Source organism: Microcaecilia unicolor, chromosome 1 (genome assembly GCF_901765095.1).
Source record: "Microcaecilia unicolor chromosome 1, aMicUni1.1, whole genome shotgun sequence".
Classification (NCBI taxonomy): Eukaryota; Metazoa; Chordata; class Amphibia; order Gymnophiona; family Siphonopidae; genus Microcaecilia; species Microcaecilia unicolor.
The window spans coordinates 161,850,760-161,922,848 of record NC_044031.1 but is presented as its reverse complement, the minus strand read 5'-3'; the positions used below and the strand labels follow the sequence as shown (position 1 = coordinate 161,922,848).

Sequence of the window (72,089 nt, the reverse complement as noted above, 5' to 3'; positions counted from 1 at the left end):
ATTAGAAGTTAGCACTCAAGTGACAGTCGGTTTTTCTGGAGGTATTCCGGGGTGGAGTCAGCACTTGGCTGGTTAACTGCCAATATTCAGCACTTAACTGGCCAGGGTCATAGGAGCCAACTTTTCAAAATGATTGGGGGAGCTGAAGGCAGTGGCAGCACCAATCAAAGGCTGCCTGCAACCTGCACCAGGACTTCTTCCCTGAACAGTCCCAACCCTCAGTCCCCCTGTACTGTGCAAATATAAGGAGAGGCAAATTTCAAAAACTGACATGTTTCAATCACCATGCTATAGGTTAACAAATACAAATACAACAAAAAATGGAAAATATGATAATATCATTTTATTGGACTAAATACATTTTTCAATTAGTTTTCAGAGGCCAAAACCTCTTTCTTCAGGTCAGGACAGTATACTGCTGTTACGGTATTCTGTTTTGACATGGGAAAGGAGGGTTTGGTCTCCAAACATTAGTCAAAAATGTATTAAAATTAGTCCAATAAAGATATTACCTTATTTCCATTTTCTGTATTTATTAACACAGCTACCACACTACTTTATCCTAAACTAAAAATAAAATTCATTTTTTCCTACCTTTATGGTCTGGCTGTTTACTGTTTCTAATTGTGTTGGTCTCAGTCTCTTGTTTCTTCTTTACTCGATCTTAACTCTCCCCCCTTTCCATCCAGCATCTACCCCCTCTCTCTCCCCTTTCCATCCAGTGTCTGCCCCCCCTCTTCCCCCTTTCCATCCAGCGTCTATTTTCTCCATCCATGTGTAGTTTTTCTCCTCTTTTCCCTTTCCCTCATCTCAGTCAGTATGCATCTCCTTCCTCTTTCTTCCCTCCCCTCCATCCATATGCATCTCCTTCCTCTCTTCCCTCTCTTCCATCCATGTCCAGCATTTTTCCTCTACCTCCTCCATCCATGTCCAGCATTTCTTCTCTCTCTCCGCCCCTCCATCCATGTGCATCTCCTCCTCTGTCTTCCCTTCCCTCCATCCATGTCCAGCATTTCTCCTCTCCCCTCCATGTGCATCTACTTCCTCTGTCTTTCCTCCACCCCATGTCCAGTCCAGCATTTCTCCTTTCTCCCCTGCCCTCCATCCATGTGCATCTCCTTCCTGTCCAGCATTTCTCCTGCCCTCCCCTCCATCCATGTACAGCAACTCTCCTGTTTCCCCTGCCATCCCGTCTATCCATCCATGTCCAACAATTCTCCTCTCTCCCCGCCCTCTCCATCCATATCCAGCAATTCTTCTCTCTCCCCTGCCCTCCCCTCCATGTCCAGCAATTGCTTCTCTCTCCCCTCCTATCCAATCCATGTCTAGCAATTTCTCCTTTCTCCCTTGCCCTCCCCTCCATGTCCAGTAACTCGCCCCCCCCAAACACCACCTGCCCCCCCTTTCAGCCCCCCGAGTTCCACTTCCAACCCCAGCCCGACCTCCCCGCCCTCTTCTCCCACAACAGTCCTCCGTCCTCACCTTCCTGCCACCCAGAATTTAAAATGCATTTTACCTCAGGTTGTGGGTGGTGGCAGTGAAAGGTGAGCACTGAGCAGGCTCGTCTTCAGCCTTCCCGTTCTCTCTGAGCTCTGGTCCCGTCCTTGTGGAAACAGGAAATGAGGGCGGGACCAGAGCTGAGAGAGAAGGGAAGGCTGAAGGCGAGCCTGCTCGCCTTTCACTGCTGCCGCCTGTGGTTAGGGACCTCTCTGATCAGTTCTGGAATTATGGGAACAGCAGCGTACCTACCTTATATGGCACCTGGGGTAGAGCACAACTCTCCTTCAGGCAGATTGTGTGTGCACCCCCCAGGCAGCGCAGACACCCCTCCTCCAAGCAAGGGGGTTCGTGGAGCAGGTGCACACTGTTGGCTCTGCCTGTCCCCTGCCCCTCAGACATCAACTTCCTGTTCCGAGACAGAAGACCGGCAGAGCCGACGGCACACACCTGCTCTGCGCATCCCCTCACTGCCAGCACCTGGGGTGGACAGCCACCACTGCCCCGCCCTAGATGCGTTAGAGATAGGAACTAATCTGTCCTTCGGGGACCTCCAGGACACAACTGAAAGCATAGCTGGCAGCCTCAGTACTTTGTTCTCCTCCCCTTCTTTTCTTTTCCGTTACTCCCTAGATCAAGGAACTATGGCTCTTATGAGCCCCTGTGTGGGATTCCCCACCTACTGCTCCTCTATATTCTCCTTATTGGATACCTTTTAATGGAGTAAGACCTTCTAGCTGGACCCTTTGGAGGGAGGGGGAAGTGGCCAGACTCCACCCTTAAATTAGTGCTTTATACTTCCTTCCAAATGTTGAAGATCAAATGTGATTGGATCATTTTTCAGACTAGACCTCCTGTTATTTTAGGTTTGATGGGCACCTTCTCTGAGACAGAGACCCTGAATATTTCTCCTGTAACTGAATAGGAAAGCACATTTGGTGTCCTGCTACACCTGTGTGGTCATATATATGCAAAAATGACTTTATATTATTTCCTCCTTGTTATGTATTTTGCTATGTGTGTGAAAATCCTCTAATGAATATTCTACTATGTATTACTGCCTGTGACATATGTTTTTGCTAACTTTTTAATGTTCCAAGACAAAATTCATTAATGCATATCCCAGAGCCTGCTGTTATATATTTCACTTATCACTGGCACTCTCAGTTTCTTCTGGGGAGTTTGGCAACGGGTGCTTCAGAACTTATGAGGGTTTTCCTAGTCTTCAGGATTCAATAGAATTGTTCCTCCACCTAGTGGCCACATGTGTAACTGACTATACAACTTCTATGCAGGTTGTAAGAATTATTCATGAATTTGCATACATTTGTGCTAAGAACCAGGGGCTATATTTCAGTGATGGCTGGATAAAGTAAAGCACTGATGGTAGCACTTTATTAATATATTCAGCAGCACTATGCATTTATGTAGGAGCACTGAATATACAGTTATAGAGAGGCTGGTGCCATGACTTATCTATTTGAGTTAGGCCTGCTATTTTGCTGGTAAAAATTAAATGGGCAACTGTGCTGCTACACAGAACTATGGCACTTCCCATGGGCCATCCCAACCCCTCTTCCCCATATACACATTCAGTGGCGTACCAAGGACGGGGTAATGGATGCCGTCCACCCTGGGTACAGGGGTGCACTGAACAGGTGCATGGCTCTTGGCTCTGCCGGTCCCCTGCCCCCTCTGATGTCAACTTCCTGTTCCGGGGCAGGGGACTGACAGAGCTAAGAGCTGCATGACTACTCAGTATACCTCCTTTACTGCTGGGAGGGAGGGAGGGGATGATGCATCTGGAGGAGGTGGTGATCTGCCCCGGATGGCAACCAAGCTAGGAATGTCACTACACATAGTAGACAATTCTACAACTGTGCACTTCCATCTAGGTGCCCTGAGGACACCTGTGAGAAGTCTATTCTGTAATGGCATATAGGTGCCCAGGTTCCATTATAGGTTTTGCCTAGGTTACAGCATAACCCTCGTTTAAGGGTCTGCAATTACACCAGCCATAGAGCTGGGATAAGTGGGGCACTTAAATGCAGCAGGGATGTTTGTAACTTACAGTAAGTTACTTATCACTGGGAGTCCCTCCCATGCTCCGCCCATGTGTATGTCCTCTCACATTTATGTGCTATGCAAGCTTGATGCATAGTTACACAATAAGTGCTTAGACACCCTGCTGGCACTTTCACAGGTAAATGTAAACTTATGCACATAAGTGCTAGTATCCTAGACAGTTACACACATAAGACTAGGTTCTATATATGGTGCCTGAAAAATCAGCGCCAAAAAAATTTCTGCCTAGGCATATTCTATAAACTGTACCTAAATCTAGGTGAGGTTTGTAGAATAAGCCTAGCTGCCATGCCTGCGCCTAACTCTAGGTGTTTCCATTTAAACCTAGTAAAACTTGGCATAAATACCAGCACATAAGTTAGGTGAGGAGGAGCTGGTGTATTTTATAACCCTGTGTGTCATTTATCGAAACATCCATGGCCCACCCATTCCATACCCATGGCCACACCCCCTTTTTGGCAGCGCACATTAGAATTTAAATGCAACACTTTACAGAATATGCTTAGCAAGTTGTGTGCACGTAACTTCTAATTAATGCCAATTAGTGTCAATAATTGCTGGTTAATTGACACTTATCAATGCTGATTGGCTTGTTAAGGTAACTAAATTGCATGTACAAATCCAGAATACGACCGGATTGTGTGCACAATTTTGGTTGCGCTATATAGAATCCAGGGGATATGGACATGCAAATGTGGATACCTGCATTATATAACCACTGGAAATGTTCAAAACAAAAACTGGTAAAGATGGCATTGGCACCAGCAACATAAATTTTTTTTAATATTGGCCTCAGGTTTATATACATGTGTTGGTTACCTTTAATAGCAGGCCTGCATTATCATTATGGAATGTCAATATATCATGATCACATTCATACATTTTAATGATATCAATAAATTGGCCTAATGGTGCCGCACGAAAGACTCCTGAAGAAATTGCAGAGTCATGGAATCGGAGGTAGGGTATTATTATGGATTAAGAACTGGTTGAAAGATAGGAAGCAGAGAGTAGGATTGCGTGGCCAGTATTCTCAGTGGAGGAGGGTAGTTAGTGGGGTCCCGCAGGGGTCTGTGCTGGGTCCGTTGCTTTTTAATGTATTTATAAATGACCTAGAGATGGGAATAACTAGTGAGGTAATTAAATTCGCCGATGACACAAAATTATTCAGGGTCGTCAAGTCGCAGGAGGAATGTGAACGATTACAGGAGGACCTTGCGAGACTGGGAGATTGGGCGTGCAAGTGGCAGATGAAGTTCAATGTTGACAAGTGCAAAGTGATGCATGTGGGTAAGAGGAACCCGAATTATAGCTACGTCTTGCAAGGTTCCGCGTTAGGAGTTACGGATCAAGAAAGGGATCTGGGTGTCGTCATCGATGATACGCTGAAACCTTCTGCTCAGAGTGCTGCTGCGGCTAGGAAAGCGAATAGAATGTTGGGTGTTATTAGGAAGGGTATGGAGTCCAGGTGTGCGGATGTTATAATGCCGTTGTATCGCTCCATGGTGCGACCGCACCTGGAGTATTGTGTTCAGTACTGGTCTCCGTATCTCAAAAAAGATATAGTAGAATTGGAAAAGGTACAGCGAAGGGCGACGAAAATGATAGTGGGGATGGGACGACTTTCCTATGAAGAGAGGCTGAGAAGGCTAGGGCTTTTTAGCTTGGAGAAGAGACGGCTGAGGGGAGATATGATAGAAGTGTATAAAATAATGAGTGGAATGGATCGGGTGGATGTGAAGCGACTGTTCACGCTATCCAAAAATACTAGGACTAGAGGGCATGAGTTGAAGCTACAGTGTGGTAAATTTAAAATGAATCGGAGAAACTTTTTCTTCACCCAACGTGTAATTAGACTCTGGAATTCGTTGCCGGAGAACGTGGTACGGGCGGTTAGCTTGACGGAGTTTAAAAAGGGGTTAGATAGATTCCTAAAGGACAAGTCCATAGACCGCTATTAAATGGACTTGGAAAAATTCCGCATTTTTAGGTATAACTTGTCTGGAATGTTTTTACGTTTGGGGAGCGTGCCAGGTGCTCTTGACCTGGATTGGCCACTGTCGGTGACAGGATGCTGGGCTAGATGGACCTTTGGTCTTTCCCAGTATGGCACTACTTATGTACTTATGTACTTATGTACTTATGGTTAGAGCAGCAAACTGGGAAGCCAGGGCTCAGACCCACTTCTCCCACAGACATTTCTTCTGATCCTGCAAGTCACTTCAGCCTCCATTACCTCAGGCATAGGAGCCGGCTCTGTGGGTGCTGTGGGTGCTTGAGCACCCCCAATATGTATACACCTAGAGGGCAGTTCTATAAAAAATGTGCGTATATTTATGTGCCTGAAGGGTATGTGTTCTATCAAGAAAAGCACCTACATTCCTTTACAGAATACTGGCATATAATCAGGTCTATAGTGGATAAGCACAAACATTTATTTCTGGGATAAGCAGCATAAAATGTATTGAACTTTTTCGGGATCTTGCCAGGTATTTCTGACCTGGATTGGCCACTGTTGGAAACAGGATGCTAGGCTTGATGGACCTTTGGTCTGTCCCAGTGTGGCAATACTTATGTACTTATGAGGTGGTGTAAATGTATATGCTTCTGCTCTGCTGATACATACATAACTTAAAATATTCTGTAAGTTATGAGCGGAAGTGAAAGTCCCACTCACACTCCGACCAGATGCTGAAAATGGGAACACCCACTTGCCAAATATGCACTAGGTAAGATATGCGCATGCTTACAGAGTAGCATTAAGATGGTCTAGGCGGATATTTAGCATATACACAAGTCTGTGCACAAGTGCTGCTAAATATTTCTGATACTGTATCACCTTAGTCCTATTACTAGGATATTGTATATATGTAGTTTGGTCATTTTACTATTGTTATGCTGTTAACAAAATTGTTAACAGTTAAATAGTATCTGCTGTGAATCTCTTCATAAAAGCAGTTAATAAATCCCAATAAATAAATAAATGTGCTGGTATTCTAATGATCTATGTGTCTGTGGGGTGCCTAAATTACACCCTTAGGGGCTTAATTCTATAAAGCATTTCCCCTTCATTTTACAATCTCGCGTGCAAATTTAGGTGCCTTGGGAGCGCATTTGTATGTGTAGGTTTTAGAACAGTAGCAATTATGCAGCAAGTTAATTGAATGATAAGGTGCAAATTGGCACTGACAGCTAATTATCAGTCATAATTGGCACTAATTTGCAAGGTTCCACATTAGGCATCACCACCCAGGAAAAGGATCTAGGTGTCTTCGATGTTGATACATTGAAATCCCTTTGCTCGGTGTGCAGTGGCGGCTAAGAAAGCAAATAGAATGTTAGGAATTATTAGGAAAAGAATGGAGAGCAAAACTTGCAAGGCTTTGTTCTGTTTCTGTGAGTCTGATGTCCTGCACGTACAACATGCAGGACGTCAGACTAGAACGAAGCCTTGTGTGGGATTGGGAAGAAGAGGACCTCGGCTCGGCTGGCGGGGGTTGGGGTCCCCAGCCAGCAAAGGTAGGCAGCGGCGGGAGGGGGGTTGTCGGGTCATCAGCAGGGGGGTCCAGGGGCAAATCTACGGGAGCCCAGGCCCCCATGGCCCCATACTGGCTACGTCCCTGCTCCAGAGACAGGAAAACACCTATTGTACCTGAACGTAATTCTCACTGAGCTACAATTGAAACAAGCATGAACTGTGGATTTTAGTAAACTGGCTGTGATATTACTTTAAATTTTACTTTTAATATTATAACTAGTAAAAAAGGCCCGTTTCTCAAACAAATGAAACGGGCGCTAGCAAGGTTTTCCTCGGAGTGTGTATGTTTGAGAGAGTGTGTGTGAGAGTGACTCTGTGAGAGAGAGAGAGAGAGAGAGAGTGAATGTGCGAGTGTTTGTGTGTGTGACAGAGAGAGAGTGAGACTGGGTGCGAGTGTGTCTGTGAGAGAGAGAGTGTGTGTGTGAGAATGAGAGTGTGTGCCAGGAGCCCCCCTCCCTCCGAGTTCCAGGGTAATCCCCTCCCACCCTCCCTCCCTCCGAGTTTCAGGGTCGTCTCCTCCCTCCCTCCGAGTTTCAGGGCCCCTCCCTCTGAGTTTCAGTGTCCCCTCCCTCCCTCCGAGTTTCAGGGTCCCCTCCCTTGGCTAATAGAGAGAGTGTGTGTGTGTCACAGAGATAGAGAGAGAGAGAGTGTGTGTGTGTGAAAGAGAGAGGTTTGCGGGTGTCCTCTGTATGGGGCTGAGTGATGCTCCAACGTCTCTGCTTTGCTGCTAATATGCTGTGTGTGTGTGTGTGGGGGGGGGGGGGGGGTTGACTGAGAGAGAGAGTGTGTGTCACAGATAGAGACAGAGAGTGTGTGTGAGAGAGAGACAGAGAGAGTGTGTGTCACCGAGAGAGAGAGAGAGAGAGAGAGTGTGTGTGTGTGAGAGAGAGAGAGAGTGTGTGTGTGTGTGAAAGAAAGAGGTTTGCGGGTGTCCTTTGTATGGGGCTGAGCGATGTTCCGACGCCTCTGCTTTGCTGCTAATATGCTGTTGGCGGGGGGGGGGGGGGGGGTGTTGGCTAATATAGTGTGTGTGTGTGTGTGTGTCACAGAGAGAGAGTGTGTGTGTGTGAAAGAGAGAGGTTTGCGGGTGTCCTCTGTATGGGGCTGAGTGATGCTTCGATGTCTCAGCTTTGCTGCTAATATACTGTGTGTGTGGGGGGGGGGGGGGGGAGGGGGTTGGCTGAGAGAGAGTGTGTGTGTGTGTATGTGTCAGAGAGAGAGTGAGTTTGTGTGAGAGACAGAGAGAGAGAGTGTGTGTGTGTGTGTGTGTAAGAGAGAGGTTTGTGCTTCAACTTTGCAGCACCCCCCCGCTGCTCTCCCTGCATCTCCCAGCTCAACTCAGCGTACGTCATGCTAAAGGGAGCCCACGCTCTTTCCATATTCACCAATGCGACGTATGCAAGCTCTGCCTGCCAGCCAGCTCATGCACTCCCCAGCGCAGTCGACCCCATGTGCTGATGGGTGGCAGGCGCTGCTCAGGACTGACTGACTGACGAATCATCTTTGTTTGCTCTGCTCTTTATGTGGAGCGCCTGCGACCGAAAAGGGGGGTTTGCGGGGGCTGCAACTTTGAGGGAGGTTGCGGGGGCTGCGACCTCGTGGGAAGGTGGTTTTGTTTGGCTTAGATAGAGAGAGAGAGAGAGGGTTCGTTACAGGCCCCACCCTCTGACATCATGACGTATTTACGCAAGGGCGGGGCCTGTTACGAACCCAGGCAGCCACAGAACTTTGGAGGAGCCACCCCAGCCCACCCTTGGCTACGCCACTGCTTGGGGCAATAGAAGGTTAAATGACTTGTTCAGAGTCACAAGGAACTGCAGTGGGAATCAAACCCAGTTCCCCAGGATCAAAATCAGCTGCGCTAACCACTAAGCTACTCCTCCTATACAGGCCTGTACAGACATTCAATGCTAACATAATACCTGGCCCCTCCCTGGGGCTGGGACGTCAGACTCAGAACTGGATTGAACAGTCAACTACAGCACGGCCACGGAGGCCGAAAGAAGAACTTTAAAGACGTCGGGTTGGCTGGCGGGGGTTGGGGTCCCCCGCCAGCTGAAGAAATATCTTTAAAAGGCGGCAAGCGGACCTCGGCTGGCGGGGGGTTGGGGTCCCCTGCCAGCAAAGGTAAACAACTGCAGCGGGGGAGGGTTGATGGCAGGGGGGAGGGTGGAGAGTCGTTGGTGGGGAGGTTCTGGCAATGGCGGCAATGGCTGCAGTGGCGGGGGGGGGGGGTCATTGGGGGGGAGGCTAAAATGTGCCCCCTCTCTCTGGCTCTGGCCCCCCCCTACTGCCAGAGTCCAGATACGCCCCTGACACGAACACAAGTAGATCCTCATCAAGTATAGAATAAGTAACCACAAATTAAAAATAGAAATACGTAGACAAAAATTGAACCGAACCCCAAGAAGCCAGACTCTGCATACAGTGCAAAACCAAAGAAATAGAAACAGTGACATGTCTCTTTGTACCATGTAAAATATAAAATATGTGGAGGGGTACAATCGAAAGGGGTGCCCAAGTTTTCCTGGGGCTGTCCTTGCAGGACGTCCCCACGAAGGGGCGGGGAAACCCGTATTATCGAAACAAGATGGGCGGCCATCTTTTGTTTTGATAATACAGTCAGGGACGCCCAAATCTCCACATTTAGGTGACCCTAGAGATGATCGTTCCTAGAGATGGTCGTCCCCGATTTTTGGCGATAATGGAAACCGAGGACGCCCATCTCAGAAACGACCAAATGCAAGCCCTTTGGTTGTAGGAGGAGCCAGCATTCGTAGTGCACTGGTCCCCCTCATATGCCAGGACACCAACCAGGCACCCTAGAGGGCACTGCAGTGGACTTCACAAATTGCTCCCAGGTGCATAGCTCCCTTACCTTGGGTGCTGAGCCTCCCAAAAACCCACTCCCCACAACTGTACACCACTACCATAGCCCTAAGGGGTGAAGGGGGGCACCTACATGTGGGTACAGTGGGTTTGTGGTGGGTTTTGAAGGGCTCACAGTTACCACCACAAGTGTAACAGGTAGGGGGGGTGGGCCTGGGTCCGCCTGCCTGAAGTGCACTGCACCCACTAAAACTGCTCCAAGGACCTGCATACTGCTGTCATGGAGCTGGGTATAACATTTGAGGCTGGCCAAAAAAAAAAAAATGTAAAGTTTTTTTTAGGGTGGAGGGGGTCAGTGACCACTGGGGAAGGGGAGGTCATCCCCGATTCTCTCCTGTGGTCATCTGGCCAGTTCGGGCACCTTTTTGAGCTTGGTCGCAAGAAAAAATGGACCAAGTAAAGTCAACCAAGTGCTCGTCAGGGATGCCCTTCTTTTTTCCATTATCGGCCGAGGACACCCATGTGTTAGGCACGCCCCAGTCCCACCTTCGCTACGCTGCCAACATGCCCCCATGAACTTTGGTCATCCCCGGTTTCCCCGCAACGGAAAGCAGTTGAGGGTGCCCAAAATTGGCTTTCGATTATGCCGATTTGGGGCGCCCCTGAGAGAAGGACGCCCATCTCCCAATTTGTGTCGGAAGATGGGCGCCCTTCTCTTTTGAAAATAAGCCTGAAAGAGTTCCTTTTACAAAGCAGTGCTACCCATTGGTGGTGCGCTGAATGCGAAGAAGCACATTCAATTCCCATGGGCTTCTTCACGTTCAACGTACGGTAATCAGAGCACTGCTTTGTAAAAGGAGCCCAAAGAGAGTAGATGTAAATTTCAAAAACTGACATATTCCAATTGCTACATTACAAATTAACTACCCTATTGGCACTTGCTGTTATATCAATTCAAATTTAAAATGTCCACTGCACGCAAGCTTAATTCTCTAATTTTCTGATAACTTAACCCATATAGAGGGACAGACTTCAGAAACTCGGACAGCTGATAGAGCTTTTACTAATCAGCTGCCCTCTCTGCTCTGCGTAACTTATTTTTAGTACACGCTGGCGAGAATCCTCATCAGTCTGAAAAACCTCCTCTAGCATCAAAATAATCCATTATACTTTTATTTATATATTTTGTGCTATATACATCACTCTACGGGTACTTAGCTGTGGTTTGTGCTGGAGCGAATAAACATGTCCGCGCCCTACAGTGAGCTCCTGTTTTGCTCAAAGCTTCATAAGGAGCCGGACTTCACAACACTTCACAGCACCTAAAACGATACAAAATGTATCTTTTCTCTTTTTAAGTACTATGGCCCGGCAGAGAAGGTAACAGGAAGGAGGGAAGGAAAATTTTACAGCTCGGTGAGCAGCTTTGAGGGGGGAGGTCCTGGTTGGGGCTGGGGAGGCTTAGCCTCTCCAAGCATCTTACACCAGTTGCCTATGATGGACACCATTGCTGTTTAGCAGCCCTTGGAAAATCATCTCATGGTCCAGGAAGCCAAAACGCTCTTAATGACAGCATCTGCACAGCTACAAATTCATTTCCAGGATGCGAGCTTCTCTGCCTTGGCCTTTTGTCCTTGACAGGGAGGATTGACAAGAACACCCCCTGCGCACCTGTCTGCTTCATCTTCTCTATCAGAGCAATGAAGTCACTTTTGATAGGTTCGGAGCAGGGGCGGACTAAGAGTGGTCTGGGTCCCCAGACACTGAGGGTGGTCTGGGCCCCCCGCCCAGCTGCCGCCTGACACCCCCTACTGCCGTGCTGCTGCCCCCTACCACTGCAGCTGGTGCCCCCGCTGTTCCTATCGTACCTGAAGGGCCCTGGTGGTCTAGTGATTTGTGTGTGTGGGGGAGAGCATGTACTTTCCTATCTGCTGTGCTGCTGCTATTCCCCCACCTGCTGGTGCTGCCGTATTTTCAAAATGGCGGCTGAGACTTCCCGCGGTAGTCTCGTGGATCTCGACAGTCTCGCGAGACTTCCACAGGGAGTCTCGGCCGCCATTTTGAAAATACGGCAGTGCCAGGCAGGGGGAATAGTGGCAGCACAACGGACAGGAAAGAACATGGTCCCCCCCTGCAGAAGCCACTAGATCACCAGCGGTGCGCCTTTAAAGGTAGAACTGGGGAGGGCTGTAGTGTTCGACGGGTATCTGGGAAGAGCTCTGGGCCCTCGGGCACTGCCCAGTTGCCCAAATGGTCAGTCCACCCCTGGTTCGGAGAGGTATCAGTGCAGTTGAGTTTTGCTCTACTGAGAAGTTCTCTATTTGAAATGGTTTCATTGAACATTTAGTGGATGACTTCACTATAACTGTTTTTTTCCTCTTTGAAGTTTTGCAATTTAAAAATCAACTTAAAAATATGTTTGAATGATTTGCAATGGTTTTTTCAGCTACCGTTGGTGCTGTTTTTCCTCTCACTAATTTAATTATGAGCACTTAAAAACCTTTTTCATATTATATTTGATTGCTTTAATACTAGTTTGGGGGATTTTTTGAAGGCAATCTTGTGATTTTTCTCTCTAATTACAGTATATTAATTACCCCCTGTGTTTTGTGGTTTCACTATTCTCTGTTTTAGCAGTGTTTCCATTAATTTACTCATCACAGAGGTCAGACTAACTGGCTTGCAGTTCCCAGCTCCCTCCTTACTTCTGCTTTTGTAAAAAGGAAACACATCCACCAGCCTCAAATCCCCTGAGACCACTCCTGACTCTAAAGAAGCACTGAAAGGTCAGACAGCGGGGGAAATGACCAACTGGATATACCCTTTGATGTACCTCATCCAGCCCCATCACTTTTTCTGCTTTTAGTTTAACTAATTCCTCACAAACACAGTTTTCTGAAAATTGGTTGAGGTCTATTTCATTTCCATTCTTACTTGTTCCTGTGGACCCACTCCCAGGCCTTCCTCATCATGCCCCAATGCTCAGAAGCAAATGCGGGTGCTAGAGGCCACTTGCACCAGACAAGTGCCCGCATTTGCTAGTGCAGAATGCTGAGAACTGATGAGCATATGAACCAACAAGCTCGCCAGCTCACAGTGCAATGAGCATGCAAATACATGCTGATGAGCTCATTCCTCCCCAATGCTCAGCGGGCAGCACGCCAAACAAGGGCGCTCTTCCCGCTGCAAACCCTACACCAGCTTGGAGCTGGTGTAAGGCTGCAGAAGAGGCAGAAGAAGCCCCCTCCCCCCTTCCCCTCCTCCCAGCGTACAATTGGCTTGGACACAAAGTGTACAATTGGCTCGGACACAAGATTTATGAAACGATTGCCAAGTGATTTGTTTTCCTGCAAACACATCAATGATTGCTTTCTGAGGAGGTACTGAGCTACTTTTATATAGAGAGGTTAAACTGTTTAAAGAGCTGCTTGAAATGTCGGGGCATGCACATATATATATACACACACACACACACACTTGTTGTTCTTACATTTTGCAGGCTTTAACCAGCTCCTCGTAGCCAGAGGGAGGTTTTAAAAATCAGCAATTCATTCCTCTGCCAAATTAAACTTTGTCTCTACCAAAATGCCTATGTTTAAGTAAAGAAAAGCTGTTTCTTTTAAGGCAACTGGCAGCTCTTCCTCATTTGTCCTTTCATTGCACAACTCTTGAGCACATGCACCAGACAGTATCCTCCTGCCCAGGGCTGGCTAAAGAGGTTGTGGCGCCCTGTTACCAACTTTTGTTTTGCGCCCCACCCCCCACCATGCCCCATCTCCTACCACAGCAGTTGTCACAATTCCTCCCTCGCCCCACCCCCAAACAGCAACTTCCACGATTCCATCCCACCTCGCCCACTTGCCCCCCATGGCCACTCCAGGTTCTCTCTACTTCCCTCCCTCCCTCCCCCATGGCCACCCGAGGTTATCCCTCTCTGTTCCCCCCCCCCACACAGCCACCTGAGGTTCTCTTACTTCCCCCCCACCGCAGCCCACATGTGGTCCAGCATCTCCCCCCACCCTCAGACTGCTGGCAGCACTCTCTTACTTCCTCCCGTCACTAACATATTCACAAAAGAAAGTTCCTTCCCCACCCCCGGTTATTTTACTGTATTAGCTATTTTCTCTTCCATGTGCATCTTTGCATTCCTGACTACTTTCCCAGTTTCTCTTATTTTTGCAGATACTGCTGCTCATCTTCCTATTTCTGCTATATAGTTTGTGCTAGCCATGTTTGTGCAATGAAAACATTAATACATAAAACCAAAAATGGAAAATAAGGTGATATCTTTTTATTGGACACACTTAATACTAGCTTTCAGAGGACAATATAAACAACACAGACATAAGATCAGATGCCACAAAGCAAATCAAGGTGACACCTTTGTGGGAAAGCACTGTTTGGACCAGAGTACTCTGTCTATAACTTTATGGTCAGAATCTATGAATGTAAGATGTTTTCAAGTTAAAATGAGAGGACACTTTCCCATATTTGGCAGACTGATCTCGCTAGGGCTCTTCAGCTTGCAGAAAAGGCAGCTGAGGGGAGATATGATAGAGGTCTATAAAATAATGAGTGGAGTTGAACAGGTAGATGTGAAGCATCTGTTTACGCTTTCCAAAAATACTAGGACTAGGGGGCATGTGATGAAGATACAAAGTACATAAGTACATAAGCACCGCCATATTGGGAAAAGACCAAGGGTCCATCAATGTTTCTTCACTCAACGTGTAATTAAACTCTGGAATTTGTTGCCAGAGAATGTGGTAAAAGCAGTTAGCTTAGCAGAGTTTAAAAAAGGTTTGGACAGCTTCCTAAAGGAAAAGTCCATAGACCATTATTAAATTGGACTTGGGGAAAATCCACTTTTTCTGGGATAAGCAGTATAAAATGTTTGTACTTTTTTGGGATCTTGCCAGGTATTTGTGACCTGGATTGACCACTGTTGGAAACAGGATGCTGGACTTGATGGACCTTTGGTCTGTCCCAGTATAGCAATACTTATGTACTTATGAGAAAGGTCTTGGCTTCCATATTGGATGAGGCTGTAGCCATGAGCAGGAGCAGATCAGCATTGCTCCTGCCTCAATGGATTCCACTAGATTATCAGGGAAGTAGGCCACTCAAACAAAATAAACATTCCCCTAAATGACACAGTAAACACACAAAATGAAAATTTTCTGGCTACCCATCCCTATTTATTTTCATTGTTTGTATGTATGTATGTATGTATGTATGTATGTATGTATGTATGTATGTATGTTTTTATTAACTTGTAGTTTGCAAACACTAACCTTTTTATTCCTTACTTACTTCTTTGGCTGTTTCTTTTGAAAACAATGGAAGCCTCTTTTCCTACCTGCTTTTATTGTGCTCTTGATATACCAACTTTCAAAAACAAGCAAAGTGGTTTACAATATAAAAATAAAATATCAAACAGAAAGGAACTACAATTCAGTCAGGAAAGCAAAGAATGAAGAAGAGAAAGAAATTAGATTACTTAGTAGAATAGAGAGGGCCACTGAAAGATTAAGAGTAGAGTCATCTGCCACCAGTGATGCCAGCTATTGTCACTGGGGGCCAGATGCACTAAACTTTATGAGCCAATAACAAGCCATTAACGAGCAAGTAGTAAACCCTGGCATGCACTAAATACTTTTTTCCAACGAGGGTAGCAGCTAACGCAAACAGAATGCAGATGAGCAAATTGTGTAGAAACCCTATTGAAATGAGATGCACTAAGCTTTTCCGCTTGCCCTAACGCTGGAAAACGCTGGGAAATCTAAAGAGAGGTCTGTACCTCTCGTTGGGGCTGCACGGGCTTGGAAAATGTATAAAATGTTAAAAAAAAATCGGGAGGGGGCAAAAATGACCAAGTGCTCGTCAGGAGCGTTCTTTATGGACGACCTTGCCCCCCCCCACCCGAGGTTGCCGCCGCCGCTCCCCCCTGCATTGAAATCAGAACTTTACGCAGCCCTGGCCCCCCTCCCTTCCTTTCTTCCTTCCTTCCTTGAAATGATAGCTTCCCCGCCATCCTCCGCCCCCCATGGCCCCGCCCCCCCCCCTGAGGTCGTCGCCACTGCCGCTCCCCCCTCCACCCACCCCCCTCCGTCTGCCACCGGGCCCTCACAGCGCCTCTCACCTCCATGTGAAGGCGCTGCACCAGCAACAACAGCTGATCGCATCTACGGACTTCCCTCCTTTCCTCCCTGGCCCACCCTCGTCTGACATCTAGGCCTGCTCTTGATTCTTACTATAGTTAAACCCTGTTCCTGCTTTCTGCTGAAGCCAAGCTCTGTTCCTGCTCTCTGTTAAAGCTAAAGCTCTGTTCCTGCTTTCTGCCAAAGCTAAAGCTCTGTTCCTGCTTTCTGCTAAAGCCAAGCACTGTTCCTGTTCTCTGTTAAAGCTAAAGCTCTGTTCTGCTTTCTGCCAAAGCTAAAGCTCTGTTCCTGCTTTCTGCTAAAGCCAAGTCCGGTCCTGAATCCTGTTCCAGTTGCCAAGCCAAGTCCGATCCTGAATCTTGTTCTAGCTGCCAAGCCAAGCCGGTCCCAAAACCTGTTCCAGTTGCCAAGCCAGGTCCGTTCCTGAATCCTGTTCCAGCTGCCAAGTCAGGTCTGTTCTTGAATTTTGTTCCAGCTGCCAAGTCCGTTCCTGAATCCTTTTCCAGTTGCCAAACCAAGTCTGTTCCTGAATCCCGTTCCTGCCTTGTTTATAGTCTTACTTCTGTTGTTCTTGTTGCCTCGCTCCTGCCCTGTTTTGCCTGTCTAGTCGTGCTTAGCTTTGTCTTGTCTGTTCCAGTCCAGTCCTGTCCAGATCCAGTCATTGCCTAGTCCTTGGCTGCCCTTTTCTGGACCCAGTTTTAACTTGCTTCTGTGTCTTGCCTGGTTCTGCTTTGCCTTGTATTGCCTGGGTCCTAGTCCCAGTTTTAATCCTGTTCCAAGTCTGCCTGTCCTGTCTGGGTTCCAATTCTACCCCTTTGCCTTGCTTTCCTTGCCTCGTCTGGATCCGGAACATTGTCTTGTCCATTGTGCCTTGTTGAGTCTCCTGGTTTATTTAGTCTGTTCTGATTCCTGCCTGTGCCAGCCCAGGAGACTTGTCTGCCAAAGCTCCGGCTTTGGTCCAAGGGCTCACCTTACCTGAATCTGTGACACCAAAATGGAACAAAACAAAAACATCCAGGACTAAAACTTAGATGTTTTGAGCTAGACCTGTTTTTATTACGAATAAGGCACAAAAAGGTGCCCTAAATGACCAGATGACCACTGGAGGGAATCAGGAATGACTTCCCCTTATTCCCCCAGTGGTCACTAACCCTCTCCCCCCCCCCCCCCCCAAATGTGATGAAAAACATTACTTGCCAGCCTCTGTGCCACCCTCAAGTGTTATACTCAGGTCCATCAGAACAGCATGCAGGTCCCTGGAGTAGTCTAGTAGTGGGTGCAATGCACTGCAGACAGGTGGACCCAGCCTCCTACCTCTCCCTACCTGTTACAATTGAGGAGGAAACTGCAAGCCCTCCAAAACTCACCAGAAACCCACTGTACCCACACATAGGTGCCCCCTTTACCGGTAAGGGCTATAGTAGTGATGTACAATTGGAGGTAGTGGGGTTTGGGTGGGTTTTAGGGGGCTCATCAGACAAAGTAAGGGAGCAATAGTCAGATGTGTACCTGGGAGCATTTTATGAAGTCCACTGTAGTGCCCCCTAGGATGCCCTATTGCTGTCCTGGGATGTCAGGGGGACCAGCCTACTGAAAATGGTGGCTCCTCCTTCATCCCAATGGCTTGATTTTGTACAATTTGCACTTGGACGGTTTTTTTTCCCAAAATGGACCAAAAAAACCCCGTCCAAATCACAAAACGTCCAAAATACAAAATGTTCATAGTATGTTCGAAAAGGAAAGATAGACTTTTTTCTTTTTCGAAAATTTCCTTCTTTCCTGTTCGGAATTTGGAAGTTTTGTGTAAAACGTCCAATTTCAGATTTAAACGTCATATTGAAAATGCCCCTCTAAGTGAATTTAAAGTATGTAAGTGCTGGTGAACCGATGACGAGGTAGGTGCAGACAAGTCTTGCAATAGTGTGAAGTCACTAGCAAGTTGCACCACTGAGGTTTCCAATTAAATTCAAGAGTTATTATTCAAGGGATATTTGCCTAAACAAGATTGGCTTTCCTATATTTTCTTCAAATGCGATTGACTATAATATTTGAGTACAGTGGAAGTGGAAGGAGCGAGCTGATTGAGTCTCCCACATAAACTGATCCTGCAGTTGGAAGAGAGGGCATCTGTGTGACCATTTTCATAAGAATGCTGCCAGCAGACATTCCTGTGCAAATGTTTCAGTTTGTTAATGGTTGTCTAGGATGGATGTTTCCAGTGTAAGGATGTCATTCTCATGTATTTTTGAACAGGAAATCTGGATGTTTTTTTTGGTTTGAAAATTGCTGTGAGATGGATGGGATGTTATGAGCAGGACATCCCAATTCTGACTTGGACGTTCTTTCGAAAATGCCCCTCCATGGGTCTATAATTAGTGCAAACCACGCCAGGTTTTCTAGGTTTGGGTAACACTACTACATGTGCATTGTATGTTGTGCTTGAGAGAGGTGCCCCTTCTCAGAGGCATAGCTAGGTGGGGCGCCAGGGGAGCAACCACTCCCCCAAATGGATTTATGACAGCACCAGCACCTATTTTTCAGGTGGTCCGGCATACCTATGCAGTGCGCACGTGCGACTACATAGTCCACGATCCACTCCCCCTGGCATCACAACCTGGCTATGCTTCTGCCCCCTCTAGCATATTATTGAATAATTTTGCAGAAATGGAGAAACTTGTCTGTAATCCCCTTATAGAACTCTACAGGAAAACATCTTTTCCTGCAGATTTTCCAGCTGCCAACGAATGAATTGCTTTCATTACCTCTGCAGACTGTATAGATTTACCAATCCATTGCTATTCCATTTCTTGTAGAGTAGGAAGCTGAACCGTCACAAGATAGTTATCTATCTCTACAGGGGAGTCAGAGCTCTCAGTCTGATGTAAGTTTTTATAGAACTTCCAAATTCATCTGCTTATGGCAGCATTGGAGACAACTGATTTGCCTTGCTCATCTATTAATGATTTAACCCATGTAGCACTCTTCTGCTTATTTAGTTGCCATACTCCATATAATTACGTTTTGTACAAGTAAGTTGGAATTCTATCTGCTGCGTATCTAGGAGTCTGAAGGCTTGTTTTTGGTCATTAAGACTTGCTAGCATTTTGGGATCCCTATTTTGAGTGATTCTATAGATCAGTGCAGCCTTTCATTTGTTTCGTTCTTGTTTTTCCTTCACCCCTTTTTGTATCAACAGGCCTCTAATGTATGCCTTTCCTGCCTCCCAAACTGTGCAGTGATGTCTCCCTGTTATTATTTTAATAAACTGATCCCATCCATTCTGTAACCACAATTGTATAATCTGTCCTTTTTAGAAGGGACAAATTCGCTCTCCAGTGCTTACCCTGGAGATTGAGGGTTAGGGGCCATAATAGCCCTGACACCATCACATGATCGGAAATAACAATAGGGCGAATGATCAGCTTATCCCACCTCTCCAACTGACCTGTGTATTGCAACAGATAATCTAATCTAAAGTATGTGGTGTGTCTGCCCAAGAAAAACATATAATCTTTGCATTCTGGATTCTGTGGCCTCCAAATATCTGATTCCCCATCTGCCTACCATCTACCTCAATTCCCTCCCTTCTTCCTCTTGTGGCTAGGTTCCACCTCTCTCTCAATCTAGTGGCCTCAGTCCACAGATCATGTCCCCTCCTACTACCAGGACTTCAGAACCTCTCGGAATTGAAATCTTAAAGTTCTTTTCAAAGAAATTTCATTTAAGACTCTCAGATGCATATACATTTATAAACATAAGTTCTGTCTCATCAATGCAACCCTTAACCCACACAATCCATCCTTCAAAATCATTTCCTGAACCTAGAACAAGAAAAGGAACATGCGCATGAATTAGAATCCATACCCCTCTCTGCTTAGATTCCCCCAACAAGAACACTTCCTTTCCCCATTGCATGGCTTTAAGTTTTTCAAATTCTTTAGGTTGTATCTTTGTTTCCTGGAGGAGTACTATACCTGCATGATAATCCCTAAGATATTTTAGCACCCGTTTCCTCTTCATGGGATGGTTCAAACCCCTTACATTCCAGGTAGCGATCATATATTGCTGCATACTCAACATTACTTAATGATATCTTATCATGTTTTGCATCAGTTGGACAGAAACCACTAAGCCATCAACCACCTCTCCCCCATCAGCTCCACAATTTTACAACCAATGTCTTGTTACCCACTATTTGAGAACCTTTTGTAAAAACATTGGCGGACAACCTATGTGTCATTCGTTCAGCTTGATCTCTCTCCCTACTTGAGTCCTTTTCCGTCTGTGCTCAACCCCAGAAATCCCCTTCAACCTCTCCCCCTATCCCAAATGCTTTTCACCCCTGAAAAACACCCTCAAACTACCCATTGCTCATTCGAGAACCATACCTTACAAACTTTCTCTCTTGGTTTAACTAATATCCTCATTACTTCCCCCCCTCCCTTCACAGTCAAACAAGAATGTTCTTACTTCCTTATATGTCCCACAGCCCTGCCTCCGCCCCTTCCAAAGGTTGTTATATCAATATCATAAACAGTATCAATCAGCAAAAAGTGAAAAGTTATACAAACATGGGAACTGAAAAACAGATAGGGAAGGCTTACACCCCCTCATAGCAATGTTTCTGATGCAAACGTTAGCAGCATATCAAACCATAATCTACAGATCACAAGCACTGCTGCAATACTTAGTAGATAATGAAGGCCATATATCTAGAAAGCAGCATGTAACCCTCTTGGCTAACATCTCCACCATTCACTGCAGAACCTCTGCCATCCTCTTCTGAGGGTTCCTCGTCACTGGATCCAAACTTGCACTAGACCCCTGGTTTGGAGAGGAAATGGATTTAGATTCTGCGCTACAGGAAACTGAGACAGCCTTCTGCTGAGATAGATTGGGGTACTGATCCTTCCTGCTCACTACTGATTTTCTACAGCCCAACAGCTTATAAGGTAGTGCCTAGCACTATGTTCTCTTTGGATTAGCTTTAACTGTGGCATGCTTTGAGTTCAGGCTCTTGAGAAAAGTGTTAGCATCCTTAGGATTTGATTAAAAATTACATTTCTCCTCCCCCATGAAGACCAACTTGGCCGGGAAACACATTCCCATTTTGAAACCTTTATCCTGCAGTTTTTTTTAATTTTTATTTATTTATTTTGTATTCATATTTCTATTATTAAACAAGCTATTATACCACTTGTACAGCAAAGTTTGGTTACTTTAAACTTATTACATTTAAGGAATAATATAGAAGTAAAAGAAAAATTTCTGTTAACCATACTCAAGTCCACAATCTGAGTCCAAGATTCCTAAACAGTAGAGAACAAGGACATTTTTAAATATACTTATAATGAAACGTGACTCTAGTTCTAAGATCTATAACAAGAGCAAATAATGGGTAAAATCATCCTGATGTTATAAAAGCTGCAAGCTGAGCAGGTTCATAACACACATATTTGACTGATTGGTATTTTATCACGTATTTACATGGCTAGCTTGGGAAGAAAGTGGCTTCCAATTGAAGCACCTCCATTTTCATTTGAAGAAATTGCTGACGTTTTTTTCTGGGTATCTCTTGATACATCTGGACAAATTTGAATATTTAGACCTTTAAAAGTCTTTCCCCTGTTTTTAAAGAACATTCTCAATATCCGATTTTTATCCGGTGCCAGTACCACTGTAGCCACCAAGGTGGCTTCAGTATCTTGTTCTATATCTGAAGCAGTTCTTTCTTATTGGGGAGAAGTTCCTTTTATTTTCTTATGGTATCTAAACATAAATCTGGAAAAATTCTTATTTCCAAACCCTCAAATTCTTATTCTTGCTCATAAAGTCTAAAGCATAGGTATTCCTTCCTATTTCTCTTCATCATGCACCCCCTAGAATTCTGCGATCCCTAAATGATCCCCAGTTGGCATGTCCTCTTTGTGTGCTGCGTAAGACTTGACTCAACCAGGTACTGCACATGTTGTTGTACTGCACCTTCCCTCTGGAATACACTTCTTACTACCATTTGTCTAGAACCTTCCTATCCAACATTTAAGACAGCTTTGAAGACCTGTTTATTTCATGAGGCATTTGGTGACCAACTTCGAAACAGAATGATCCCTTCTTAAGCAGTAGAAATGTTTGCTGTCCTGACCTGAATGTTTAACTGGTGAAGTACCATAATACTTTTATTGATGTGAGTACATTATTTTCTCTGATCGTCTTTCTTTCCTATCCTCAACTGACATTCTTTTCTATTTAGCATATAAACCACTTTGTTATACTCTCAGGAAAAGCAGTATATTAAGCTTAATAAACTATAATCATAACCACTAGCCGCATTGAGCCTGCCATGAGTGGGAAAGCGCGGGGTACAAATGTAACAAAAAATAAAAACATAAAATAAAATAAACAAAATGGTGCTTAGAAAACTTGTTGCTTTTGATGTCCCCTTTTCCTCTGGGGCTTGCTTGCTGGGAAACTTACCCCCCTGTTTACTAAGCCGCGCTAGTGGTTGTCTTGCACTAATGCCAACACAGACCATTCATTTTGAATGGGCTGAGTCAGCATTGCCGAGCAACTTAATAAACAGGGAGGTTGCAGACTGACTTAAAAAGACAGCATGCTCCGACTGGCACCGACTACCCCACAACCCTGATCCTGAAAGGTGAATGACAGGGAAGGAAACAACAGGCAGCAGCAGGGATATTTTCCTTAACGAGAATAATCAGAACAAAACATTTTGATCATTAGTTCTTGTGAACTAGAACTAAATATATATATATATATATATATATATATATTTTTTTTTTCATAACAAAAATTGGAAAAGAATGAAAAATATACTGACCTGAATAGAATAAGAACTATCATTAATAATTTTCATTACTGAAAAATTTTAAAAAGAAACAAAAATTGTGACGTAGACTATGCTTTTCATCCCTCCTACCTGTGGTGGCGCACTCATAGCAGTAGCTTGCACCTTGCCAGCTGAAGATTATGCTGGGGATCACTGCTCTTCAGCTCTGCAGTCTACTGTGTCTCCCTGAGACTGCCAACTCTGGCAACCATACATGTTCAGTTTCCAGCGCTTGTACAAAAACCCTGACCCTGATCTCTGCCGACACCTGTACCTGATTGGATTTTTAACATGCTGTGAAAACTGAACATGTGTGGTTGCTGGTGTTGGCAGTTTCAGGGAGATGCTGCAGACTGCAGTCAGTGAAGAGCAGCATTTTCAGTATCATCCTACAGCCTGGGATCAGGACTGCCAAGAGACTGAGCCAGGCCCGGGGCAGGGCAGCCGGTGTCAGCCTCCCTGGACCGCCGCATAGCAGAGACAAGTGAAATGCTGCATAGAGATGAAAGAGAGATGGGGAATGCTGCATATGGATGGAAGGGAAGGGGAAAAAAAAGAGTTATTTACCTGTAAAGGTAGTTCTCTGTGGACAGAAACTTGGGAGATATCCTGTCACCTATGATGGGCTCCACTGTAAATCCTATTATGTGACCATCATTGTGGCATGGTCATCAGAGCTGTGGACAATGTAGCTGCTGTTCTTAAGCCTGGATAACACATTCTGTTCGCCATCCTGTTTCTGGACATGAGTTTCAGCTTAGGCACAAGATTGTACTACTGTTGCAGTTATCTACTGCATTAAATGTCCATGTGGTTTATAACACACAAAATGTAAATTTAAGACTAGGATTGCAGAACACCTGAGTAATATATGTAGACACAAGACTGAAGTGCCACTTATTCAGCATTGGGTGGTGCTACAACATAATCTTTGTAGCCTTGGAACTTGTGTGGCTTAAGTGAGGAGGAGATATTTCTGCTGCTCTTTTAAGAAAGGAGCAATGTTATATTTTCCAATGGAATACCATTACCCCTAATGGATTAAACAGAGACATCGATTGGTTTGCTATTTGAACTGATGTCATGGGTTTTTTCTTTTTCAGGACGAGGCTGGCATCTTTTGTCAGTTATTTTGGAGACCGTTGGGAGGTGGAGGTTTCCTTAAACCTGGTAGCCCTTCTGATAAGATATATGATGTTTTTGTTCGAGTTATTTTTTGATTATAATTAAAAATGTGTGTTGCTCTACAGTTGCTGTTTGATATTTCCCCCTGAGGATGCTGCAGTGAGTAGTGAAACCTGGATCCATGTCAGGGTTATTACTGCACAGTCACCTTTGAATCTCAGCGTTAAAACATGAATAGTGCACAAGATAAGTCTGAACTTTCTCTGATACAGCTCTTTGGATTATAGATTATACATATCTCAGCTATAGTGGAGGAGTGGCCTAGTGGTTAGAGCACTGGTCTTGCAATCCAGAGGTGGCTGGTTCAAATCCCACTGCTGCTCCTTGTGATCTTGGGCAAGTCACTTAACCCTCCCTTGCCTCAGGTAGAAGCTCAGATTGTGAGCCTTCCTGGGACAAAGTAATATTCAGTGTAACTGAATGTACCTCACCCTGAGCTACTACTGAAAAAGGTGTGAGCAAAATCTAAATAAATAAAATATTTGGATTTCTATACAATATGAACTTTGGACAGCTATACTAATATACCATTAAGTTGCATAACCCTTGTGCAATGATTGAAATAAGGTGCCTAAATGTGATTTTTTAAGATCGCTATGGGACACTTATTTCTCCAGATAATTGTTTTGTTTTTAATGACTGAAATATATCTGGATATTATTTATAAGTAATTTTTGAAAGAATATTTTCTCCATTTTGTGATTGGGTACAAGGGATGTCAAATTGTGACATCTTTGAAGAGGAAGTTTCACTAACATTAGAGGAGTTGATAAGGTTGCCCCTATGAAGTTCAATTTTTGAGTTGGTATCAAATGAGAATTTTTTTTCATTTTACAAGGAACCTGAGATTGTTGAGAAGATGAATCATGGATTTTAACGCTTGAAGATTGGCCTGAGGAGATTTTGTAACTGAGCCAATCGTTGAGATTCGGATAGATTTGATAACCCTTCTGATGTAGATATGCTACAACTACTACAAGACACTTGATGAAGACTTTGGGTGCTGAAGATAGGCCAAATGGTAAGACCTTGTATTCATAAAGGTTGTTGCCCAACTCAAATCTGAGGTACTGACTTGAAGAGGGATAGATTGGGATGTGAAGATATGCATCCTGTAAATCTACTGACATCAGTCAGGCGTTCTTCTGCAGAAACGGAAAAATTGTTGCCAAAGTGGTCATACAGAATCGCTTCTTTACTGTATACTTGATTAGGTTTCTGAGATTGAGGATGGCTTGAAATCCATCTCCTTTCTTTTGTATAAGGAAGTAACTGGAATAAAAACCTCTGCTGTGCTGTTCAAAAGGGACTTTTTCGATTGCCTGTGCTTCTAGGAGCCTGGTGACTTCCATTCTGAGAAGATGAAGTTGGTGGGGTGGAATGGGATGCATCCTTGGTAAATTTTGAGATGGTAGACTGAGGAAGGGCAAGGCCTAACCTGAATGGACTATCTTCAGCACCCAAGAATCTGTAGTAATTGTTTTCCAGGCGGTAAGGGCTCCCTGCCGCATGGCCATGCAGTAAGAGTTCTCTTACCGCATAGCCATGTGTGTCTGGGGGCTTTTTTTACTCATTGCAGTAAAAAGGGCCCTGGCATGCGGGGAAAATGACCCCTGCCGCTACTACAGGGCCCTTTTTCCCGCAGCTTGGTAAAAGGACCCCCTGTATTTCTAGTTTTGGCACAGTATAAGTCACCACAAGAACAAAATATAACAAAACTAATGGACTGCATTAGGGGCATATAGCCCATGTAGTTATGTTTCAGCAAATAAAAGATCTGTATGAAACAAAATATTTATTTTTATCATGTTGACATAAAACCACTTGTCCCTGAAACATGCTCAAACAACAGTATAATCCATGTGTATCTAAAATGAAAATTTCTACAAAAGAGATGAGGTAAAGATGTAATTCTATGTGCCCAGTGAAAGTAGAGTTTAATTTTACTTCCGTTTACTTTCAGTCTATTCCATTTTTGTAACACCAGGTTTCCCAAAGCAGATTACAACAGCTGAGTCCATCAGGAAACAGGATATCCTCACTGAAATTTGATCATCTGTGTAGTATAGAACAGTGTAAAAAAAATGAGCACAAAATACAGAGTTTATAAGTGCTGTTTGTACCAGCTACAATAAATGTTAAGCTGTTTTAGTGATATTCAATTTTTTATTTCATGATATGTATAACTAGCTATGGTGGGAAGCTTTCAAATAAATTTTATCAATAGAAATCAAACAAAATAAAAGAAAATAAGATGATACCTTTTTTATTGGACATAACTTAATACATTTCTTGATTAGCTTTCGAAGGTTGCCCTTCTTCGACGAAGAAGGGCAACCTTCGAAAGCTAATCAAGAAATGTATTAAGTTATGTCCAATAAAAAGGTATCATCTTATTTTCTTTTATTTTGTTTGATTTCTATTGATAACCTTAAGAGTGGACTAACACGGCTACCACACTCCTCTAAATAAATTTTAAAAAGCTGTAAAATATAAGTAACAAAAAAATCTTTTGTCCTCCACCTTTTAAGTCACTGCCTATCCAACTGGAACAGCTTTAGACTTTTTACAGATGGACCACGCACAAGCAGTCCGTTATTTCTAATAATCTTTTGCTAAATTGTTTTCAATAGCCTTTGCTATTATTTTGGGTGAACTAAAATGGCGGCATGGCGACAAGCTCCGCCTACTGGCTTCAGCTCATATAATGGACTAGATAGGCTCATCCCGTCTTCTGTTTTCATCCAACCTCCTTGGCTAACACGTCTTAGTAAACGGAAGGGTATCAAGCGAGGGTCACACACCTGCTGTGTCTCCGGAGGTATAGCTGTAGGGGGAGCTCCACCTGAGACCGGAGCCTCCGTCTCCTCCCCCCCCCCTTCGCTCTTTACCCTCTTGCGCGCCTTTCCTCGATGCCTCGAGGGTGGTCTACTGTCCTTTTCCCGGCTCGGTAGCTGCCCAGGCTGTAACTGTTCCCTGCCGTCGCCATGAGCAAGTTGAGTAAAGAGAGCAAACAGCGGCTCCAGCATCTCTTCCGCTGCGGGCAGTTCGCTCTCCGTTGGGGCTTCATCCCCTCCATTCTCTATCTGGGTGAGTGCGAAGGCGTTTCTCCCTCCCGCAGCAGCCGGTGCAACGTGTAATGAGGGCGGGGTGAGGAGACGACATGCGCCCGGGCTTCCTTTTCCTATCACATTCAATGAAGTTACACGTTACCAGTGAAATAAGTAAAGTGGTCAAAGTAAGAAGATGGGTTTTATTATAGAACATCAAAGGAAATGATGGAAGAACAGACAAGTTTATGGGGTGGTGGTGTCACTGTTCAGGTTATATGTTTCTGGCCCGCTCAGATATATTTTAGGGGTCCTTTTTACTAAGCTGCGGTAAAAGGCTTATTTCTCAAAAAGAAATGTCAGTGTGGTAAGTGTACCACTTGCTGTGTGACCGGCTAGAGAGGTTGTGGCGCCCTGTACCAACTTTTGCTTTGCGCCCCACCTCCTACCACAGCAGTTGTCACAATTCCTCCCTCGCCCCACCGCCACCCATTGAGATGATGGTAAGGGATCCTACGCTAACCCGGTGAACCGGTCAGCACTACTTCTGTGTAAGCACCAGCACTACAAAAATCCTATATAATAAAACACACCTCCAACATTCTGAAGCTGACTGCATGGCTGAGGCATTCCTGCCCTCTGTATCCATCTCCTGAATTGACATCACGTACTTCCGGGTTCGTCACAAGCAGAAGTGACCAACCACACGAGGTTTCTCGGCTTCAGAATGTTGGAGGTGCATTCTATTAAATAGGATTGGTCAGTTCCTTGAAGCACAGCCAGAGCTCAGCGTCCTGCACAGTAATGCTCAGACACCAGAGAGAGAGGGGGGGGGGGGGCTGATACCAGAAGAGAGAGGGGGGGGGCTGACACCAGAGAGGGGGGAGGAGGTATCTCTGGTACACACACACACACACACTCTCCCACACAGTCAATGAAGAGAGGGGGGGGGGGGGGGAGGTACTGTTACACACACACACACACACTCTCTCCCACACAGTCAATGTCTTTCTCTCACTCTTACACACTGTCTCTCACACACTCTTATGTCTCACACTGTATCACATTCACTTTCTATGTGTCACACAGTCACTGTATCTGTGTGAAACACTCTCTCACACTGTGTCTCACATATGCAGTTGCACACACTTTCATTCTCACACACTCTCTCTCTCTCAGACACACTCGCACCCAGACTCACTCTCTCTGTCTCTCACACACACAATCGCACATTCACTCTCTCTCTCACACACAGTCACTCTCACATACACTCAAACATACTCCGAAGAAAACCTTGCTAGCGCCCGTTTCATTTGTGTCAGAAACGGGCCTTTTTTACTATTAGAAAATATTTTAGTAGCGCCTGAAATGGCATGCGCTGGGGGTGGGAACTACTTCCGGGCTCCTTTGGTAACCCAGTGGTAGTTCCAAATTGGCACGTGGCAAGCCAGTTTTCATGCGCCAACCCTTTAGTAAAAGGACCCCTTACTGCAGTACCTGTGGCCTGACTCTCCTGCCTCTGAGTTATGTTGAGTTTTTTTTTCCTGTGCATTATTTTACATAGAACCAGGGAACTTGATAGCAGAAAAAGATTATGGTTTTAACTAGTCTAGCCATGGACACCCAACTGCTCAGATCTTTAATCCCTTCCTATTGAGAGGTGTTCTGTGCTTTTCTCCATGTTTTCTTTGAATTCACATACTGTTCTCTCTGTCATCTCCATCAGAAGGCTGTTGCACACATCCACCACCCTTTCAAAGAAGAAATATTGCCTTAGATTACTCCTGAGTTTATTCCCTTTCATTCTCTTGCAGCGACCTCTCATACTAGCTTCTCTTCTATTGAAAGAGACCTGACTCTTGCACATTTATACTTTGGAGGTATTTAAATAGCTCTATCATATCTCATCTGGCCTGCCTTGTTGTAAAGATATGTTTGGATCTTTAAGTCTGTTCTCCTGTTCTTTGTGATCAAACTGTTGACCATTTTCTTAGTTGCCCTCTGAATTGATTCAATCTAGTTGGGTATTATCAGGAAAGGTATGGAAAACAGGTGTGAGGATGTTATAATGCCGTTGTATCGCTCCATGGTGCGACCGCACCTTGAGTATTGTGTTCAATTCTGGTCGCCGCATCTCAAGAAAGATATAGTAGAATTGGAAAAGGTGCAGCGAAGGGCGACTAAAATGATAGCGGGGATGGGACGACTTCCCTATGAAGAAAGACTAAGGAGGCTAGGGCTATTCAGCTTGGAGAAGAGACGGCTGAGGGGAGACATGATAGAGGTATATAAAATAATGAGTGGAGTGGAACAGGTGGATGTGAAGCGTCTGTTCACGCTTTCCAAAAATACTAGGACTAGGGGACATGCGATGAAACTACAGTGTAGTAAATTTAAAACAAATCACAGAAAATTTTTCTTCACCCAACGTGTAATTAAACTCTGGAATTCGTTGCCGGAGAAAGTGGTGAAGGCAGTTAGCTTAGCAGAGTTTAAAAAGGGGTTGGACGGTTTCCTAAAGGACAAGTCCATAAACCGCTACTAAACGGACTTGGAAAACTCCAAAATTCCAGGAATAACATGTATAGAATGTTTGTACGTTTGGGAAGCTTGCCAGGTGCCCTTGGCCTGGATTGGCCGCTGTCGTGGACAGGATGCTGGGCTCGATGGACCCTTGGTCTTTTCCCAGTATGGCATTACTTATGTACTTATAGTTTTCATCCTTTTGGAGGTGTACTTTTCAGAATTGCACTTGTACCAATGCTGTGGAGTCTGAGTTGATAAAAATGTACCAACTTGACTCCAGCTTCAAAATAAATATTTACAACATTGTAATATAAGGTACATTTCTCATTTATACTTATGTATCTTTGTCCTGGATCTAAAGTAGAGAGTTGCATGGGGACAGAAATTTCACCCACCCCCCCCCACTGGAATTTAATCCATTCCCGCTGTCCCCACTGGAATCTCCTCCATCCCAGCCCGTCTCTTGTGCTAAAATAACCTGATTGTGGTAAAATAACTCAACCATAGCCCATAAAGGGGAGGGAAGGAACAACAGGAGAAACGCTAGAGGGATGACAAGAAGTTAAGCAGCAGAGGAGTAAGATCTGTCACATAGATAAAGTCTTTAGGGATTGCTTAAACAGATTGTGATCGGCAGTCTCTTTTAATGTTGAAGGCAGAGCATTCCAGTAACGGGGACATAGAAAGCAGAAAGAGGAGGCGAAGAGTAGCTTGTATCTTAGGTTCCTGCAGTTAGGATAGTGGAGAATGAGATAATGATAGCTGCTAGTAATGTCTTCTCACTGCAATTCCGTAGCGTCCCACAGATCAATCCAGAGGTAAGTGGGTTACGTCCTTCTCCCAGCAGGTGGAGATAGAGAGAACATCAGAGGTTTACTACATGTGGTCATGTGCAGCCACCTTAACCTCAATATTCTTTCTAGCAGGTGGATGGTCATGACCATGCAGCTCTGGATTGATTGGCTCATGGCCTGGTCCCCCGGGTGCAGTAGAGCTTTTGGGGTTGAGACTGCCTGGGCTTCAGGTCTCAGTGTACACCTAGTGTTTCAAGGTCCCTTCCTCTCCCCATCGGTCCTCTCCTGCTATGCCCTAAGGGGCATTGGCTGAGATTTCTTCAGGCTGTCTCTCTCCCCTGCCTCCAAAACAAAAAAAGAGCCTGACCTTTGGACACAGATGTAGTTGGGCATGCATACACATGTCTGTCCCCGATGTGAGCAGATAATAGCTAGAGGCATGGCTTCTGGGATCATACATTTTCCTATTATCAGACGCTTATATACAGTACGTATCAGTCTCACTCTGCTAATAATGACTCCATTGAAGCTAATGTGTATGATGCCTCTGGTAATGTAATGGTTCTTTTTTTTCCTTCAGTTCAGTACGAGCTCTTTATAGTGAGCAGGATGTAGATATTTTGACAGGAAGAGAAATAGAGAGCAATGATTGAGCAATTACAAGGGCTGGTAACATCCACTTTCATCATCATCAGTACTTTAAGAAGGGAACTCCTGGAGGGGATCACCTCTTTCTATTTTAGCGCATGAGCTCATTTGTAGGAAAGTTAAACTAAGGGAACTAAAGGCAGCTGTGGTACTTCTATAGGAAATTAATTTGCACATTAGCATCACTGACGTAAGACAGCATGTCTAGTGTTTGATGACATTATTTTAATTTAATTTTATATGCTGGTGTTCTCAACTCAGCCTAGATGAAGGAGCTTGGAAGTATTAGAAAAGTGAAGCGTTCACCCCTAGGAGTCCAGAAAACAGTAATGTTGACTTGGTTTCAGATCTTTCTTTAAATAAACTAAGGCCTTTGTTCAAAGGGAAGAGACATTTTAAAGAGACTTCATTAGGTTAAGGGCTCATTCATATCTAATTTGAACAAACAGGAAATAACCAATTAGTTTAAGAATTTGGTATGTTTTGTCAAGATGTGATCATTAATAGGCTGGTTGTCATTGTTTCCTCCTTAATTTTATCTGTTGAAGATTGCCCTCTGCTCAAACTGTAGTAATTAGAATATAGTGAAGGGCAATAATATATTGTAACTCTATAGTGAGAATAGAGGGACTTGTTCTTTCCCAAGACCTCGTTTGTCATACAATCAAGCTGACATGGGGAGAAGCATTTTTTTTCACTAGCAGTGTTGGTGAAAATGTGTTTTTGTTAATTTTATATCCTTGAAATGAAAGCATTATCAATCATCAGAATAAGGTATCAACTGTGTCTGAACATTTTAAAGGATGCAGTGCTGGAAAATGGAACATAATTGGGTTGTCTAGTAATGTTCATACTTGGGAGTTCAGGCTGCAGTAAAGGTAAAAACTCCTTTTAAATGTTCTTCAATGGAATTCAGGTCACACCCTATAGGCAGAAGTATCTCTACTATAATAAAACGCACCTCCAACGTTCTGAAGTTGACTCCGTGGCTTCAGTGAAGGGTTTGTAAGATTGTCAGTCTGTCACATCTCTCTCTGCCCCGCCCTCGCGTCAAAATGTTATGACGCGGGGGCGGGGCACAGAAAGATGTGACAGACTGACGATCTTACAAACCCTTCACTGAAGCCACGGAGTCGGCTAACAAAATAGCATACCGGTAAACAACAGTCCTCTGCTAAAACACCAAACAACTGTGAAGTGGTAGCAAAGCTCAGGCGGGAGGACACTGAAAATAAAGAATATAAAATAAGAAAAAATAAAAAGAAGCAAAGGGAGCGGGAATCTGATGGCAGGTACATATGGCAGAGCTAAGCAGTGGCACAGAGAGCAGAAGCTGGCACTGAAAAGAAAAATAGCGCTAGGGCAAAGCTAATGCAAATAAAGAGTCACAGACTGCATATCGGCACCTAAAAACAACAAAACATAAGAAAACTGGAGCAGAAATTCATAGAGGGGGGAGGGGGAGGGGCTCCTCAGACCACAGGGGAGGGGATCCTGAGACCACAGGGGAGAGGAGGGGGTCCTCATACTAGAGGAGGAGGAGGGGGTCCTGAGACCACAGAGGGACGGGTGGGGAGGGGGGAAGGTATCTGTCACACACACACTCTCTCACAGTCAGTGTCTCTCACACTATGTCTCACACTGTATCACATACTCACACACACTCTCAGTCTCACAGAGAGTCTGTGTATCGCACACATTCTCTCTCACACACACACTCTCACAGTGTATCTGTGTGAAACACACTCTCACACTCGCTCTAACATACGCACTCGCACACACTCTCATTCAAACATACACTCTCTCACACAGTCTCAATCTCTGTCACACTCGCACATTCGCTCTCTCTCACACAGTCACTCACGCACACACTCTCTCAAACATACACGCTCCAAGGAAAACCTTGCTAGCGCCCGTTTCATTTGTGTCAGAAATGGGCCTTTTTTTACTAGTCTGTGTATAAAATGGCTCTCTGAATGACAAGTTTAGTTGGTTTAAAGGGACATTCAGGGGAAACTGTGAAATAATTGACGGACTGCTGACTTGTGTTGAAGATAGACTGAAAGTTGAGGGTGGGACTCTTGGATATGGATGAATAGAGCTCAAAATTTACTGATTCAGACTCGCCAGAATGTGAACTGGATTTGTCATTGTGCATTATGTTTCTGTATGTGGACTAGATGCCTTGAAAATTAGGCTGAGATTACAGCACCTTAGATGTAGGGATTCCCCCCTCCACCTGCAAACCCACTTCTTGTGGCAGGGTTTTTTTTTTTGTTTTGTTACATTTGTACCCCGCACTTTCCCACTCATGGCAGGCTCAATGCGGCTTACATGGGGCAATGGAGGGTTAAGTGACTTGCCCAGAGTCACAAGGAGCTGCCTGTGCCTGAAGTGGGAATCGAACTCAGTTCCCCAGGACCAAAGTCCACCACCCTAACCACTAGGCCACTCCTCCTAAAACAGTGCAACAATGAAAAAGACCTAGTATGGTCTGTGCTATATTTTTTTCTACAAATGTTAAAGGTTCTTGTAATATATACTCTTGGTTGAATAGACCTTACTGGCAGGAAGGTCTGTGTACTGAAGGCATGGTTTTGGACTCATTTCTTTAACAAGAGATGTGAGACTTGTCCCCCTCCCAACCAATAAGACATCAAAATAACCTCTTCGAACTTCAGAACATTTATTTGGGTTTAAAATGACTGCAGCTTTGTTTATTGGTGGTCTAAGCCAGTTACTGAGGCTAAACATTCAACCAATGAAAGGAAACTGGACTACCTGCCATCTGAAGCAAGGTGTCCACAGTAAACCTTAGCAAATACATCTTCCCCTTTCCCTGCCATACAACAAGGGCAAGTTATCCAAACCCCAAGCCTAGACCTCTGGGGTTAACTTGATGCCAAAGGCCTACCATTCACCGCCGGGTGAAAGGTAGAGACCTCCTTCAAGGATCTCCTTGAAGGGCATAAGCTCGGGTACCCCCGGGTACCCCCATTATGTAGCTGCTAACTGGCAGCCTTCCCCCCCCCCCAACCACCAGAAAGGAAGCTGCTGCCTTAACTATTTGTTCAGTCGTCTCCTGGAAGTCATTCGTCAAGAGGTCCAGTGTCTGATTAATGAACCCCATGCCTCTCATACAATCCAGCACAGTTTATATCTATCCAGGCATGTCTGCTGTTCTCCACCCCTGCCCATCAGCCACTTTGCCGCCTGTTGATTGACTTTCACCATTCTGGTCCATCTCCTATCCTCAACACACACGGGACGGGGATGATATCCGACCAGATGAATTTCGCTTCAGGAAACCAGTCCATTAATAGCTCCAGATTCTTTTGAATGACATTCAGAAGAAGCCTACTGGGGTAGCTGTTGTTATAGTTTCCTCTCAGGTGGAATAACAAGGCATCTGGTTGCTTGCGATGATGTCAAAATTGAGCCAGTAAGGGAATCAGGTCCTGCCATCGCAAGGCCTAATCTCCCTAAAATGTCAGATACAACTCAAGGTCAGGTATACACATAAAGTAGCACATACGAGTTTATCTTGTTGGCCAGACTGGATGGACCATACAGGTCTCTCTCTGCCGTCATCTACTATGTTACTATGAAATTCGTACTCCTTGTGACTCCAATCCCAGGTGGAGACCTCCAGGACGTCTCAATGGTCGCCGACCAGCCCAACGCACATAAGAATGCCCAACAATCCAAATGGCAAATTCTCATTGATAATCTGAAAGAAAACAAGAAGCCAGCAAAACCCTCAACCACAATGCACAACCTAAACATGTCTGATGTACTTGTTGAATACCCCAGATTTCCATCGTCCTAGGCGCTGAATAGCCCCAGCCCCTATCCCTACAAAGTCTGCACTCATGGCGGCCCCAATTCTAAATGAATGAGACGTATATTCCGACACACTGAGCCCCAATCTTTGGACCACTATTCTCAGTACAGCCAAAAACTGATACCTCATCAGAGGAGAGCCATCCGCATGCAGCAAAAAGGAAAGGGAACCCACAGGTCTGAGGGGCAAAAAACGCCTGACCTACTCGTAAGGGCATGTAGTTAGACCAACTGTCGGTTTGAGTGTTACTGTGTGCCCCTTGGCCAGCTGATCTGTTTTGGACCTGACTGTGTACACAAAGCATCTGGCAAAACCTGAACATACTCCATATGGAGTCCTTCGAACAGGTGTGCTGCCTACCTTGGGACTAACTCCCCGATTCTCAGAACCACGAAAAACGCTAGGCTAAAGGCCATAAGAAACAGCATTACCTCATTAAGGGGTGATGGTGACCCGTTGCAAGGCATCCAAAAAGGAAATGAAGAACGCATGTGTGGTAGGCCACCACCCATCTGGAACTGCTGGTACCACCCTACTCCAACCCCTGAACATCCTCTTTACTAAAAACTCCCCAGCCACATTCCAGATACCATAAGCCTTGGCAAAGAATGCAAAACCTGCTATGTGTTGACCCACCACCCCTTTGGAAAGTCCCCGTTCTTTGGCCGAAACCACATACTTTGCTAAGCCTAAGTCTAACTCTGTTAGTGAAAACCCACCCAACTGCTTAAGGTAAGCATCCACCTTTTGATAACCAGTGAGATAAGATCTCCACGTTGCTGGCGCCACACATTGCTTCAGCAATGTCCAGAAGAAACAGGAAACAGGGTGACAGGAAAGGGCAGCAGACAATGTCCAAAATAACTGCTTTGCTCCTAGATTCCATAGATGTAATGGAAAAGGGGTATTCTCTTCGTCTGCCCGCGGGACCAGCTTGCAAAATCACTGAAATCACTGAGATAACAAATTGGCTATCTGGTTTAGCACCCTGGCACATGCCACACTCAAAACCACAGTTCAACTGTAAACCACAATATAAAATGACACATCAACATATTAACTTTGGGGCAGTGAGCTGCCTGCTTATTCGCCATCTCTATGACTCCCATGTTGTCGCACTAAATCAGGACTCTGCGATTCTGCAATCTGCTTGGCCAGAGGTCACATGCGACCAGTAGCGGAAAGAGCTCTAGATTTCTGGGATAAGCAGTATAGAATGTTTTGTACTTTTTTGGGATCTTGCCAGGTATTTGTGACCTGGATTGGCCACTGTTGGAAACAGGATGCCGAGCTTGATGGACCATTGGTCTTTCCCAGTATAGCAATACTTATGTACTTATGAGTTGCAAGGCCTGGCGCTCGCTGTTCCACATGGACGCCTTTGGGGGATGCTCACCCCTTTGTTAACTGCGGGCTTCGGAAGAACCCGGTCGCCCTAGTTAACATATATATCAACCAGTGGCTTATTTAACATTGTCATATTCTGGGCCACACTAACCGAAGCAAATTAAAGCAGCGAGACAGTATGTATTAGTCTTTAATCATGACAACAGTGAAATAGAGGCTCAGACACCACTCAATGTGTTTTTTGTCTTCAGCATATCAGTTTTTCATCTGTATTTCTGCTTCTGTATTTTTGAATGAACAACTGCAGCTTTATGATTTTAACAGCTACCTCAAATGTTCAAAAATATTTTTTCTTTAGTTCTGCTCTGGGAAAGGGTGACTAAAGCAGCAGATCCAAAAAGGTTGAGAATCACCGATTTTTCATGTCATGGGTCCATAACGGTGTGCAAAAGTTATATTTTTGAACTTCTGAATTTAGAGTGTTGTATTTCAAATTGTTTGCTCTAACAGAATTCATTAAAACCTCTTTTTTGTTTTTTTTTTTGTTTCTGGTGACTTTAATCACCTTTTCCCAGAGATGTCCACGTATTTGAAAGCATATTAACATTTCTCCTTCGAAAGAGTTATTCAGTTCTGTGCAGCTGCAAATAGCCGTTTAAAAACACAGGGGTCCTTTTACTAATCTGTGGGAAAAAGGGCCCCCTCCCCCATGTTTCTACAAGTTGAAGAGCAGGTGGTGTGGGGTGATGTGAGATCTCGGAGCTCTACTGTAGGTCCTTTAGGGAAGGATTTACTAAGGCTGTTTTCCCATTACATTTCTAAGGAAAAGAAACATTAGTAAATCAAGTCCATAATACACCAGTGCAGACCACTGGCAGAAATCTGTACATAGCTAGATCGCTGTTCCCTGTCCAGTGTCTCTTCCTCTCTCTCTTGCCCAACCTCTCCTTGTCACCCAGTTTCATTTGTTCCCCCACCCCCCCTTCCACCCTATCGTACCTAGTCTTGCTATCTCATGCCTATTTGCCCAGTTACTATCCCTCTCTCAAATAAGCCTCGCTGCCCAGGGAGCAAGCCAGCCAGCCTTCTCCCAACATAGCCCATCTTCATATATTCAGCTACAGTCACCCCCACAGTTTCTGTTAGACCAGCTCCTTGCCTTGATCTTCAGCTTCTAGTGCTGCCATAGGAGCCTTCTTTCTGTTTGCAGTGTAATTTGTGAGTTTGAACCACATGCTGCATGAACTCCCAACAGACTTGAGACTCTTCAGACCAGTGTGGAAGTTCTGCACCATGTGGCTCAACATTGTAGATTGTCATGTTCTGTTGTGGGTGGGGATGGGACCTCAGGATATAAAAATTCTGAACACTAGGAACATTTCTAGGTGACTTGGCGTCGGAGATTTGTTGAGCTGTGCAGAGGGTTTGTAATCTAGATTGGTACCTGACACAGTGGATGGTGAAGTGACTTGCTCAAGTCTCAGTAAGCGTCAGTGGGATTATCAGGATTTAGAACCTTGGTCTCCTAGTTTTCATCTCACTAACTGCTCTAACTGCTGGGCCACTCGTGTGCTCTATGTGGTCAGATTTATTTTGCACTGTGTTTAAACTTGTGTGTGTTAATTAGGAGAAAAGAAACCAGATCACATCACATCACTTGGCATACCAAACTCGTTTCTGATACTTTAAACTCTTGATAGGATAGGACAGGGATGGGCAACCATGGCACTCATGGACAACGATCCAGTTGAGTTTTCAAGATTTCCTCAATGGATATGCATGAAATGTATTTGCATGTACTGCTTCCATTGTATGCAAATAGATCTCATGCATATTCACCAATGAAATCTTGAAACCCCAGCTGATTTTTGGCCCTCAAGGACCATGGTGGTCCACCCCTGGCATAGGGGAAGAGATGGATGTGGTCTTTTGGGGTTTCATGTTCTTTGCTATCTTAGCCTACAGGTTTTATAGTGGGATTTTCATAACTATTTCGCATTGCCAGATGTGTATCTCATCCATTTAAGGGGGATTGTGGGGGGAATTTCCCAGAATTTTTTTCTGTGTTAATTACTTCTTCCTTTTCTAGTTTCTCTCTTCCTCCTCTTTTCTCTAGTTTCTCAACAACTGATGACTTTAGTCTTCATTTCAGTAGCAACAGCCTGTTAGAAGAAGCTCTAGTTTTTGTGACTTGTACATGCACGCTTTCAAGTGCAAATCAGAAGAGAGAATAAAGATCTGGCCTGCCAGTGTGTCACTCAGTAACATAATTTGCTCTTCTCTTGTATCTGGCTGTTTAGCTTGGGAAGAAAGTAGACATTTAAGATAAAGCACTCTCCAATGTAATAGCTGAATAGTTTGTGAAAGGAAAGTGGTACTCTGAAGGTGTTGGCCCATCCTTGTGATGGTGCAGTGCTTCTCTACCATATACCTGATGTTAGGATAATTATCTTTGTATGGTAATGCTTTTTGTCTTGTGTCATTTGAATTTGTTATACATTTCAGTATTTGTCTTTTCCCCCCCACAGGGTTCAAGAGAGGTGCAGATCCTGGGATGCCAGAGCCCAACATCCTTAGGTACTGTATTGCAAGGCAGGCTACCAATATAACCTCTGTAGACTGGTAAATGGATTGTAAGTTCAGGGATCATAGGTGGTCAGTGCTCAGATGTTTGGGGAGGCTAAAGTGGGGCGGGGCCAGGTGAGGTAGGATGGAACGTGGTGGCCAGGTTAAAATCCTTGTGGTGCATTACCTGTGTCAGCAGTGGGACAGTGGGGTCACTTTTGAACACAGCTTCCTCCCTCACCTAGTACCTCTGTTACTGATGGTATTATACACACTGAACACACTCCAGGGAATTATGGGGGTCTTTTACTAAGGTATGCTAGCGTTTTTAACTCGCGCTAAAAATCAGCTGGCACTAAGACACCCATAAGAATATAATTGGTGTCTCAGCGTTTAGTGCAAGCTAAAAATGCTAGCGCACCTTAATAAAAGACCTATGTGCCAAAAAAATCAAAATAATGCATTAAAATAATACAACATATTAAACAGAACAATATTTGCAGTATTCTGGAAATATATGCAGATACTTTTAACACTTGACTGCCAAATCAGCCCTAGCTCCCCAGTCCATCATCTTCATGTTGCCTATGTGAACAGTGATGTTCAGCAGCACTGTAACAAAAATCCCTGAGGTTATTGGCAGCCATAAAATGATTTGCCTTTCAATATTTGTGGTAAGTTGCCAAATGACCATCAGGTTTCAGATCTGCTGCCCTTTTAGTTTATTGTTGAGTTAGCAAACCTGTTAGGATTAGGTATTACCTGTACTAGCTGTACATAATGGTTAGAGCAGTGGGCTGATAACCAAGGAAGCCAGGATTCAAATTCAACTGTTACTCCTTATAATCTTGGACCCTCCATTGTCTTGGGAACAGACTTCAGTTGTAAGTTCTCCAGAAAAATACCTAATGTATGTGAATGTAACTTACACTGAGCTATAATTGAGAATGTCATGAGCTAAATCCAAATTCAAAATCTAGTTTTAGGCTTATTGTGAAGTAATACAAAATCTTAAAGTTACGCAGGACCTATAAAGCTATTCTACCATACCATAATAGCACTTAATTCCAGGAGTCACACAAGGGTCTACATAGGAAACATATCAGTGGACAGTAGAATATTAATACATCTAACAAACTGATTCCATATGACATTTAATGCTATCTGAATAACTGGCCTCTTTCACAAATGCAGAGCACAGGCAGACTCTCACCAAGAATTAAGTAACCACAAACTAAAAAAATAAATATGTAGACAAAACTTAAACTGAAACCCCATGAAGCCGGACTCTGCGTATAGTGTAACACCAGAGAAGTAGAAACAATAATGTATTTCCTTCTGTACTGTACAAAATAAAGATAGGGGATGTAAATTTTAAAAACTGACACAGTCCACACACTAAATTTAAAAATTAATATATAAAAGTAAAATAGAAAATAAGGTGTTACCTTTTTATTGGATTAATGTAATAGATTTTTTGACTAGCTTTCGGAGGCCAAAGCTTTCTTCCTCAGGTCAGGATAGTTTACTTAGTCAAAAAATGTATTTAGTACTTAGTAAAAAAAAATGTATTTAGTACAATAAAAAGATCTCTTTATTTTCTGTTAATATGGACCAACACAGTTTCTATATTTCACTGTAAATTAAAAATAAAATTATTTTTTGTACCTTGTCTGGCCATTTAATTTTTCTAATTGCGTAGGTTGAAGTCTCTGGTTACTGTTTTCCTATCTTCTCTTAACTCTTTCCGGGGTCTCAAATTCATTTTTTCTGTCCTCATGTCTTCACCTCTTCCACTGCATCCATCTTTGACACCGATATTTCCCATTCAGCCGCCTTGTATTTTACTGACTCTCTGTCCACTCAGATATAATTCATTCTTAGTATCCAGTCTCTTTTTTTTTTTTTTTTAAACTATTTTCTATCTTTTTCCCTCACCCATGCCCTCCCATTTTAATTCTTTTATTTCTCAGTCTTTTACAAGCTCTTCCCTCTCTTTCCCCCTGCCATACAGCATTTCCTCTTCATGTTTCTTTCTCCGCACAGCCATACAGCATCTCTCATCTGTGTCCCTCTCTCTCTTCCCCCCATCCATGCAGCACCTTCCCCTCTCTGTTTTTCTCATCCTCAGCCATACATCTCCTGTGTAGTCACTTTCCTCTCACCCATGTAGCATATCCTCTGTGGTGTTCTTCCTTCTCCCCAGTCATGCAGCATCTCCTCTCTCTTGCTCGCTCACCCAGAATCTCCTGTTTTTCTCCACTTTCTATGTAGCATAGATGGGAATCTCTCTCTGCCCTAGCTATATAGGATCTCCCCCCCCCCATACCCCTGCCATAAAGGATCTCCTCCCCCCCCCCCCCATGCCCCTGCCATAAAGGATCTCCTCTCTCCCCCATGCCCCTGCCATATTCATCCAGAATCTCCTCTCTCTCCCCTCCTCCATCTTAGCCCACCCCAGCCATCCAGGATCCCTTCTCTTTCTGCTCCACCCCCTAGCCCAGCCATGCAGGATCTCCTCTTTCTCCCCCTCCCCCTGACATATTCATCCGGGATCTTCTCTCTCTCTCTCCCCCCCCCTCCCGAGCCATCTAGGATCTCCTCTGTCTCTTGCACCCCTCCACCAATATTGCCCCTCTGGACTCTCTTACCTCCCACCATCCAACATTGCCCCGTGTATTGGGGGGTTGGGAGGGAGGAGGAAGAAGGCAGAGCTGGCAACATGCCGAGGGTTATGGCCCCCGTGTACCTTCATTTTGCTTCCAACCAAGCCTGGGGAGGGCAACGGCATGAATCAGGAAATGAAGGGAAGGTTGCGGTTCTAGTTGTAGATGCCAGAAGGCAGTGGCAGGGAGGGGTTTGTCATAATTATCCCAAGTCTCATCTTCAGCCAGTTAGGAGCCCTGCTAGATATGGCGCAGGCTCGGACCTTCTTTCCTGAAACGAGAGCTGAAACTTTGTTGATGCTTGCCTCGCGGGTCTGTAGCAGCCAGCAGGCTTCAGCTTGGCAAATGTTGAGATTAATGGGCCACATGGCTTCCACAGTGCATGTCACACCCATGGCACGGCTCCATTTGAGAGTAGGCCAGTGGTCCTTAGCTTCCTAGTGGTCTCAGGCAACAGAGAACCTAACGGATGTCATCCACATTCCACTGGAGCTGGTTCATGTCCTTCTCTGGTGGACAGTCCAATCCAACTTAACTTTGGATCTTCCGTTTCAAATTCTACCGCCTCAAAAGGTGTTGACAACAGGTGGTCTGTCAACATGGGTGTAGCCTGGGAGATCTTCCAAGTGTGGGGTACCCCCTTGGTGAACTTCTGTATGTGTATCCTCCCATACCTCTCATAGGGAAGACTTTGCTGTATCTCAGACAAGAACCAGGGCATCGTGATTATGATCGCTCCTTATTGGCCATGACAGATTTGGTTCCCTCGTCTTCTGGAATTGTCTTCTGAAGATCTGTGAAGATTGGACTGCTTTCCAACCCTCATCACGCAGAACAAGGGCATGGCTTGGATGTTGAGAGCGTAGAGTTTGGATCCCTTGGATTGCCTGAGAATGTCTCCTGTATCTTGCTGGCTTCCAGGAAAGATTCCACTAAGAGATGTTATTCTTTTAAATGGAGGAGGTTTGCCATCTGGTGTGAGGGCAAGGCCTTAGACCCTTTTTTTGTCCTACACAAAAACTGCTTGAATTCCTCCTGCACCTCTGAGTCTGGTTTGAAAAACAACTCCTTAAGGATACATCCTAGTGCAATTGGCGCTTATTGTGTAGGAGGTGAGTCCATCTCTGTAAAACCTTTAGTTGTCCACTTTATAAGAGGGTTGTTGTTGACAAAACCCCCTTCCAAACCTCCAGTTGTATCATGGGATCTCAATGATACACCCAATTGATGAAAGCTCCCTTTGAGCCGCTGGATTCCTGCTATCTGAAGTTTTTGATCTGGAAAGTTGTGTTTCTAGTGGCGGTCACTTCAGCTCGCAGAGTCAGTGAGCTCCAAACTCTGGTAGCTCACCCACCATATATTAAGTTGCATCAAAACAGAATAGCCCTTTGTACACACCCTAAGTTTCTTCCTAAGGTACTGTTGAGTTTCATCTTAACCAATCAATTGTTTGTCCAACATTTTTCTCCGACACCTATGCCCATCCTGGTGAAAGTGTACTGCATACCTTAGACTGCAAGTGAGCCTTAGCTTTTTATCTGGAGCAGACTAAAGCCCATAGACAGTCCACCCAGCTTTTCATTTTGACCCCAACAGGTTGGGGGTGGCCATCGGCAAATTCACAGTTTCAAAGTGGATAGCAGATTGCTTATGCCGAGGTTGGGCTTACTCTAGAGAGCCATATCACAGTTCATAATGTCAGAGCCATAGCGGCGTCTGTAGCCCACTTGAGATCAGCCTCCATAGAGGAGATTTGCAAGGCTGCAATGTTGTCTTCAGTCCACACATTCACACACCACTGCTGTTCGGATCAGGACACCCGACGTGACAGTCAGTTTGGATAGGCAGTTCTGCAGAATTTGGTCGGTGTCTAGAATTAAATTCCACCCTACTAGGCCCTGTTTTGTTCTGTTCCAGGCTGCACCTCCACAGTTAGTATGTATATAGTTTCAGATTAATTGAAGTTTAGTCGCGACTTTTCGAGACTTGATTATCCTAGCTTTTTTGTTTTTGGTGAGCCTGGTAGCTAAGGATTCCCATCTGTGAGAATAGGAAGGCCTGCTTGTCCTCAGAGAAAGCGAAAATACGTACCTGTAGCTGGTAGGTCAACTATACTCACATACCCTCCAACCTCCCCTTGGAGTTGTCAGTGGTTAGATTTTCGCTTTTTACACCTGACTGGAGGACCTGAGCTTGCACATCAGGCGGGAAGGTACCAGCGCTTGCGCGGTGGAACGCTGCTAGAAAGTTCTACATTTTAAACTAGTCAGCGTCCGCACTGGGCTCCAGGATGATATCCATCCATATGTGAGAATAGTCTGCCTACTGTCCTTGGAGACCACCAGCTACAGCTAAGTATCTTCGCTATACAATGGCCCTGAGTCTACCAGTATTCAACCAGTGGGGCTTTCTCAGTACCCTGTTGACTATGGCTCAGGTGCTTCAAGATCCAGATTTTGTTTGGCCAATATAAATTAGATTACAGGGGCAAAGATGGCAGACACCACTTGCTTACTGTTGCAATCTGTCTAGCAATTTAATTAGTGGTAGAAAATTAAGGTGGAATGTTCTATTCAATCCACTTCTCAAATAATTGGACAAACAGCACAGCATCCTCATTTGTAGTGGCCTTGGAGATGATAAATTCTGACTTTAGAAATGTTGATACTATATGTGAGTTGACATTTTCCCCTCAAGTGAGCCCAAAACAAGGTACTGTGGTAAAAAACAGATGTACTTGAAAGGGCTTGCCAATGTTTTGTTTTGTTTTTTAATATGTTTGGCAGAATTATAGAAGAATAAGGCAAAATGCAAATTAAGAAGCAAATGTTGAGGTGTGAACAAAGAAAATTTGTGGCACTCAGCATACAAAAGGTTATGAAGGGTTAAAGTGGAAAGGAGAGACTTAAAGAGAGAAGTACTACAGTATTACAAATGTAGTTTCAGGACTGAAGAGGAGAAACAGGAAGTAACTTTTCTACACTCTCCACAAGGAATTTATTTGGATTTGGCATGTTAGATTCAGGTACATGCCAGAGAGCTTAATTTAAATCTGTATTCAAGGTATGGGATTTAACCTTGCTTCCTAAGCACTCAAAGCCTAAAACACAAGAACAAATTTTATAATGAAAAACAGTACTTGATTCAGTTGTTAATTTAAAGCACTGGCAGTTATTTGTGGCTGCTAGGACCTGACATGCTGACTTTGATGGTGCATGATACACATTTATATTCAAGTTGATAGGCAGATATGCTACTGTGTACCCATGAATTAACCCCACTAATAAGTTGCTCCCTTCAATAGTTTCTCTCTTCCATCAGTCATTCCAGGACACATCATCCAGAATGTGCTTCTAATACTGCTTTTTAGCTCTGTTCTTGTATTCAGTGGCTCTGTTAGTTTTCATATTTCCAAGTTCAGTTCAACTCCAGCATAATCTTCACTGTGCTGCTTGAGTGTTAGAATTTAGTTGTTACGATTGCCAAGAGCATTGGTCTTCTACAGTCATTAAGAACTCAATGCAGGCTGGTTTCCAGAGTAAACTGAAGACCCTGTTCATCTTGCATCTTTTCTTTGGCAGTGGGTGGTGCAGTAAGTTTGATTATCCCCAAAACAGAAGCACAAAATAAAGCAATGTTTTATTTTAATAAACCTGTACTAAAATTATTATTTTTTTTCCTTTAGTCTGCTTTGGGGGTGAGAGCGAGCTTTTCTCAAGCCCTTGACTGGAGTTGATCGTACAGAAGGAAAAGAATGTAACAATGCAAATGTGAGAGAATGAGGAAGTGAATCATTTGTCAACGTTTCATCAGATGGCCCGTAGAACTTCATTAATCCACAGAGAAATAGACATGCGTTTAATGCTGACTTTTTATTATTTTATGTGCCCCAGTGTCTAAATATCAGGCACTGATGTTAAACCTGCTGCTTTCAGGTTACTTAATGGCTGTACCATTTACGCGCATAGATAATGGAAGGTCTTCCATATGATAAAGCCATGTGTTAACATATAGCAGTGAGATTATGTAACTGCAGTGTCATATTCTTCTAGGAATATAAGGCAGAATGTATATATGTTAAGCAACGCTTGCTTTGATAACATGATGAAATGTTGCTGTTACTTAGCTTCTCTTTTTCCACTGATGCAGTGTCTGTATACGTGTTTATTTCTTTCTAAGGTGTAATAAGATTGTAAAGAGAAGCAACTGAAATTTCAAACCTTCTAAAGATGCGAATCAGCATTGGCTATTTGAAAATGTTCCAGTGGTTGCTCTGCAAGGCAGTTTGGTACCTATTTTAATGTGCTGTGCTGTGTCATGCAGTTACATATTAAATACTTAATTGTAAAAATAGCCTGAAAAGCTATTGGTTTTATTTTATCATTAATTAGCACCAAATTTACTGGGCTTGAGAAACACAAAAGGCATGTTCAAGGGTGACTACCAATGTAAAGATTTTTTGTTGTTGGAAATAAATCCTATTATTACTCATCACAAGAATCAGATTTTTGGAAGTCGTACCTGTTTTTGAAATCTTATATTTAAGTGTATTTTTCATATACTTTTTTTAATCTCTTAGGGGTCCTTTTACCAAAGTGCTGTAATGGATTTAGCACACATTAATGATTAGTGTGTTCTAAATGATAAGATGCCCATTATATTCCTGTGGTTGTCTTATCATTTAGTGTACTCTAAATCTCTTATTGCACCTTGGTAAAAGGGCCTTCTTAGTTCTGTGGTAGACCCTGGCTTCTGATGTCTGTTCCTGACTATAGCTCTGTGTGTGTATATGTGTGTTAATATAGACGTGTGTGTGTGGATGTACTATACACGCATAAATATGTGTATTTACATACTAAGGTGGTTGTTCCTTGCTTTCCTTTCTTTGGAGAGAAATTTGGAATACTTTTTCATTTTCTACTAAAGGGTTTGCTAAAATCTGTTTCAGAATGTCAGAAATACAGATGTGCATAGAGCAAAGATATTCAGTTCATATAGCCTTTTTTTCCCTAATTTTTGGATGTTTTTTGATTTATGTCACATTTTAATAAAAATGTAAAGCAAGTTAAACTTCTTAATTCACATTAGTTGATCTAACATGCATTAATCCTTAAGTTAGTACACATTACGTTGATTTAACCTGCAGTAAATATTTTAGGGTCCACTAACGTGCACATTCCTAGTCAGAAGTGCCCATGCATAAGACAGTACTTATAAATTATAACTATCTTTTTTTCTGATTTTTCTCTTTTTGTTAGGTAACACTGGTCTACAAAAAAAAAACTTTTTTTCTGTAACAAGAACAAAACATACATTTTCTGGAAGATAATTCTTCCCAGAATCCAGATCTCATTTCAGAATTTCTGTATCAGCCTCAGTTTTCATGTGATAATGGTTTTTGTAAATGCTTGTGTCGGCATATGTAGCTATTATATGTATCTGGCAAAATGACATGCTTCTGCTACAAGAGTTCCAAAAAAACTGTGTCAGTTCACAAAGAAATCAAAGATATAAGCAACATAACAGTAAAGAGAAGTGAAGAAACATACCTAAAAAGATTTCCTTCCTGATTTCCTGTGGTACTTTGCCTCGGGAACGTCTCTCTGTAAGGTCCAGCAGTAGTCGGACAACATTGCGGCATTCCATTTGCTTTGATAATGCTTTTCCATCTGAGAAATGTCCTGGTGGAACCGTTCTAACGGATTCGATATCATTACAAAAGACCATGTCACCTTCCTTGGAGAAATATTCAGAAAAAATAGCATATCGATCACAAAAAACACTCACTTTCGTATCGCAAGAAAGAAGATTCCATCCTTTTAATCTCGAACCTAAAAGCTCAGCCTGTTGCTTCGACAAATTTAAATCACGAACAAGATCGTTGAGATCCCCTTGTGTCAAAAAGTGGGGCACATTTGATTCACAGAGGTCCTGAAGTGATGGGTCGGTATGCATATCCCCTTCTCTGTCTTCTGCATGTTCGCCACTGTATTCATCTTCACTCACTATCAAATTCTCAGGAGGCACTGGTACTGGCAATTCTTCACTGTGACATACAGGTCTTATAGCAGATGGTAAGTTAGGATATTGCACAGTTTTCCTTGTTTTCGAGGTGATTCCTGCTATTTTTGTCAGATAGAAATAACAGTCTGTTGTGTGATCCGTTGGTTCCCTCCAAATCATGGGAATAGCAAAGGGCATGCGACGTCTTCCTTTTAACCAGCCTGTCAGGAGTGTAACACACATCAAACAGCAAATGTGGGGAGCCCATTTGCGGTCCTGTTCACCAACCTTACACCCGAAATATAGTTTGTAGCACTTTTGTACAAGAGGATTAAGTTTTCGTTTTTGCGATTTCAGAGTAAACTCTCCACAGATATAACAAAAAGAATTTGGGCTATTTGCACAGGTACGAGGCATTTCTTCTGAAATGACACAAAACACAAACCTTCACAAACGTAGAACTACAAGCAGTCACTTCCAACAGCAATTGTTGACTGAACTCCCAATGCTGAGATACAGGTGGCAACTGACGCAACAGAACGTGTTTGAACATGTTCGAGCATGACTCATGGGCAATGTTGCCAAACCTCCCTTATTTCCTGGTGGTGGCTTTCTAAGGGTTTTGTATTGTAATTCCTAGTATATTTCAATTGTTTTTCCAACAATTACAACTGCTGAATTAAATTAATCCACAGCAGGGTACCAAAATGCAGCATTTTCAAGAATTTTTATAAAAAGGGTAGCGTGTCACAAGAAAACTGAGCCCGATAGGCAAAAACTGATTTCATTTTCGAATTCAGCACCCATGACTTAGCTAAGAACACCATTCACATTCTTTGTAACAAAAATGCTGTTTACCAGTGTAATCAGTAAAAATAAAATATGGAAAAGAAAATAAGATGATACTTTTTTTATTGGACATAACTTAGTACATTTCTTGATTAGCTTTCGAAGGTTGCCCTTCTTCGTCAGATCAGAAATAAGCAAATGTTGGTAGATGACAGTGTATATAAGTGAAACATCAAAGCATTTCAGTGACAGTCTAACAGGATGGGGGTGGATAGGTGAGAGACAGGAAGATATGCATGGAGACAGGAGCGTGACAAAGCAGTACAATTTGCATGCTATTAGCTCTGATTATAGAGGCGGTATAGCCCCACACTCTTCCGGTGCTATTTTTAGAGCACTGTTTGGAACAGCGCGGGGTTTCTGATCATCTACCTGGGAGGGCCTTTTCACAGTTTGGACCATTACATGATGATCTGACTCCTTCACAGGCTTCTCACTTCAAATGTATTACTCCCACTAGTCTAGTACTTGGAATCAGCACTGTGCTAATTTAGAATAGAACTTCACAAAAATATCAGAGTGTTGCAGGTAAAAGCTTAAATTGAGCAAGCACTTCTAGGAAAAGCAATGACATATTTTACAAACAGGAACTACACAGATGATATTCTCCTGATTGGTTACACAGATCCTGACAATCCTGATCTTGCTCAATTGCACCAGTCTTGATGTTGTTTCAAAATGGCTACATGAGAACCAGCTTATATTAAACCCAATGAGAATAGCAACTTGGATTATTGGACCACTTTTTTGACATCCCTTGTACCTCTGTTACTTGGTTCTCCAATTAATTTGGTGGATTTCTTTAAATTATTTGGGATTCATCACTGATTATCAACCTTCCTTTGGACCTCAAGTATCTGCTCTCAAGAAACGTAGCTTCCTAACTTTACAACAGTTTTGGTCTGTATGAGGCAGCTCAACTTTATTATACGCCCCAATAGTATCACATCTTGATTACTGTGACTTCAATTTGTCCAAAATACAGTCATTAAGACTTTGTGCCGTGTGTAGAAATTTGACCATATTACACCTTTGCTTACCAACTGCATTACTTCCCTATTCAGTTCAGAATCCAGTTCAAGATTCTGAATTTTGGCCCACAAAGCTCTATATACTGGTACACACTTTTATTTGTTGTCTTTAAATTATTCCATATATCCCTACCTGTCTCCTCTGATCAACTCAAGAATTCTATCAATCCCAGCAGTGTCACACATACAGTTGGACTCCATAAGGTATAGTGCCTTTTTTGTATTGCACCTGCTTTCTGAAATGTGCTGCACCCTTCTTCTATGTACAATCATAGAAAAAGTTTAGGGCTGCTTTAACAACAGATATATTTATTTTTAAAATGTATACCCAAGTAGCTTACAAAGAAAATATACATAAAATTATCCACCCGTAAACAAGAAGTTAAAACTAATATAAGAATAGCCATACTAGGTCAGACCAATGGTCCATCTAGCCCAGTATCCTGCTTCCAACAGTGGCCAATCCAAGTCACAAGTACCTGGCAGAAACTCAAATAATAGCAACATTCTGTGTTACCAATCCCAATGCAAGCAGTGGCTTCCCCATGTCTTTCGACTATGGACTTTTCCTCAGGAACTTCTCCAAACCTTTAAAACCCAGTTACGCTAACCCTTGTTACCACATCCTCCAGCAGCGAGTTCCAGAGCTTAACTTTTCACTGAGTGAAAAAATATTTCCTTCTATTTGTTTTCCATGTAATTTCATTGAGTGTCCCCTGGTCTTTGTACTTTTTGAGGTGAAAAATTGATTTGCTTTTACCCGTTTTACACCACTCAGCATTTCATAGACCTCAATCATAGCCCTCATCTGTCTCTTTTCCAAGCTGAAGAGCCCTAACCTCTTTAGCCTTTCCTCTTATGAGAGGCATTCCATCCCCTTTATCATTTTGGTCGCTCTGCTTTGAACCTTTTCTAATTCCACTATATCCTTTTTGAGATACATCAACCAGAACTGAATGCAATACTCAAGGTGAGGTTGCACCATGGAGCAATACAGAGGCATTATAATAATCTTAGTCTTATTCTGCATCCTTTTCCTAATAATTTCTAGCATCCTGTTTGCTTTTGTGGCTGGGCAGAAGATTTCAGCGTATTGTCTAAAATGACACCTAGATTTTTTGTTGAGTGCTGACTTCTCCTAAGGTGGACCTTAGTCTTAGGTAACTGATTTGGATTATTCTTCCCATTATGCATCACTTTGCATTTGTCCACATTAAATTTCATCTGTGATTTGGCAGAACCATTTGCAGAGGACACAAAATCACTGTGTGTGTGAGATTGCAGAAAGACCTTGTGAGACCAGAAGACTTGGACATTCCGATATAATTTGGGTTATTCCGATATAATTTGGGTTATTCTTCCCTGTGCGCCTTACTTTGAAGACTTGGACATTCAAGTAAGGCGCACAGGGAAGAATAACCCAAATTATATCGGAATGATACTAGGTTCCACATTAGGAGTTCACCCAGGAAAGAAATCTAGGTGTCATTGTGGATAACATGTTGATCTTCTGCTCAGCGTGTGGCCAAAAATACGAAACATTTTAGGAGTTATTAGGAAAGGAATAGAGAATTAAGCAAGGAATATAGGGCTAGATTCTATAAATCACACTTAAAAAATTGGCTGTGAAAAAAATACACCTAGGCATATTTTATAAAGTATGCCTAAATTTAGACATATTTTATAGAATACGCCTACATTTCCATGTGGTTTATAGAATAGGCCGAGCACCTGTCTGCATGACTAAATTTAATTGTGGACTGTTACGCCAAGTAAAATGGTGTAAATGCCGATGCTTAAATTAGGTGTGGACCCAGGTGTATTCTATAATATATTTATTTATTTAGATTTTTTGCTCACACCTTTTTCAGTAGATTTTAGAATGCCTGCAACCCGCCTGTTCTATGCCCATGACCACGCCCCCTTTTCAGCTATATGCCTTAGAATTTATGCGCATCCTTTTATAGAATACATTTAGACAGTTGTGCATGTAAATTCTAATGCCAATTAGTGTCAATTTCTTGAAAATTGGCAATTACTGGTGCTGATTGGCTTGTTAACTAATTAAATTGCATGTGCAAATCCATAATATGACTGGATTTGTGCATACAATTTAAGTCACACTATATAAAATCTGGGGGTATTGCTCCATAGTGCAATCACACTTTGAGATTGTGTGTAATATTGGTCTCTGTTTCAGAAAAGATATAGTGGAATTAGACATGGTACTAAGAGGGTAAAGGGGATGGAATGACTCTCCTACTGAAAAGAGGCTAGTTCTCTTCAGCTTGAAGATGAGATGACTGAAGAAAGATATGATAAATGTTTATAAAATCCTGAGTGGAGTGGAACAGTTTGATAAACACAAAGGAATCCTATTCAGAACAAATGGATTCAAAGAATCATAGCTGATATTAGGTGGCAACACTGGTAATTAGGAAGGAAAGCCAGTGCTGAGCAGACTTCTATGGTCTGTGCTCTGATTGTGCCTGAACAAATTTGGAAGGGCTGGAGTGGAGCTTTTCAGGGGCTTCAATGACAACTACAGAAATTTTAGAACAAGGGAAAGGGGGAAATGGGACTTGATATACTGCCTTTCTGAGGTTTTTTTGCAATTACATTCAAAGCGGTTTACATATATTCAAGTACTTATTTTGTACCAGGGGCAATGGAGGGTTAATTGACTTGCCCAGAGTCACAAGGAGCTGCAGTGGGAATCAACTCAGTTCCCCAGGATCAAAGTCCACTGCACTAACCACTAGGCTACTCCTCCACTTTGGGCAGTGCTGGGCAGACTTTTACGGTCTATGCCCTGAAAATGGCAAGGACAAATCAAGGTCACAAAAACAAAGGTGGGAGGAAAAGATACTGTAGTTCCAAAAGGCACAGGCAACTCAAGAAATGAAAACTTCTAAAATAGTTTATTAACCAAAATCCACATGCAGTAAGAATGTCACCTGGGTTAGTTCCTAGGACACATTTATGAACCTGTTTTCAGCAAAGAAATAGCCTGGAACTTCATCTGTTTCATAAATGTGATCGCATTCATGTAGAAACTAAAAAGCCAGCTCATTGTTTGCCATTATATATAATATAATATAATTATTTATTTTTGAGGGGGGGGGAGGGTTGTATATATAAAAAAAGTATATATAAAACAAAATCTTACAGCAGAGGTGTACCTGTACTTCCCTGGTGCTGGGCTGCCACATAGTGTGGGGTTGCAGTGTAAGGATCTTTATTGGTAAAACGGCATGGCTGTGTACTTTTCAATAGTGCTTTCTGAAAATAACATTTTGTATATTTTCAAAAAACCTTGTGATAACTATTTTACAGTCCAGTTTGATTTATGAGTTTTCCTTATTTTTAGTTGAGATTTTAACAGGGCAGTTCTATAAACTGCCACCTAGAGGAACGTGTCACATGTGCACGTCAAAGGCGCCTCTTTGTGCACTAAGGGGTCCCTTTTACTAAGGTGTGCTGAAAAATGGTCTGCGTGTATTGGATGCGTCCCCAAAAAAGGGACCTTTTTTTTTTTTTTTAAATTTTGCTGAAAATGGACGTACGGCAAAATAAAAATCATTGTGTGTCCATTTTGGGCCTGAGACCTTACCACCACCCATTGACTTAGCGGTAAGGTCTCATGAGTTAACCGGGCAGTAATCATCAGCATGCGTACACTGCCGGTTAGTGCCACGTGGTAGAAAATAGACATTTCTTTCTGCCGCGCGTTTTAGAAGCGCATAGAAATTAGAATTACTGCCAGGGGCACACGGTAGCTGGGCGATAGTTCTAATTTGATGTGCATTGTACACACGTAGGTGCCTACCCATCTTCTTAAAAGGGCCCCTATGCGTGATTCTGTATAGTAGCGCCTAAGCCCCATAGCACCTAACTGCAAGAGGGATGTTCAAGGGGGTGGAGCTTGAGTGGGACATAAGTGTGTCTCTAATTATGTGTGTGGTTTATAAAATACTATATATGTGTCACGTGGTGTACTTAGGAGCCCTTGTACCAAGCTACAGTAAAAAGGGCTGTGCGCTAGTCGAGTTTGCTGCACGCTGCTTACCCTGAGATTGATAGCATGTAAATTATGGAACGCCCATGAAATGCCCATTTCCCTGCCTATAACCACGCCCCTTTTGCCTGCACACCTTAGAAGTTTGGTGCACATCGTTACAGAATAAACAAAGCAATTTCTGTGCCTAAATTCTAATCAGTGCCAATTAGTGCTCATTATTGCTTAAGTGCTGCTATCAGCGCTCATTAGCTTGTTAAGTTAGGTGCATTGTTATGGAATCTGTGTCAATTTAGACGCTCTAAACGTGCTATATAGAATGCGAGGGAAAATGTCCAACTTTTGGGAATGCCCAAGTCCCACCCAAAACACTCCCCCCCCCCCCCAACATGCCCCTTGAAATTTGGATGAACCGGAATAAAATGTCTCAAATCAGAGTTTTGAAAATCGCAACTTTGATGTTTTTGTGAGAAAAAATATCCTTCTGCCACTTTATGACATTTTTCAGACATTTTTCTCTTTTGAAAATGAGGACCATAGTCTCTTGCATAAGTATCATCGTAGGAGAACGTACCACTACTCAATTGTTAGGCAGGAACTGGGCAGCAGGGCTGCTGATAGACTGAGCTGGACCTGGGGCAGGGCCACTACCCCCCCCCCCCCCGGATTGGCACCGCCACTGCCGACCCCCCAGGATTGCCACCACTGCCGCCCGCCAGAACTGCAAATACCCTGGCTGGTGGGCATCCCGAGGCCCCACCAGCAGAAGAGGTCTTCCTCAAGCGCTGCTCTTTCCTCTGCTGCATTGCCTTCCCATGCGGCTGCTTTTCTCTCACATCGTGCATGCTCGGTTTCAAAACCGAGCATGCGCAGCCTAAGGGCCCAGCAGCCCACTTCTACCATACTTCATACCTCTAAATAAGTGTGAAAGTATACATTATTAGAATTGCTTTTAGCACCCAAATCCACATGTAGTAACAAGCTGTGTCTATCCAGGGCTGGCTCTATCATTGAGTGACTGTGTTTTTCAGAAGTGGTCCTGCTATATAGCTCCACCTTTCATATTCTACTTATACAAATGAGACCCTGAAATGAATCTCTACAAATGGCCCCACATCTCTTCCCCCATTGGCTACCTTTGTATCTATCTCCTTATAGACTGGTTCAGATGTGTTCCCATATTTTAATGGATCTAGGCTTTAGAAATTATTATTTACACTGCAGGTTACCAGAATACCGAGCAAATCAAGTACAATATAAGTACAGTGCAACACAGCAAGTTCATTTGGCAAAACATTGTAGAATAACTAACTGACAAATGTCCAATGTGAGTCTGAAAGGTGACTTTATTTTTTTACAAATATAAATAAATATACATATACAAAAATATTAAGCTTAATATTTTTAAAAGTTTTCAAATACATTGGCACTTTTCAGTATATAAAATCTTTCAAGTATGTGCAGGAAGGAATTAAGTCACATTTTTAAAATGAAATATTCATACATAATTTCTAGACTGAAAATAGCCTGTCCAAAACAGTGAACAAAGAGATCCTTTTACTAAGCTGCGGTAGAAAGTGGCCTTAGTGTGCTCATATGTAGGTTTTTGCTGCAAGCTAAATCCATTTTTACTGCAGCTGGAAAATGGCTGATTTTCCATTTTTCCTATTAATGGCCATATGCTGATGTTGCCATTAGCGCATGGCCATTAAAAACAATTAGTCTGTGAGCATTTACTGACATATTTCGTAGGCAGTAAGGGCTCATGTGCTAATCCTGCGCAAATCGGTGTGCAATAATATAGCTGTGCTAACTGATTAGTGCAGAAATGGCCACTCTTCATCCCCCAAAACACCACCTCTGTGGAAAAATGAAAAGCACATGCAGATTAGGAACTTAGAGGGTCTTTTCCTAAGCCACACTAGCGTTTTTGACATGCACTAAAAATAAGTGTGTGCTAAATGCTAGACACACCCATATATTCCTATGGGTATCTCTAGCCTTTAGTGTGCACTAACAACACTAGTGCAGCTTAGTAAAAGGCCTCCTTATCGCAGGATGCCTGAACGCATTCCCCAGTAAGCCTTTTAAACCTGCAATAAGCTCACATTAGTGATTACCGCAGCTTAGTAAAAAGACCCCCAAATTTGTAACAGAATACAATACAATACAATACACATCATTACACCGTTGATTGAATAAAAATAAAAACATCTAGCAATAAGTTATATAAATAAGCGTGTATAAATATTTTAAATATAATAAATATAAATCAATTAGGCATGAATGTTTCATTCTTGATAAAGAATAACATTTTTCACCTGCTAAACACAGCAGATTTGTAACAACAGAAAGAGCTCACTTGAATTAAAACATTCATACTTCAAGATTTCTCTTTGTAATGAGAAAGCGGATGGCCCTGATGGTTTTCTCTATGAAGAGAGTGAAGTCCCGCAGGATGAGGCGAGTGCTGACTTTTTGCAGCCAGGGATCATTTGATAGGAGACCTTTCATAAGCTCTAGTTTATCAGTTTGTGTCACCGGCACTGCACTGGGGTTTATCTGTAACAAAGAAACCCAAAATTCTTTATTTTATCAAGCTGTTAAAAGGGATTTTATAGTAAATCTTGCTGTATGTAAAGGAGGAACTTTGGAGGTTGAACAATTTTGATTCTTAAAAAACAAATCTCTGTATATTAAGGACATGCAGATATATGAGAAATATATTTGTATATTTGAAATTACTAACGCGTATATAAAACAGAAAAACAATTTTAGAAAATGTCTTTATATATGAACCTTACACATGTAGTCTGATCAAGGTTGTTTTTATGGTGGTTCATGAGCTGTTTCTTTTTTTCAGAGAAAAACCACAAACTGCAAACTAGACCACTAAAAGTCTTTTCTCTATATTTATTTATTAGCATTTATTTACCACCTTTTTGAAAGAATTCACTTAAGGCAGTATACAGTAAGAATAAATCAAAGATAAGCAATAGGCAACTACAGCAGTAAAATATTAAAATAATACAAAGTATGGCATATTATATTACTTACAATGTCAACACAATATGTAATAGAACATTCTATATATTAATTCAAACGCTCTGATAACTAATTTTGCAAAACTTATTTATTAATATTGAAGGAACAAGGAACTATGGACAAGAGAGGGTAGTCTGAACTTCCATGTATTGATGTCACAGGGCACAGATTTTGGGAGGCACAAGAGTGTATCTGTGGAAGTATCCACAGGGTCTCATTTAGGTTCTGCAGCTTTTACAGTTTGTTTTGCAAGTGTAAGGACTGAGCAGGCAATTTTAAAGCTAGTTAAACTGAATTGGGGCTTTTTGCATTATTTCCTGAATTTTCAAAGGACAAATTTGCATGCTTCTAACAAATACTCAAGGTATTATTTTAAAAAGCAATTCCAGAATCTCGAGGGTTTCTTGGTGCACACCCCATGTGTTAACTAGAAAAGGCATTTCAGAAGCTAGTTTTTGTACATTTAGAATTAAAATAACCTCTTCAATAGGCAGGTGAAATGTGCATCCTAGATTTATTCATTTACATAAGTAGTGCCATACTGGGAAAGACCAAAGGTCCATCTAGCCCAGCATCCTGTCACCGACAGTGGCCAATCCAGGTCAAGGGCACCTGGCACGCTCCCCAAACGTAAAAACATTCCAGACAAGTTATACCTAAAAATGCGGAATTTTTCCAAGTCCATTTAATAGCGGTCCATGGACTTGTCCCTTAGGAATCTATCTAACCCCTTTTTAAACTCCGTCAAGCTAACCGCCCGTACCACATTCTCCGGCAACGAATCCCAGAGTCTAATTACACGTTGGGTGAAGAAAAATTTTCTCCGATTCGTTTTAAATTTACCACACTGTAGCTTCAACTCATGCCCTCCAGTCCTAGTATTTTTGGATAGCGTGAACAGTCGCTTCACATCCACCCGATCCATTCCACTCATTATTTTATACACAATGACATATGATAAAACAAAGGAATGTTGTGTTGTCAATGTTTTCAACTAACCACTCAAAAGATAGACATATGCAGATTGCTAATCTATTACTGTACATTTTAAAACCCTGATAAAGATAAAAAAAATAGTATTTCTTGAATGATTCTAACATTGCTGTATGCTATAAAATTTGGTTATAATCCAAAGGCATCATGCTTCCATTACCCATGAGGAGGGCCATTTTCAATATGACGTCTAAGCCAGACTTTGGAAGTTTTGCTCAAAATGTCCAGAATCCAAGTGGAGAATATAGTGATTTTCGAAACAGCAAAATGTCTCTCTCTTTTATTTTAAATGGCTACTTGCCAGATGTTTTTGTGCATTTATCTTTTTGGTCCATTTAAAAAAAAAAAAAAAGTACAAGTGAAAAGTGAAAAACGCACAAAATCAAGCCATTGGGATGTAGGAGAAGTCAGCATTCTTAGGGGCCCTTTTACTAAGCCGCGTAGGTGCCTGCACGCACCCAATGCACGCCAATACGTAACTACTGCCTGGCTACCGAGTGGCCTGGGCGGTTCTGGCATTCGGCGCTAACCGGGTGGTAATCGGCATTGTAAGTGCACTGATGATTACCACCCAGTTAATGTGTGAGACCTTACCGCTAAGTCAATGGGTAGCGGTAAGGTCTCAGGCCCAAAATGGATGTGTGCCAATTTTCATTTTGCTGCACGTCCATTTTCGGCCCCCCCACCAAAAGGCCTTTTTTTGCAGGTGTGCTGGAAAATGAACCTGCTTGCATCCAATGCGCGCATCTACATCAGTGCAGGCCACTTTTCAGTGCACCTTAGTAAAAGGACCCCTTAGTAAACGGGCCACACAGACATCCCAGCAGAGCAGTGGGGCACCTAGGGGGCAACGACGTCAGACTTCGAAGTGGATTTCAACAGCGCCTATCACAGCAGCATGGCCACGGAGGCCGAAGATGAATTTTAAACACCGCGGGGCGGCTGGCGGGGGTTTGGGGTCCCCCGCCGGCTGAAGAAGAAGTTTTTACGGCAGCGGCAGGTGGAAGCAGACCTCGGCTGGCGGGGGTTGGGGTCCCCCGCCAGCAAAAGTAAGAACGGCAGCGGGGGAGGGTTGGCGGCGGGAGGGGGGTGGAGAGAGTCATTGGTGGCGGTGGGGGCTCGGCGGCGGCGGCGGCGGCGGTGGGGGGGGGGCTAAAATGTGCCCCCTCCCTCTGGCTCTGGCCCCCCCTACCGCCGGAGTCCAGATACGCCCCTGCTTTGGGGCTCATTTTCAAAACAGAAAAAAAGAGGCACAAAGTGACAGATGGACTTTTTTTTGTCCAAAACGTCCAAAATAGGGTATAATCTGGAGAAATTTAATGTGACTGACTTCAAACAGCATTATATAGGATACCTTCTAATTAATAATTATTCAGATAAGCTTTCTCTTTCATAAAGATGAAATAAAAAAATTAAAATATGTATTGATGTCATATCCTCTTTTTAATGCATAAATGAAGTTTCCTTTTTGTGGTGTAAACTATGTACTTCAGCAAATATATGCAGTTTTGCATGTTTTTCACTTCCACAATGTGTGTGAAGCCTTCAGTTTGGCTAACAAATGTCAGAATCTTGAAAAGGGAAGACAACAGGAGATTCCTGAGACAGGGCATAGACCGGTAAAGTTGAGAAATGAGGAACTGCATAACTCCTCATGTAGTATAGCCTCATCCAAGTGAGTTTTTTTTTTTAACCAACATTGCCCTCAGGCCGCTCTGTCTGAAATGCAACCAAGTATGTGCAGAGGAGATTAAGGGCCCTGTTTACTAAACTGTGCTGTTGGCGCACTAACATTTTTAGCGCACTATAATTAGTGCACGCTAGCCCTAGAGACACCCACAGGAATGTAAGGGTGTCAAATGCTAGCACATCTTAGTAAACAGGGCCCTAAAAGACAGAAACAAAATGGGAGAACTTCCACAAAGAAACAGCGATCCATCTCAGAGGCAAATATATTATGTAAATGATCTCTTTTTTTTAGAGTTTAATGCATTGTGAAAATTAACTCACCATCAGCTTTACCACATCTGCCAGATGCCTTGTTTTGTGCCGTAAGGATTCAGCTAGTTTCCCTTCGGTAGAAAATGTGTTCTCCACAACTAAGAGGTATATTTGGAATTCTGCAAGACCGCTGGAGATCTTTTTCAAGCATTTCTCCTGTAATAATAACATAATCATATTTTATTCATTTTTAAAATTTATTTATGCAAATGTGTAGCCTGCAAATCTTAAAGTCCTATATGAAAAAATGCATGGGCAATTGGTGCTTTATATACAGAGACGAGATATGCAATTTCTTATTTACCTGTTTAAATCCAGATCGGAAGCATCCATCTTCTGCTCTAATCTTTGGGAGGTCCAGACTGTTTTGCACAAATACTTCCATGCTGTTATCGCATACAGCATATTTATTACACAGCTGAGAAAAGAGAGAAAAAAAAGACTGTTATTGCACATTGTTCCAAGATATAAGTTCAGGAAACAGTATGATTGAGAAAGTGCTCAGTATACACCAGTGGTTCCCAAACCTGGAGCCCTGTTTGCTAAGGAACGTTATAGGCGTGTTAATGTTTTTATAATGCGCATTAACCATGTACATGCCTACAATATCCCTATAGGTGGCAATGTGGTTAGTGCACGTGCTAAAAACACTAATGCACCTTAGTAAACAGGATCCTGGAGGCACCCCAGCCAGTCAGGTTTTCAGGATACGCACAATGACTATTCATGGAGAGATCTGCATGCAGTGGAGGCAGTACGTGCAAATCTCTGTCATTAATATTCATTGTGGATATCTAAAACTCTGACGGGCTGGGGTGCCTCCAGGACCAGGTTTGGCAATCCCTCGACTATAAACAGGGCCGGATTAAGGCCAATTGATGCCCCTGGCAGGACACACCTACCCAGTCAGGTTTTCAGGATACCCATAATGAAGATGAATGAGAGAGATTTGCATAGAATGGAGGCAGCACATGCAAATCCATCTCATGAATTATTTATTGTGGGTATCTTGAAAACCTAAGTGGCTAGGTGTGTCCTGAGGACTGTGTCGAGAACCCCTGCTCTAAGCACAGCCCAACAGTGGTGCCCCCTCGGCCCTTTCAGTGCTTAACTGGCAAGACATTAAGGGCTCTGTTTACAAAGGCGTGGTAGCATTTTTAGCATGCGCTAGTCATGTAGACACCCATAGGAATATTATGGGCATCTACACGGTTGCTAATTTTTAGCGCGCACTAAAAACATTAGTGCGCCTTTGTAAACAAAGCCCTAAGACTCAATAAGTGCTGAGAAATATCATCATTGTATTCATAAATCCCCTTTTCCCTTAATTGTATTTTTGTAAAGCGTTTAGGTCGCCAAGGATATATAGGTGGTATATCAAATTTATTTTTATTTATTTATTGTTAGGATTTATTTACCGCCTTTTTGAAGGAATTCACTCATGAAATGAGCATGAACATTATTGCATGAAACAAAACATCAGACCTATTTATAATGATTAGAAAAACCCTGAAATTCATGTTGGATAATGGGTGTGGCAGACAGCAGTGAAAGAGTTAAGGGCATGAAAGCTAGGGGGAAAACTGTGGTGCCCTAAGCACCTTCTTATTTTGCTCAACGGTTAATCCAGGGCTGTATACACAGTGTACTCCTAGAACTGTTGAAACAGAACCATATTTCATGCTGAAGTAGACTTTTTAAAACTTTAAGTAGCAGGACATGACAAGTTATATAGGGCAAAGTGCAGCTATGAAAACTGCATTACTATGAGCAACCAAAATTAAGCTAATAGTAGGAATTGTAATCTTATATACGTCACACTTTTTATTTCTTCAAACAACAGTTGTAGCTTTTATAGATAATTTAATATGTGAATAAAATGTACTAAATTCTTAAAATCCTCCTCCCCCGTTTGTTTTGGTTTTGATTATTTTTGAGAAAATACTAATATTTGAAGTTTCTGAACAGTTCTCTTAGCTGCTCCCGCCATTCTGAATCTAAGGGGAAGTACTGCTACATTGACACCCTTTCCCCCTCCCCCCCTCCCTTTTACAGGCATCACATTCATATCGGTGAAGCAAGAAGAAATGAAGAACGGATTGAGGGGAAAAGGTTTTTAAAAATGTGAAGTATGATCTTTGTTAAATCAGGTTACCCTTAAGGGAAGGTGAAACACCAGTTTAAGAGGCTGATTTAAAACATATTTTGACCGCCTATCAAATACCTAAGCGGAGTAAAAGAAAACAACCATAACAATAACATAAAATCACATATAACAAAGTCCAGCTTCTTTAGGCACAGCTGGTACTGCGGTAGCCCAATGATTTAGTGCAGCAGGCTTTGATCCTAGCAACCTGGGTTTGATTCCCACTACAACTCCTTGTGACCTTGGGCAAGTCACTTAACCCTCTGTTGCCACAGGGACAAAGACTTAGATTGTGAGCCCTCTAGGGACAAAGTACCTGCATATATTTGTGTAATGCTATAATGGGACCCAGAATGGAATCTGGGCTCTGGGTCCAGGCACTGCCCACCACTTGGGCAACACTTGGCGCTTCCATGTGTCAGAAGCAGGGGGTGGGTACATTCTGGAATGTCATTTAAATACCAGCACCACCCATTCTGCAGCAAGCAGCTGGAACTGAAACAGTTTGGGGAGGGTCTTCACTCAAGTCCTACACTAGCTGCTGCTTCCCCCTGCCCCCCACCCTCCCCTCTGCCTTTAGTACTGGGAAAGGTTTGCTTTGTCCACAACTTTTTGATGAATCAGGACCTAGGTTTTCTGAGCAGTAAACACATGGTGGTGCTTGTATTTATTTATTTATTTATTTATTTACCACCTTTTTGAAGGAATTCACTCAAGGTGGTGTACAGTAAGAATACCATGTACCATGTTTAGAATCAATAGGACAGCAGGATTTTTCTGTTCCATTACATAATTGTCACGATTATGCATTTCTGGTGATATATAAGAATTTAGTGTATTTTTCCTATGATGAATATTTGCTTCTGTGATATATGAAGTGGCTTGCTGTTTTTAAACTGACTTCAGCAAAAAGAATAAAGAAAAAGATAGTGGTAGACGATTTATGACTAAGCAACTCTTGAGTAGTTTTAAGATGACTAAGTAAGTTATTTTAAACTACAGAAGTTCCCTTTACTTATGAACCATGCACTTCTGCAGAGAAAACGCGATCGGTACTGTAAGCGTATGGGGTAAGATACTGAGAGCGGCTTAAAATCGCCATATATTTTCTCAGGGCCATGCAGGGTGCCTTCCTATAAGAAAAGTGCGAATATGCTCCTTGGTGCATGTGTGGTACTAAAATATTAAATATATAAGCATCCACTCCACTCCCACAGCCCCCCTTAGAATATTCATCTCCTTCCAAGACCCCCCACCCAGGTCTACCTTAAGTATGTCCTGGTAGTCTATTCCTCCCTATGCGCTCCTGCCCGTGTCGGATCCCGGTCACAGGTGGCGTAGACCGCTAGCGACAGTACCGGGAGACTACCGCTAGAGGTCGCGGCACTCTTTGGAACCCAGAGTCAGCAGGGCAGGAACAAATTGGCATGGCTCCTGCCCGTCTTACCTTGGATCTGTGGACCACCAGCACTTCGTTACAGGGGGTGGGATGGCGTAGACACACACACAAACCTCAGAGCATACTCAGACTTGTATATGTGTGCGTACAATTTGGTTGTGCCGTGTGTTTACGCATATTTGTGGAACTTTTAATATAGTCTGAGATGATGCGCTCACCTCTTCTTTCAAGGTTGCCGCTTCTCTCTGGATCAGCAAGGCCAGGGACAAATACTTGGGCGGTGGGGTGTCGGAGCTTGACCCTCCCAAAGGCTCGTCCAGTTCCTCCCCGGAGAAATCGGCCGGAGGTAGAACAGCTGCCCGTGCCAGGCTCCGGCTGGCAGCCAGGAACAGGAGCCACGCCAGGACCACGGCTGCCGGGAAGGAGATGTCTGCCAAAGACACGGGGAAGGAAAACACTGAGCACACAGCAGCCGATCCATCCCAGCCTTCCTGCCCGCTGCCCTTTCGCCCTCTATTATTGCTTTTTCCGGAGTTTCTTGCCTACTTACTTCTGTGTTGGAGCTCCATGCTGCTTGCTGGGCTCTTTTCCTTTTGGGGTTGGCAGCCGGGTTAGAGTCCACGGAGCAGAGTGAGCTGCATGCCCCATGCTTGCTGGTGTATTTATTGGGGGGCCGGTGTTATTCATGCTTTCCAGGGAAAGTCCGGCTTTGTTCCATCATTTTATTTTGCAAGTGAAGGCTGATAGCAGGGGGAGGGGCGATTATGGGAAGGACAGTCGGAATGGGTTACTGGGCTCTCCTGAATGAGGTCATCGCAATCTCTACACATCGGCGTTCCTTTTTTTTCTCTTAAGTATGAGAAAACGCAGTTTATTCGAAAGGTTTTTTAAACGGATATCATTGCCGACGAAACTCGGAAATTAGTCAACCTAGTTGCCCACAACTTGTGCCCCCTTTTCTTTGCCAGGTCCTGTAACTTTCAATACGTGGAAAATGTTGGCAAATACTGTGTTTTCGTTATTGCATCCCTTTTATTTTTATTCTGATGTATGATCTCCGCCTGGAGAAATCCTTTCAGCGACAAGCTTGTGTCGTGGGCCGATGCTGAAATGGTTTTTTCTTGATTATGTTGGCAAAGCAGTTATGTACAAGATACCCCTGCCATATCTCCCATTTTCATGCCATTGTAATGGTGATATTTCTGTTACCAACTGATATATAGAATAACATGGGAAAAAGAAATCATATGTACTAGTATCACAAAATTTGACATGAACATGCCTGAAATAAATGACCTCTAATGGATTATCAAGGTATATTTTGAAAGGAGGCAATTTGTGTCTGTTAGTACATTTAGCAGCTTTGCATTCAAATCCATGAATCATGAGAATCGTATGCCACCAAAAGGTGATATTTAGTAAAGATGCATTTTTCCAATTTGAAAAGAAAAATCATTTGTATGGTAATGGCTAAAACGATATCTAGTAAATGAGATTGCTACTTACCTCTAAGTGGAGTGGAGGAGTAGCCTAGTGGTTAGTGCAGTGGACTTTGATCCTGGGGAACTGGGTTCAATTCCCACTGCTGCTCCTTGTGACTCTGGGCAAGTCACTTAACTCTCTATTGCCCCAGTACAAAAATAAGTACCTGAATATATGTAAACTGCTTTGAATGTAGTTGCAAAAACCTCAAAAAGGCAGTATATCAAGTTCCATTTCCCTATTTGAGATTCTACATGGAATGTTGCTATTCCACTAAACATTCCATGTAGAAGCCTGCCCTTGCAGATCAGCAACACAGCCGCGCAGGCTTCTATTTCTGACAACAGAAGCCTGCGCGGCTGTGCAAGGGCAGGCTGCTACATGGAGTGCTGCCAGTGGAGGAGTAGCCTAGTGGTTAGTGCAATGGACTTTGATCCTGGGGAACTGAGTTTGATTCCCACTGCAGCTCCTTGTGACTCTGGCAAGGAGAGGCAAGTCACTTAACCCTCCATTGCCCCTGGTACAAAATAAGTACCTGAATATATGTAAACCGCTTTGAATGTAGTTGCAAAAACCTCAGAAAGGCAGTATATCATTTCCCTTCCCTTTCCCCAAGGGATTAGACAGAGCTAGGTCTAATAGAAGTATGTGAAACATCAAATCTTCTGTTACAGAAAACATTCTTAATTGCTCACCAGTGTCCAAAAAAAAATAGAAGCAGGGGGCAATAATATATCATGTGCTTTAGGCTCCTCTGGTAGAGGCACAATGCAAGCAATTATCACTTTGTAGAAGGCCAGCCTTAAGCATTTTCTGCCGGATTCTATATATTGCACCTAGCATTTTGTGCCTAAATCTAAGCATATTTTTTTTGGTTACATTTGTACCTTGCGCTTTCCCACTCATAGCAGGCTCAATGCGGCTTACATGGGGCAATGGATATTCCATAACAATGCAAGTAACTTAAATGACTTAACAAGCCAATCAGCTTTGTTAACAGCACTTAACAAGCAATAAGGAGCACTAATTGGCAGTAATTAGAATTTACACACATAACTCGCTAAGCGTATGCTGTAATGAACTGCGTCTAAATTCTAAAGCATGCAGTTCAAAAGGGGCGGGGAAATGGCCATTTTTGTGGGCACTCCCAAATTTAGGCATGTTGTTATAGAATATGGCCCAGTCTGCGTAAATCTGCACCCAGGGATTTATACCATATTTTTGTTGGTGTAAATGGATGTGCGTAGTTTCAATCTTATAGTATACACTTAGTCGGAAATTATTTCCGTGCGGATTTTCTAGGTGCCATATATAGAATCTCCCCTTTTATGTGGAGTCCATGGTGCTCTGTGAATTAGAAAGTACAATGTTTGTGTAAGGCTAGTGGAAAGAGTGGGTCTGTTTATATATTGAAAATAAGTGTTCCATTCTACTTCAGTACCATTCCAGTTGGAATCTGTTTCCCAAGTTGTTCTCAATGATGGTCTTATTTTGCATCCATTTCCTAATAATTCCTAGCATCCTGTTTGCTTTTTTGGCTGCTGCCACACACTGGGCAGAAGATTTCAGCATCTGTCTGGTTATTGGTTCTAAATCCTGTTTAGTTTTCTTCCTTCCTCTGATTTAGAATTAAAGGAAGGTGGTTAGTTTAATGTCCCTCGCTATTCAGTTTTGTCTGGTGATTTGAGGTAATTGGCCATTTGGACTACAATAAATGGTAATCTGTAAAGTCACCAGTACAGGGAGGGTCCAAGAAAACAGCAGGACAAACGATCTGCAAACTCCAAAGTGGAAAACAACGAAGCAGATCAGTGGTAAATGTAAACAACTTTATTAATAAAATAACATATAGAGTATACTGCCTGACACAGGCTGTGTTTCACCCAGCAGGGCTGCATCAGTGGCTATAAAAATTAAATAAAACATACAAACAAATTAAAAACATAGATTCCTTTGAAACAAATATCAGCTGAAAGTACCATACCATGACAAAAACCATATATATAAAAAATATAAATATCATAAAATCTAGAGCATATATATAACTCTCTCTCTATATATATGTATGTAGGCTTCACAATATATTATATCCAATCAAACAGATGAATACAACCATCTCTCTCAATAGACTTTTAAAATATCAAAATTTAAAAAATAGACTGAATAATGGAATACGTAAATAGCTAATAATTCCATACATATAAAAATTAATAATAATAAATAACCACTAAATACATAAATCCATGAATATATCAACATGAATAAAATGCTTAATACAGAACATATGACTTCAATTCATAAATATATCCAACAGACTAAAACTAAAAACTATGTCATATCAAATACAAAAATAATAGAATGCAATAAAACAAGCGTATAATGAAAAAACATGACAAATATATTTATAATAATAATATCACATCTCTCAAATACATGCAAAATGCAAACCATTACATATATATAAAAATATACTCCAAAACGTATGACATAAATAAACTTATAAAAATGATTAATGTAACATCTTTCTTAAATACTTAAACAAGCAAATCGTTACATACATATTCAAAAAGCAGAAACAAAAGATAAAAAAAGATAGGACACCTACCTACTCAGTGATCCTTACTATAAAAAATATGTTTATTCCAGTAAATTAAACTGAAAGAAAATAATATAATAAAAAATAATAATAATAAGTAAAAATATATAATAAATTCACATGCTCAGAATGCAAAAAAACATTTAAAAAATAATAAAATTAAATTCACTCACATGCTAAGTTGAATCAGATATATAAGAACATCATAATGTCTGCCGTTGATATGTAGTTGTTTTATGTCTTTAATTTTATTTTCTAATTGAAGTAAATGTTTAGATTCTTGTTTTTTCCTTCCAAGCAGTGAAGCTTATTACTTCGCCTCTTAAACAAGCTTTGAAGACTTCCCAAGTAGTAGGTGGTGGAGGGTCTATATTATTGTGCTATGTATAGAAGTTTGTAATGAAGTTTACAATATTTTGGGTGAAATCCATATCTTCAAGGAATTTATTATTGAATCTCCATGTTTTTCGGTCTACTGTAATCTAGTTGCTTCTTAATATGTATCAATACATGATCGTGATTATAATTGGATCAATTCTCATGAGTTATTAAAGATTTAGAGAGAAGAAAAAAGTACTACTACTACTATTTAGCATTTCTATAGCACTACAAGGCATACGCAGTGCTGCACAAACATAGAAGAAAGACAGTCCCTGCTCGAAGAGCTTACAGTCTAATAGACAAAAAAATAAAGTAAGCAAATCAAATCAATTAATGTGTACAGGAAGGAGAAGAGGAGGGTAGGTGGAGGCGAGTGGTTACAAGTGGTTACGAGTCAAAAGCAATGTTAAAGAGGTGGGCTATTCTATTCTAAGAATAGAGGCAAGTCTATTCTTGAATATGAACAGTGTGGAGCAGAATGTTGAAGGCACCAAGAGCTCTGTTTACTAAGCTGTGCTGTAGGCACGCACACTTTTTAGTGTATGCTAATGATAGAGACACCCATTATATTCCTATGGGTGTCTCAAGCATTAGTGCGTGCTAATTTTTAGCACGTGCTAAAAAGTGTACACGCCTACAGCGTGGCTTAAAACAGAGCCCCAAATGTCCACAAGACCTAGAGCACGTAGAGTGGATAATAGCTCCTTTCCCATTTTAGTTTGTCTTTGAATGCAATTAGACTGACGATCCAAATATTATTCAGGGTGACATTAAAATCTCTGGCTAGCAAGACAGGAACAGAACTGTATTCTAGTATAATTTCTCTGATTTGATGGATGAAATCAGGAGTATCAATAATAGGAGCATATATATTTATGATGGAGAATTGTATGGTTCCAAGTTGTAGCATGACGATTATTCACCAACCAGATGGATCACAGGATTGTTGGAAGATATGAATTGGAAGGTTATTTTTAAATAATATGGCAATATCTCCTTTTTCAGATTGAGCAGAAGCATATATTGAATTAGCAGTCCAAGGGGGATTGAATCTCACACAGTTAGGATCTGATAAATGAGTTTCTTGTAGTAGTAATTTGTCAAGATTGCATTTTTTAGCATGATTGATAATATTTTGGTATTTAGTCTGATGACATTCCATGAGGCTATGTTGCAGAAGCATTGCATTGTATCATAACAAAGAATAATTAAAAAAAGTAGCATATTACTTAAAGCTAATCATTATTAGATATGCATAAGATTGCAATAAATGTATACAAATATTTAGGGCCCCTTTTACCAAGCTGCAGCAAAAGGGGACCGGCGTTGGCGCGTGTTGTACACGCATGCTGAAGCCCCATTTTACTGCAGCTGGTAAAAGTGAAGTCCCACTTTCCTACAGGAAATGGCTGGGTGGCAAGTAAAGCACTTGCCGTGCGGCCATTTTAAGGGGGAGCCCTTACCGCTACCCATTGAGGTGGCGGTAAGGGCTCCCGTGTTAACCCAGTGGTTACCGGCAGTGAGCGGCACTGCCCAATTACCTCTGGTACACTCCGGTGCTACTAAAATAAATACATTTTTGTAGCGCTGGAAATGATGACACGCTAGAGGTAGGAATTACCGCCGGGCTGCTATGGTAGCCCAGCGGTACTTTCTGTATAGCAAGCGGTAAGTAAAAGGACCCCTTAATATGCCCATCATTATGATTATTAACATAAGAAATAAGAGAAACCAATGACAATCCATCAGCCATTTCAAGCATAAGCAGGCCTAAGTTATTCTCACTCTCTATATAAATTAATTTTACCTGTCAACCCATATATGAGAGAAAATGTGAATTAAGCAAAATGTGTATTATGCAATAGAAAAATAGATTAAAACATATCACAGACGACTTTTTAAATAACCCAGATAATAAAATACTATAAGAGACATCATATAAACATGAAAACCATCAGCCTAAGTAATTGAATAAGATGTCACTTGTATATTAAGAATATCAAGTACTGGTTACCATGAAAATGAATGAAGTTCTCACATCTGATACGAGGGAGGTAATATAAAATTAACATGTCATGAAAGGAGATAATAACCAGATTATTTATATATTGAATGATCTATTCATGAAGAACTTCAGGATCATTGTAGTTGGTAGTATGATTGTTGTAAGTAATTTTCATTCTTGCAGGATACATCAAGCCAAAGCAGGGTCCCAGGTCTTTCAAATCTTATCTGAAGAGCAAGAAAAGCATTCCTTTTCACCGCAGTAGTTTTTGCTAAGTCTGGCAAAATAAGTGTTTTCCTGCATTGGTATATTAAAGAAGGCCTTATCTTTCACAGCCATAAGGATTTGAAGGGCTGTGGATATCCGAGAATTTTTGCCACCATCGGTCTGGGATGTGACCAGTGGTGTGCTCGCAAATGTTTTTAACAACAGGTTCTCTCGCCAGTCCACCTCCGCGCCCCCCCCCCCAATTGCAGAGCTGGCTATAGCTGGGGAGAGAGCCTTGGGGGGGGGGGGCAATGCATTATTCTCTCCAGGAAAAAAAAAATTAAATGATCCCAGGTTCCAATCTAATTCATGTTTAATGTGGGATAAAATGCCATAAATAAGTAAATAAATATAAACTTTTAATGTTGAGCGCCTGATCATAGGCAGTCGGTGGTCCAACTGTTTGGGGAGGCTAAAGGGGGCGGGGTTAGGGGGTGGGGCCAGGGGTGGATTCTGATTCTGCTGCTATCTGTCCTCTTAACTCCATTTCCAGGGCTTCCTTTCCATTTATTTCTTTATTTTCTGCCTTTCTTCTTCATTTCTTGCCCTACATCCGTAAGTAAAAACTGGGTCCTCCGCAGACTTGACTGTCCAGTGGATCCAGCTTCTGCCTATTTTCTCCATTCATGTGCAGTTTTTCTCCTTTCTTCCTTTTCCCTCATCTCATCTCCTTCCTCTCTCTTCCCTCCCCTCCATCCATGTCCAGCATTTCTTCTCTCTCCCTTCCTTCTCCTCCATCCATGTCCAGCAACCCTCCTCTCTCCCATGCCCTCCCCTCCATCCACCCATGTCCAGCAACTCTCCTCTCCCCTCCCCTCCATCCACCTATGTCCAGCAACTCTCCTGTCCGCTACCCTCCCCTCTATTCACCCATGTCCAGCAACTCTCCTCTCCCCTGCCCTCCATCCATATCCAGCAATTCTCTTCTCTCCTTTGCCCCCCTCCATCCATCCATACACAGCAATTCTCTTCTCTCCCCTGCCCTCCTCCATCCATCCATCCATACCCAGCAATTCTCTTCTCTCCCCTGCCCCCCTCTATCCATCCAAACCCAGCAATTCTCTTCTCTCCCCTGCCCCCCTCCATCCATCCATATCCAGTGATTCTCCTCTCTCCCCTGCCCTCCACTCTTGCTCCCATTCATATCCAGCGATTCTCCTTCGCCCCCATCCTCCCCTCCCATTCATATCCACCTGCCCGCCCTCTTCTCCCCCAACATCCCCCTTTTTCTTCCTGCCACAGTGCCACCCTGCGTGGTTTAAATCTCTTTTATTACCTCCATCGAAGCAGCCGCGTCATTGAAGGCCCTGCTGTCTCTAGCCTTCCTTTCATAAGTTCGTTCCCTCAGAGTCCCGCCCTCACAGAAAGAGGAAATGACATCAGAAGGTGGGACTCTGAGGGAACGAACTCACGAAGGGAAGGCTAGAGACGGTCAGGGCTTTCAATGACGCGGCCGCTTCGACGGAGGTAATAAAAAAGATTTAAAAACCCCCAGGGCAGCGCGGGGCAGGCGCAGGCAAACGAAGACTGTGGGAGGTGAGGTAAGCGGGGTAAGCATGGCCTGTGGTGCCCTCCTGCCATGCTTACCTCGTTTACCAGAGCCAGCTCGCCGTGCAGAACAACCGGCTCGCAAGATCTTTAAAAATTTAACTACCGGCTCTTGTGAGCCGGTGCGAGCCGGCTCCAGCACACCACTGGATGTGACGCTAGGTTGAAGTCAATAGTCAAAAAGCAAGGTAGCCATTCTGACAAAAAGGGTATCATGTTCTGGTTCTCTGCTCCTTCAGGTAAACCCAATAGTAGTATATTGTTCCTATAAGATCTATTTGCTAAATCCTCAAGATCTTCCCTTAGGCCTTTAATGGCATCAGTACTGGTTTCGATTTGAGGCAATGCAGCTTCCATCTTAGTTGTATGTTTTTCTAAAGCCTTAGCATATAATTGAGAAGCAGCAATTTTAGCATGTATTTCTTTGATCTCTTTTCTCATATCTCGAGATAATTTTATATGAGAATAAAGGATGCCTTTAATACATTTAAGTTCAGACAATACTGTGTCTTCAGGGGCCCCAGAAGATTGAGACCCACCAAGCTTATCCAGAGATAGCCAGTCAGATTCGCATTTCTTGAATCCAGAGGCCACCGTTTCACCGTAAAGTGGCTTCTTCAGGGACTGCGTGCTGTCTTAGACTGCTTATGGCTGCTTCTAGTTGTTCTAAAGAAATAAAAGAAGAATGTCATGAGTTTGCAAAAAATTATATGTCGGCATGACAACAAGAGCATTTAAAACAC

The 72,089-nt window shown here is 42.8% G+C and overlaps 2 protein-coding genes across 2 annotated transcripts; one reads left to right on the top strand and one right to left on the bottom strand.

The window, feature by feature from the left end:
• The first annotated feature begins 26,982 nt into the window (after window positions 1-26,982).
• Window positions 26,983-46,082, top strand: TOMM7 (translocase of outer mitochondrial membrane 7). Its single transcript, XM_030189964.1, has 3 exons — window positions 26,983-27,232; window positions 38,880-38,928; window positions 45,268-46,082. Exons 1-3 carry the CDS (start codon window positions 27,130-27,132, stop codon window positions 45,281-45,283), a joined length of 168 nt encoding a protein of 55 aa, XP_030045824.1. The 5' UTR covers window positions 26,983-27,129; the 3' UTR covers window positions 45,284-46,082.
• Window positions 46,083-55,859: 9,777 nt separating this feature from the next.
• IL6 (interleukin 6) lies at window positions 55,860-63,636 on the bottom strand. The gene is made up of 5 exons (XM_030204731.1): window positions 63,618-63,636; window positions 63,286-63,497; window positions 59,827-59,940; window positions 59,532-59,678; window positions 55,860-56,045 (listed from the first exon to the last, which is right to left on the bottom strand). The coding sequence occupies exons 1-5, from the start codon at window positions 63,634-63,636 to the stop codon at window positions 55,860-55,862; spliced, it is 678 nt and encodes a 225-aa protein (XP_030060591.1).
• Between the last annotated feature and the right edge of the window lie 8,453 nt (window positions 63,637-72,089).

Excerpts from the sequence above, each read along its gene's own strand:
- TOMM7 (XM_030189964.1), top strand. The coding sequence starts at position 27,130 with ATGAGCAAGTTGAGTAAAGAGAGCAAACAGCGGCTCCAGCATCTCTTC. Across the intron at positions 27,233-38,879 it reads CCCCTCCATTCTCTATCTGG|GGTTCAAGAGAGGTGCAGAT; the intron begins GTGAGTGCGAAG and ends TCCCCCCCACAG.
- IL6 (XM_030204731.1), bottom strand. Across the intron at positions 59,941-63,285 it reads CGGCAACCTTGAAAGAAGAG|CTGTGTAATAAATATGCTGT; the intron begins GTGAGCGCATCA and ends CTCTTTTCTCAG. Across the intron at positions 56,046-59,531 it reads CAGATGTGGTAAAGCTGATG|ATAAACCCCAGTGCAGTGCC; the intron begins GTGAGTTAATTT and ends TCTTTGTTACAG.